We start from the raw sequence: 72,089 nt of genomic DNA on the forward strand, positions 1-72,089 counted from the left end.
CAGGTAAGTGTTGTGTTTTAATTGACTGTTTGGTGCGTGCGTGTATGTATGAATATATGTGTAGTTGTGAGTGAGTGCTGTGAATGGATGTGTGTGTGCATCTGCATGTGAATGCTTGGATGTATGTGAGTGTGCTTGTCTGTGTGATGCCCCTGACCTGCCCCTCTCTAATCTGTTGTTATCAGCTGCCCCTGAGTTAGCTATACCTGCAACATTACCAAACGCTTCTTAACCATGCAAATCATTGGACTGGTGTTGGATTTTAATTTGTACTATTCCAAAGTCCAGAGTCCTCCAAAGGCCAGTCATTGTAATGACTTGCATGGTAAAAGAACGTTTGGTAACGTCACAGTCGGAGTAGCACCTCGGAGTAAAGGCATGCGTGAGAAATGCATACGGGGCTCAGTGATACATCCATGGGACACCACTTACACACAGAAACATACATTCAGCAAAGTTGATAAAAGTAGCATTTCATGGCTCTGTACTATTGACAGATAGGGTGAACACAGGGAGTATTTTCCAGTGGGTACTGTAGAGACTGGCTATAACATGAGGAATTTCAATATACAAATTTATTTCTGTGTTTAAATGTTCCAAATAACCCCCTTCAAAAGTTTAGGTTCTTAACATTTTTAATAAAATACCCCTAAAATCATTTTGAAATCTAAGAGTCAATTTCATTACAGCCAGTTGTCAATTATCATGAAAAAATAAGCATATGACAGTACTTTAACATGACACAAAAATTATGATAATGAAGCCCTTGTAATTTCAATCAAATACAACTTAATATGTAAATATATTCATTACTTTGACCAATTTAATTTCATGAATAATTAAAGAACGTATAGAGCACAATTATAATGCTAATAAAAATGCGATCATACCAAGATTGATTGACTGCAATGTATTTCATGCCATGGAACATTCTTTTTGCTTATTATTTGATTAATCATTCTTTTATTATATGGAAATTTTAGCGACATGTGTAATGAAAATATAAAAATAGGATAATGTCAAAAAGGAGTTCACTGTGTCAAAAATAAAACAACCCCTTAAAAGAGTGGATAAATATCTATGGATTTATTTTTATGTTTGGGAGTTTGTGATCTGTGATCTTGTTGATTGCATAGTTTATTGAAGCAAAGCACATGTCTCACTTCTCTTCTTCAACAATTGTGTATATGTATCAGAAAGTGGTGATAGGAGCTTTTTAAAAGTTGGGTAAGATATAGGGGTTCTGGTTGGGCAAATTATTTGCTATGCACTCAAAGTTGGGAATTGCCTGAAAAATTTACCTATGGCGAATTGGGTGAAGTTACCCAACTTTCGCAAACTTCACCCAATCTGATGTTTCCTGCGCCCAGTCTGGGAGCACTTTTGTCCTGTGGACAATGAGGATGCAACCTCCTAGAATTCTGACAGGTCAGAGGTGATTGCGAGGAAAGAAAGTGTGGTGAAAAGGCAGAGGGTGATACACAGAATCTGTTTAGAGGGAAGCTCATGTGGGAATGGGCAGAACAGAGTCAAAAGGTACTGTAGTTGATGCTTTGTCTTGGCGAGTAAAGTTTGAGAAAATGAGTAAGCGGTGCCTTTCCGCCAGCTGCCCTTTTGTTGTTGCTAGAATGCTTTCCCACTCCCATGAATGTTGTAGTGGCCTTCTAAAAAAAAACTTTGCAAACTTTGCAGTGAAAAACAGCATTTACAACACATTCTTAACCACATAATACCTTCACAATGAAGTCTAAACCATGCTTTAGTCTTCACCATGCAGGTAATTACAATGCATATGTCTTTACCACAAGTGAAATTACCAAACATGTCTTTACAAAGTATTTTAGATGTAGGGCCTTATATCGAGTTTGGAGGTCCATGAGCTTCTGTACTCAATGTCACTGTCCTACAACTGCAAGCTTAGTGGTCCGACTACCGTATTACAAGTTGGGCAGATTGTTATTGGAAAGACCACAACTGATCTGCCAACGCCGCCAGCACATCGCAGACTGCAGGGGTAAGGGTCTGGGAAGAGCAGCAGCCATAGGGCGGTTCAAAGGCGTTTAACTGCCATCTGTATTACGAGTTGGCTTTCCCATGAGCTGACCGTGGTGATGGGACTGCCAGATTCAAAGGATTTGAGGTGCATACTCACCCCTTTCCCGTACTTCCCATCAGAGTTCGACATGGATCCCTTTCTTCAGGTCTCCCTTTCACAGGAACATCTTCACCCCAAGGATTACGACCCTGTTTGCTGCAATATACAGGTGAGTCCTTTTTTAGCCACATACCCTTTTCCTGGACTACCCACATATGGGACAGACTTCGGCAATAGGTAGGTGGTATTTTTCTACATGTATCATGCATATGTGTGCATTCGACACATTTGCAGTTGAAATGTTCACACAGGCATCAATACATATGGAAAACTAATCACAACCGCCACAAGATCTCCGCAGCCACACCACAAGCACAGTGGTAAACTAGTAATAAGGCAGTCTGAAGACCACCATCGCTGGTGTCTACTGGCGGCTGCGGATGGGGTGTCAGACGCTGGGACTGCCAAACTTGTAATGAGGCCTACAAACATTTACTATGCATGACTTTTCTATGAGTGTCATTACCACTTGAATATTAATATCTAAGTATTGCAACTGTTGTAAATGAATATTAATATTAAATTATTCACATTCGAAACACTACTATTTAGGGATGGGATGGAAGGGATATAGGGGTATTGGGTGGGGAAGTGGCTCTATGCAAAGGTATTAATTGTAATATTTGAGAATTCATATTTAAATATAGTAATTTACATACATTCAGATTAATAGTAATAGTTAAAATAAAATTTAGCAATTGGTATAGACCTTTTAGAGATGGGAGTCAAGGGATATAGGGGTAGTGGGCTGGGAAGTGGATTAATACTCAGGCATTGTTTTAGTACTTGAATATTTAGAAGTAAAGGAAATGTATTCACATTAAAAATGTGGTAGTTAAATTAAATTTTTGTGGAACTAAGTAGGAATATATTTGAAATCAGTAAATGAAACATATTTACATATGAAATTACAAATATAATTTTCAAATATTTTTATGGTAAAAAAATCACAAAGGGGTAATATTGACAATTTTTTTTAAAAAACTTACAAAAATACATTAACAGTTTAATTAAATATTGATCAAGATAATGTATTTTACAAAAATATAAAAAAATTGAAATATATAACATGTTTTTTTGAACATGTTATAACTATTTCCCCACGTTTTTCTACTAACATCAATATTAAATATTGTCCATTTTTCCTTTTGGGTTTGATGCTCACAGTTGTATGTCTGTTTCTACAGTTGGTGGAGCATTGCAGTCAGGAGCAAGGACAATTTGCAGTCAGGTAAGAAAATGTCATTTACATTATTAAGTATATAGATGGCTACATTTATTGTAAGGTAGAGGGGGAGGTAGTTAGATGATAGATAGTAATACAATGTATGTATTATTTGTTTTGACTACTTTTCCATTCCCATGCAGGTTGTGTTCATATGCCCATGTTGGGACGGTTATTTTTTTTCAAAGTAGGTTTGAAAAAGGTGAAGTAAATTAGTTGACTTTTTAAACCTATTTGAAACAAAAGCAAAATTGATAAATTTAGCTTACATGATTTTGAAACTGTTTGGAGAATTTTTGGGACAAAGACAACGTGGCTGCTGAATAAAAATGGATAGTATTCTTCGACTACTACAGGGTTATTTTTGGGAAAATTCTATTTTGAAATAGTTTTAATTTTTATGGTTATGTTTTAATCAACAGATTTTTCCAGATGCTTGGGTTGTTTTACTTCACATATATGGCTTACTAGTGGCTGTTTTTCGTACAATTTGTTGTTGGAGAATGGATTTTTTTCTAAAGATTTAAAATAATATATATATTTGGGGATTTTTGCCATTACATTTTTTGTACTTAAATTGCATACATTTATAAAATATAGTTTCTTGCAGATGGTTTTAAATTTAAAAACCAAATGTTTTTCAGGAATTGATCTTTTATATGGATGCTGATCTGCCTATATGGATTATTGGAATACTGTTGAATTTTGGTGACCTATGGTTTGAAAAACTTACTATGATTGAAGAAAGAATACAAAAACGGGAACCCCCAACATTCCTTTACTTTAGTTAAAACAAAAATAATAAATTAAAATTGAATTGTCTACAGTTGTTAACATAGATAAGTAATTTAGAGACATTTTTGTAATATATATTCAATACTGTCTGTGTAGTCCGAATCCACCTTCAATGAAAATTGATTAATTTGAGCCAATAGTCTGTCAGACATATCTTTACTCTATTTGGAAACACGTAGGTTCAGGCTACCTGACAGTGATTGCACAAGTCTCATTTCTCGGAAATGTTGTTCCTTCTACAAAACAGTATGCATGGTAATGGGACTTTTAATGAAACCCTAAGTATTTGCGTGGTTGTGCCTTTCAGTGTAAAAATGCGTGTTGTAAGGGTAAGTTCACTGTAGAAACTGCATTGTAAAAGTGTGCGTGATACAGGCACTTGTCCATCATACATGCCTTTCAAGTTGTGATTAGCACTGTGCTAAATTGCTAACTTTTTCCTAAGCAAACTTAGTGATGTTCTATCAGAGAATACATGCATGTTTTGCAAATCGGATGCAATGTCCTACAATGGCTTTCTTAATATCACTCGGACTGCAGTTATTCTCTCTCCATGGCACTTTTCAATCCTCTTACAGAGTTGTGACCTGCGGGATATCTTATGTCTTCTTCCTCAGCCTGACCCCATTTAATCTGTATGTGACTCATCTAGTGATACAGGTTCAAATCCTCAACCCATCTTTTAAATGTTAAGATTAGGACACTATGTCTATATTAAGGTTGGACAAGAATACAGATCTTGTATGCAGCAATTTTCACTGCAGTCTGGCTGCAGTTTCACAACGGTTGTGAAACTGAACAACATTAATGCTGAGCAGGTGATTCTATAGGGTACCTCACATTCTGGTACATGGCATGGTAGCCAAATACTCAGGGATACTGTTCTTTTCTCCCTAGAGCACCAAGAAACCTTTTGATATATTTAGATGCTAAGCTCTCAATAAATCTGCAAGTAGCAAGGATATTGCTATTTGCTTTTGTCATCCTAAAATTCTCATGAAAATTTTTATTTACCTCCCTGAACAATTCTATAGGCAGTGGTGGGTTCACAACTTCATTACTCAAATCCTCTGTATTAAAGGCTTCATTCCAGGGTTACCCATCCTTTTTAAATTATTAAAAAGTATTATCTCACCTTTTGACCAAACTGCTGTGAGGAACTTACATTTCCGGTCACCTCTATAAACTCCACAATCTTCCTGTCCATAAATTATTATTGTTTAGGAGTTTATGTATTTAGGCTTTGAAAATATGTTTTTTTATTCATAATCCTTTCTCCCCATAGTCAACAGCATGGACTTTTAAATCCTTTGCTGCCTGTTTACATAGAGTTCACAAGATCAATAAACAACAACAAAGCGGACAGGTTTTTCCTGCCAAATTATGAGAATCCGCAGAACTTTGCCTCTTGAAATACACACTCTCTTTCTCCATATTGTTCCTTTTAGAAAGTAGTTAAATTCTCACTTTTTAACCTTTGAATCTGGAGGTCAGCAAGGCATATACTCAAAAACCTAGCACCAGGATGCCTTAATGGATATTTTCACACTTTACATATTCTTTAAAAAGTGAGAAACATTTTTAAAATGGCAAGAAAACTCCAGCAAAAGTAGGTTATATGTGAAAAAAATGTTAGAAAAAAACACTTAAGGAACGATTATGAGTTTGGCAGTGTGGGAGCGGGACCGCCATGCTGCCGTACTAATCGCACACAGCTAAACCTGTGTGCACACTGCTTGCCAGGTTACGACTTTTATAGTCACTGGCAGGCAGTTCTTTGGCGGTCCCACTGTGGTGCCAATGAAATAGGCACAGCAATGGGAACATCAAAGGCTGGGTGCATGCACAAAGAGGAGCACAACATGTGCCCCCATGCATGCACCCAAGGTAGTAGGGCCCCCTTTGTTCCTTCACTGCCATGGTTTTCATAGAGTAGGAACTGCCATGAAAACTGTGGACTTGAGGAAGCTCGTAATATGCTTGGAACGACAGCAGCGGTCAAGACCCCTGCACCAAGGTCAGGGATTTCTGATCCCTGGCGGTTGCAGGGGTGCAATGGCGGTCTGACTGTCAAAGTTGTAATAGGGAAGTCGGACCACTTGTGCTGCGGTTCCTGCACCTCCACCGTGGCTACTGCGGTCCATCGGCCCTGGCCCGTATCCAGCCCAAAGTGTAAAAGGTAATGTAAATATTTTTATGGGAAGATTTCCTCTCAAAACAGAAGTTTCAATCATAAGCAACTTTTTTGAAAAATTTTGAAAAACAATTGCAACCTTTTCAAAGTGCAAAGGCTCCAGATTTCACTAAACCTTATGGGTGTACTTTAAATTCTGCCTGCCCATATTGAGAAATTCACCTTTGGCAACAGACTGATGTGGGTGAATAGAGATAGTCAAGAGAAGTTTGGTTGACAAAGTGTTTAATTTAGGAGGGAGTTTGATTTGTAGAAAGTCCAGCCTCTCTTGTGCTTTCTAACCTTACTTCCAGAAAGTCTGTATGATACACAAACATTGTTCTCAAGTAAGAAATGGCTTCACTGTTTTTCCCAATGTAGAATCAAAGGTGCATCCCAGTGGGCCATGCAGATCTAGGTCGCGTTTGTGCTTCTGTCCAAGAGGGGCGTGTATTCCATCAAGGCTGACTGGTTCTTTAGTGTCAGACTCTGTTTCTTTGTTCTTTTACAGAATTATGTTATTTCATTTAGAATGTTTCTATTTAAATGATGCACCGTGTGCTAGGTCAATTTTTTTGTGGTGAGCTTTTGTCCAAAGATTTTTTATCAACAAAAAAGATCTGTTTTGTTATTGAGTCTATGCTGCAATATTTTGCGAACAAATGTGGATCACGGTTCTGTATCTAGATCCTTGTGTTTTCCTTCAAGATTCTTCAACTGTGCTCTTTTGAAAAAACAGCCATCCCCCCTGCCAGTGGAACACTGTCAGCAAGTCTGAGAATTTACTGTTGACCCAAGATCACTATTTTGTTCATGCTACTGTTGGAATCAAACAAATGTGATTGGCAGTTCAGGAGCGTATCCATGTAGAGTGCAGTTGAATGCATTTGCTGATGTCCAACTTCCTCTTCTACATTATGATGATGTCACCATGCAATCTACACCATTGTAGCAATACTACACCATCTCAGTGTATTGCATAGATAATTAAAATAGGTAACAGACCATGATGCCGAACATGCAGACAGCACAGAGTGATTAAATAAACACTTAAAATACAGCCATTTTGGAATGTCCACTATGGCATTGTGCATATCACTGGACTGTGTTAATTGAGAAACTTCAGAAACAGTGATTTTGCTTTCAGACATGACATGTAGACTTAGGGGCCAATTTCGATCTCGCTCGGAAGGTCACCGAACGCGATCCGGTTGGAAAAAGTACGAGCAGTATGCATGTTTTCCGCCCAACTGGTACAGCTGTACGAGTGAGCAAGTACGATGCGAGCAACACAAAATTCACCAACCGAGTAATTTCCGGGTCCAAATCGCTCGGTACGTCTCGTCCAGAAGTAAACCGTGGCGTGCAATGGATGCAATTTACGACCGAGCCAGTACGATGCAGACGTTGGACATCCAGTGCGAGCCAAAGTGTCCGGCTCGCAAAACCTCCGGGAAGATGCCTTTAGTTCCGCGTCGGACCCCCTGTCACCCGCAGCCCTACGACTCGGACACAGTGGGAGACCCAAGGGTCTCCACAACACAGGCATGTACGGTGCCGAAGACACCAACGTGTACCCACAGTAGGAGGCGCCCTTGTGCGAGATGTACCCATTCAGTCAATGGGAGCCCATATACGCGTCGTATGACCGGCTCCCATCGACTTCTATGGGAGGCCGACCAAACCGAATCCAGCAGCATACGGCCACATCGTACTCGCTCGGTCGGACAGCAGGACTCCGGCTCGGTTGGAAAACACTCCGGATCCAGCTTGGTCAGAGAACTTTCCGACCCAGATCGGAATCGGTCCCCAAATTGTATGAAATTGTTTATCTGAGACACACAATAAATGGTAATGGAATTAAAGATGACTTGGTTGACACCTTAAAAAAGATGCCACTTCCAGAAAGTTAGGAAGATTTGGTCAAGTTCCTTGGCATCACGGAATATGACAATTAATTTGATCCTCACATTGTTGGTTGCACTGGGATTATGAGAACCTTGTTACAAAAGGGTGAAGTATTTCAGTAGTCTTCTCAATGTAGGAAGGACGTTGAAGAGGTGAAAACGGCTCTATGCAGAGGCACTTTCTCACAAAGTTTTAATGCAAATAAGAAATCAGTTCAGATAACAGATGCAAGTTTCAAAGATTTGGGGCTGTACTGAAATGGAGTGATAGACAAAAGGAGCAAACTTGTATGTCTCTGTTGCATTGCCTTCAAGGTCCAGAACTGAGGTATTCTGTTATTGAGAGGGGGGTCACTGAGCATTTATTGGGCCATGCAAATTAAAGAAATGTCTATAGCGAAGCACTTTAACTGTCAAAACTGACAATAAGCTTCTTGAAGGCATACATTCCTCCAAAAATAGGACCAGATTCAGTGTCTGGCAGAATTTCAAAATGGGTGGTTTCTTTACAGGAATTTAATTTTGAGGTTTCTTATTTAGCACAAGTTAGCAATGGCTTTGCACATTGCTTATCCAGGTTGGTTAGCTGTGAAAAGTATGATGCTTGGCAGGATATTGAGGATGCGTGGAATTCAGAAGAGTACAATGTAGGTGAGGTGAATTGTAAGTGAAGAGGAGCGGAAATGTTTTATTGTGGAAGATGTGTGTTGTGAATGTATCTAGGACCCTAATTAAGACATTCACGATTTATGCCCTTATGTGGTTATAACAAATCATATCCTTATAAAGGCATAAGAATCATATCCATATTAAGTCATAGCCAATGCAGTCCAAATACAGCAAGGCTACTCCCATTGACTCCTAGAAAGCACAACACGTTCTTAAACAAACCAAGCCTCCAGCAACCCGGGAATTCCCCCTGCTTCTATTTTGATTTGTCCTAGAACTCCTGGAGTCCTGAAAGAACTGCCAGTTCTTAGTGACGTCTTATGTCCAACCTTACGTCAAACTCGGCACCTTCCAGGTATAAATATACCAACATCTGCCTTAAGCAACACACAGTGGTTTGGAGCAGATCGGCTATCTACTTGTCCGACGCCCTACTGATGCGAGTGCCAAAGGAAGCCGACCCTCCCTGCTGACGCACTGAGAGAGACGCTGTCTTTTCTATTGCCGAGAAATCCAGCTCCAGTGTTTCCCTGACACCCTCGCTAGTTGCTGAGAGATCGAGTCCTGAGAGAGAGATACAAGACCTCCTTCATTCTTTACCCAAGGCACGGAGCTGATTAGACCCAGAGAGAATTCTTGATTCAGATTCTTAGCAAAAAACTGTAACTCATCTACTCCTTCCCTGTACTAGGCTTAGGTTAGGTACACTGGGGTAGGCGTATCTAAGAAACACCAGTTGATTACGTTTCGTCATTATTTTATTGCTGTATGTATTTTATCCAGTTTAAGTATCTTATGGCTTAGAAACCATATAAATGCTTTTACAGTATTATTTCATAATAATCCTTTTGCTGTACGCACTTTACTTTATGACAAGTATTGCAATTGTGGCAATTCATTTCTCTTGCATGAGAAAGAAGACTGTTCAATAAATAACCCTTTTATTGAAAACGCCCGTCTCTCTATTTCTCCACATCTGAAACGAAGCATGCACGATTGACTGAGTAAAATAGCTATCTACTGTTTCTGCGACTCTGGAGATATTCCTTATTTCAGGGGGAGCAAAGTTGTCATGTTATATGGTTGTCAGAAGCTAATCCCTTCTTTTCTATTCAGGAAAGTTAACACCTTCTTGTTTACTCGAGAAAGTTTCTAGTGACCTCTGAGCTAGCTGGCACACACAATTAAGTCTAACATATTCAATAGAGACCTAGTCGACCTAAGTCCTACGTCTAAACTATTGTTTATGTTATTCCAATGCACAGAGCCTATTGGGAATATAGGAACTACACTACATGGCGCCCAACGTTTGGTAAGGCGATAATTTAACACTAGATACTAGAGTAGCTCAGTCGTGCTTTTCACACAGACCCCTTTTTCCCATAAAAACTCTGATAGACGTCTGGAGTGGGTAAAAAGGTTAATATCCGCCAAAACTTAGTAGGAAGAGATTCCTATGTATTACTTTTTGGTTTAGTCAACAGTGAACGATACAGTGTTCCAAAATATTGTGCACCTAATCTTTGTTTCCTTGAAACTTGCTCTGCAAACTTTCTGTCAGCAAAATTGACAGAGAGTGACGATGAAAGGGAGAGAGCTAGAATAGCAACTCAACTATTAGAGAAAGACACAAGTCTTCAGCAAAACGACCTGGATGCAATAATCCTCCCGGTAAATGTAAGAAAGAGTGTAACTAACAAACTAATAAATAGTGGTGTATCATCAAGAGGTGGAACAGTAGTATTTGTTGTCGAGGCACATGAATATCGGCGGACAGAGGTATTCTATTCATGGATAACTTTTCCAGCAGCAAATGCTGTAACACACGAGTTCCACTACTACAAAGCAGGGGAACCTCCAGCGGAATACACTCCTTTCGAGTAAGTTGAAATTCTACTAACTTACCAAGAGCATGAGCTCTGGTTTAAAGGCGCCCTAAAACATCAAAATCACATTACCAGGCTCGGTCCACTAGGTAGACCAGGAGCCACATGGCCGGTTCTAGCCAGCTATACACCACATCCTGACATTGAAGAAATGTCAGACAGAGAACTTTTGGTTCAACTAAAACAATTAATTAAAATACATAGACAATTGGTACAATATGTAATGCGGACTTTAACAGTCCAACAGCAATAAAAATTCCACAGCACACCCCTCCCCAGGGGAACACTAATAAAATTACACCACAGACCATACAATCAGTCATTGGTAAATTACCCGCAAAACGGGAACAAATTCCGTTCTGGTTAGCTCAAAATATTACTCAAATAGAGGCAGTATTTCCTGATACTACCCCTCACGAAAAACATAGAATTCTGACCATCTGCCTACCAATGGGAATTGCACCACATGTGGAGGACTGTGACACTTGGGGAACAGTCTTTGCTTCAATCTACACAAAAACACATGGTGTTCCATCTATGGCAGTTATACCAGATGTGCTAAGACAGATTCAAAATGAATACGGTCCGGAGCCTGCTTTAAATCTGGGTATGAAATTACTGAAAGACTTTAAGCAAGTCTCTGCTATACTACTAGCCAACATAAAAGGGGAAACAGCATCTGTGGCAATCCCCCAGAAATGAAAAGAAACAGATATAGCAGAGCAACCTTTTGAACTTGCCAGAATAATTGAAAAATCCTGTGAGGAATTAGGTAGAGAAGGTTTGGGTGGGAAACCACTAAAACCACAACTAACTGAAAATCCTGAAAAAACTTTCATTAAAAATAATCTCAATTCTCAAAAAAAGAAGTGGGAGGGTAATAAGCAAACCACTCCCAGAGAAAAACATTTTCAGACAGGAGGAAGGTCTCCCCAATGAAGAGATAGATCTCCAGAAGGGGGGGCAAGTCTCCACAATGGGAGCCCTCTGAAAAAAGGTATAACCTTAGAAATAGGGATAATTTGAGAAAACCTGACAGATATCAAGATATTGATACACGTCCCTCACGATCTTTTCAGACTTCCTCACAGAAATCGGAAAGAAGAGGACGGTCAGAACATAAAGAAGAGCACGTCAAGTCCAAAGACAAAGAACCTGCTCATCAAAGTAAAAAATTACAATTTCCCAAAAAGAAGGTAGCCAGTATTAAACTAAAACATGCCGAGGATCCTGAGGACACAACTCAAGAACGGAGAGTGGGCCCAGACAATGTTAGACAGCGCAGCAGAAGTGACCATAGCTCACAAGATCCTGATGAATCTTCTGGAGACAGTGGACACGAATGAATACATTCAAGTGGAAACTGCAGACACCAGAGTTAGCGTACTCCATAAACTATATGAAATAACATTACGTATAGAGGGGGACAAAACTAGGAAAATAAAAGGTCTCTTCTGGGAGAAGCTATCTAAAGGCTATGATATCCTTCTAGCAGAGAAAGACTGGCCACCAGAGTTTGTTAGGGAGTGCTCACATGGCGAAGAAATGATTATGCCTGCCTTCTCAAATCACATTCCAATTCATAAAAAATACACATATGCAAGAAAATGGGCAGTGGCCCAAGCCCCTGCATTATCTAAAAATCATGTAGGATGAGATGAGGATTCTCCTCACCATAAAATCCATTTAAAAAATCAACCTACTGCACAGAGGCAGTATCCTGTTCAGCAAGAAGCTAAAAAACAAGTCAGGGAGATCTTAGATCAACTTGAATACCAGGGGGTGATTGAAACATGCACTTCACAACTGAACAATCCTTTGTTTCCTGTCTCCAAGCCAGACCATTCATATCGTCTAGTTTTGTACTACAGACATCTAAACTCTTGTTGCAAAACATTTGCAGTACAAAACTCACACAGTGCAGCACTAATGAATAATATTGTGCGCAAAAACTATAAAACAACATTAGATATTTCAAATGGTTTTTTCTGTCAAAACATTGCATCAGAAAGCAGGTATTTGACCGCTTTCTCCAGCGTGGGAGCCCAAAAGCAATTTTGTTGTCTCCCCCGGGGATTCAAGAATAGCCCAGGATTATTTTCAGCCAGGGTAACAGAGTTACTACAAATATATGATGATGAGGCATTATCTTATGTCGATGACATCTATCACAATGACCTGGAGACACACTTGAAAAGAGTGAACACCATCATACTTGGGTTCGCATCTGAAGGGTACAAATTTAACTTTAAAAAGTCACGAATTGCCCACCAGACTGTCCTATTTTTAGGATATGGATTATCAAGTAAAGGCAAAAGCCTAGCGGACAACTTCTTAGAGAAGTGTGCAGTACTTCAAGCTCCAAAAACGCTGAAAAACTTACAATCAATTCTAGGTTTCCTGAATTTTGGAAGAACTTACATTCTACATTATGCAGAGAGGGTTAAACCACTCTACGAATTAATAAAACCTGGTTTCAAACCAATTAATTGGACTCTGAAACTCACAGAAATGTTACGATCATTACAAACAGACATGTTAACTAAAACAAAACTGCAAACACGCGCAAACGAACGCAACCTTGTAATCCGAGTCATCTCAAAAAGATGCGGATTTACATACCTGACCTCTAATGAGGGAGAAACAGTACCAATAGCTTACAAATCACACTTGTATACACAATCTGAAAAAAAATTCAGTTCTACAGAAAAAATTCTAACTGCGGTTCAAACGGCTGTAGCAAAAGAAAAAGCCCTAGCTCATGGGAAGAGGATATCTGTTTTAACAGAAGTATCAGCCCTTGAAGCAGTGACAAGACCAAGCATTCAAAATGCTATGGCATTAAATCCAAAATGGATACAATGGGTTAAATCTCTTGATACAACTGACGTGATACACGCATTTGATCCCAGAATGAAAAAACTAGAACATCTAGAATACGAACAAGAATGTCCTCTGTCGATCGAATTGTCAGCCCGCGCCTACTAAAGATTAGAGTGGATCGAGTGCCCTGAGTGGGGGCCAGACCAACAAAGAATAACAATGGTGGTGTGGTGTCTTAGCTAAATTCCACTCCTACCTGGTTTTTCCCCCCTCCCCGCCTCACCAAATCTGACAATCTCTAAGTACTCCTGATCTACATCCTGACAGCGGAGTCCGAACACTATGTCCGATGCCCGGTGGAGCAGCTCTGTTCAGCTATTGAGGAGATCGGCCTTGGGTCATCCCCTGACCGTCACCTACCCAGCCGGACTTTGGGCACAGTTTTTCTCTCCATCTGCCTGTCTCGCCCCCCCACATCGTATTTATGTAACTGTGCTTTTTTTTCTTGTATCCTATCTATCTATATGTTCCCAGTTTCCACTCTCTCTTTGTCTTACTTCCTTTACTCCTATCCCCTCTCACCTGAATCTGTCCCCTTGCCCGCTACACAGGCTAGCCCCCTGTCCTTTTTTGCCCTTTGACTAAGCACTCCTTCTCCCCTTGTTGGGGAAAGATCCAAGATGTATACTCTGGAGTTTCAGTGAACCCGCTGAGAGAGTCCACAGCGCCTAGGGAGCCACCCACAGTTGAGGTATGGTATGGCATCCCTTTTTGGGGAAGGATCCAGTATGTAGGCTTCGGAGTCTCAGAGACCCCTCTGAGAGAGTCAACCACGTATAGGGAGCCTCTCACAACAGAGATGGGAAATTGGTACCACTTCCCCGGGGAACACAGCTTACTGGACTTTGGACGCAGCTCTGACTTGTCTACCGGTTTGTGTCCCTGTCACCCCTCCCTCCTCTTTCCATGCTATGTCTCACACCCTCCCCTCCTCTTCCCTTCTCCACTCTCTGTCTACCTCCCCTGCTCTTACCCCATCCTCCCCTGAATCTCTCCCCATGCCTGCTTCTACACTTACGTATATGTCATTTTTTGTTTGTCTCAACCATACTTGTCACTATTTTGTCAGCCTCTAATAACTGTGTAACCTTTGTAACAATTGTAACCTGCAATTTATGTTCTGATACTCATTTAAAGTGCTCTGATATCTTCGGGTCTAGCCAGCGCTATGTAAAACCTTTTTAAATTAATAAAAAATAAATATGGATGCCAGGACAGAGGATCACAAGAGCCTATGGTGGCGGATGACGGAGCTGGAAGATCAAAACATTAGTCTACAGCTCAAGCAGGAGGACCTGGAGAATCAAAGTCTGTATAATAATCTACGCATTGGAGAAGTCCCTCACAGAGCGGAAGGCAATGACATCATGGCCTTCATAGCAGATCTGCTCCTGGCAATATGTGAGAACAAAGACACATCCACCCCGCCCTCTACAGAGTGGATCATGTCCCTGGCACCAGAGGCCACCCAGACTTCATCCCAGACATACTTATCTGGGTCAACTTCTGTGATGAAAAAGAAGCCATCCTGAAAAAGATCCAGGGAGCCAAGACCCTGTCCTGTAATGGCTATTCGATTCAAATCTTCCAAGACATAGCAACTGTCACTCTACAGAGGCGAAAAGACTTTAAGGCAGTTACAGACAAGCTTTGCGAACTCAATATCAAAAATCAGTGGGGCCATCCATTCGCATTGATATTCACCTGGGAGAACAAACGACGAGCCCTCTTATCACTAAACCCCCCTGTTTGAAATGGTTCACTGTCCTGCCACCCAAACACAGGAGACGCCTCTAGGAATAGGACTCCTCCCGGGCTAAACAGGCTATCATCAACCACATCCAGACTTTGAGTGACAGGTAATTCCCAGATCCTTAAGCCTTGAAGGTTCAACATAGTGCCCAAGAGTCTGGGCATGCCGGCGGAACTAAACTATTTAAAAAATGCCTAACCACCCAAGCACATGGGGAAGATGTGAGCTTCCTAAACATCCTAAATACCCAACACAATACTGGGCCTGTTCTTCCACTAAAACTGCCGGAGTGGCCACACTACATAAGGCTGGCGTGGTTGGGAAAGCCCCTAAGGCGATAAGGGACGCTGAAGGGCATTATCTTACAATTCAAATACACTCTGCCACACAAACTCTGACCCTCTTAAATATGTATGTCCCTAATCAGCATCAAGACATATTCTGGCGCTCACACCTAAGTGATCTGCTAAAACCGTCAAAAGCAGCCTTTATTCTTGGGGGCGAATTTAACCTGGTGTGGAATCCTGACTGGGACCATAGTGCACAAACATATCAGGGTACTGTTGCCATCTCCTCAGCTCTTAAAAACACCATTACTGACTTAGGGCTATTTGATACCTGGAGATATTTGCCCCCTGACTCCAAAGACTTCTCATTCTTCTTCCACACTCACCATTCATATTCATGAATTGACTATAATTTTCTCCATATCCCCCTGCTCCAATTATTAGTCACTGCAGAGATGTCCGACATTTCAATATCTGACCCTGTCCAAATCTCGATATCACGTCAGCCTCCCAATCCCCAGCATACCGCCCAACCTCGATGGAGACTACCTCCCCAACTTTATTTAGGGCAAGTCTTGCCCATGCTTTTCCAACAAGGTCCTGATGCTGCCTCAAGATCGGGGGGCTAGCGTGCTCTAACCTTCTTGAGAATTATTGGGCCTGCCATCTTCGATACATCTCAGAATGGGTGGTTCCGGAGAGTGAAAAGCACTGGTTCCACATTGATCGGGCGGTAGCAGGTAGACCACTGTGAGACCTAGCCTGGCTTACTCGTGGGGCTTGCCCCCATCGTGCATACATAGCCACTCCCACGAGAACGGTCTTAGACATATGGTTCAAACTGGTGATATCTAGGGGGCTGAATTCCTTCCCTTTGTCTAACACCACCATATCACATAACCCCATCTTTCCTCCTGCTTTGCAACCTCGAGCCTTTAACACAGGAACGGATGGTGAGTGCACCCATGAAGTTCTGCGGAGCCTTTGTGCACCCATACCTCTCATGAACTTGTGTGCACCCATGCCTCTGAGGAGCCTGAAATTTCCTTCTCAGATGGATTATTTAACTAAAGAAGATAAAACAAAAACATAAGGCAAAATGCATCCTAATGAGATGTAGCTTAATTCTTTAATGCAATTAGTTTCATTACGACTTTTACTTCCAAAAATGATTTGCATAAAAGTATTAGAATTTCAAAAATTGTGAATTAACTTTCGAAAATCTAGGCTTGACACAGAAATTCCCTATTAAATCGTTGCTGAATCTGTGCGTTAGTGTATAGGAAATGCTTCACCTTCTGACCTGGAAAGCAAATGTGACAAGGCCCTAGCAAACATTCGGCCTACAGGATAATCTACTCCTGCAGCCCCTCCCCCAGGCCAGTTTGGAGCCAGCACATCTTTGGCACAGTTTATGTAGTGCAGTACACTCGAGTGCATCGCTGCACCTTCAAATCCGTGACTGCACTCTCAACACATTACCATATGGGACCAAACATCTCTTGGTTCCAATGCATTACCATGTAACTGTCAATCAAGGCAAGTTAAGCCTCATTCTGGGGGTGGGAATTGTGCACCTGGTAAATACCGATACTGCAAAGTGCAGATCTGATCGCATGCGTAATCACCACACCAAGGGTCAGAGTGCAAAAAAACTAACAGAAACTTGCATGGAAGGAAGAACTGGAAATCCTGCAAGTCAACTGTGAAAGCACAATAACCACACTTCACCCTGATCCTGCTGGGGTGCTCCAAAGTGCATAACCGTACATTAAAGCTCATACAATATTGCCATCTAGCAGAGACAGCACCTGGATTCTGACACACCTCTGTATGACACACCAGTGTATTCGCAAACTGAAGTCATAAGATTATCAATCACCCTCTTGTCTACCCCCTGAATGGTCCGCGTGGGATGCTGGCAGAGACAGCACCTCTGTGCTCAGATGAAACCATACTCTGCCCAGTTCACCTGGGCACCTCAGAATACACAAGCGCCATGCACATTTAAAGCATGCATCAATGACAGACTTACTGGGACGGACACCTTCATGATTGCTTCAAAGGGCTGGTTATTGTCCAGGACCCGGCTCAAGTGGATCGCCCCAGTCTTGTTGTTCAAAAGCACCAAGTCCAGTTCATTCCTTGCTCGAAGTGGTAGACCAGGGAGTCGGACATGTCGGGGTCATGAGCTGGGATCCTGCTGATGACCCCATCGGGGAAGCTGCCGGATCGGTTGCTGATGTAGTTGTTGAAGATGATCTGGAAGTTGCTGAGCACGGGCGGGTTGTTGTTTAGGTCCCTCAGCTGTACGTGCACCGTGGCCCTGCTCACCAGCGGGGCCAATGTGGCCTGGACCACAAGGATGTATTCGGACCTCGGCCCACGCTGCAGTGAAGAGGAAGAACGTGGCTCGTGGCAACAACATAAGAGGAGGGAGCAGACGAGTCACCACGTTCATGTACTGGCCTGGCTGGTACTCTCGACTTCCAAAAACAAGAGGGGATGAGAAACCATCCTCTGCAAGGTTCCACGGAAGCCTAATGATTACTGATCACATGCACTCGGAGGGTTTCAAAACCAGACAACATCCAATACAAAAGGCAAGGCATTGGAGCATTTCCCGATCCTAGTACGCAGATCCTTACCCCGGCCCCTCCGTTCCCTGAACGCTGGCTTCTAGCTGCTATGCCTCATGGCAGGCTGATAGAAGATATTCATTTCCAATTCACTGAGAAACACCAGGTCAAGGCTCACTGAGAACAGGGTGGTTTGGAAGGACAGCATCACCTTACCCAGAGCTTGCTTCATTGGAGCAGAGCCTTACTCTGCACAGTGCCCCAAGGCCGTCAAGAAGGCGCTTTAAGCACGGATTGGAGCCAAGTCTGCACCATGTGCTCAGCCAGACAAAGCAACAAGCATCGCTGGACCGATACTTTACTTTTAAGTAAAGCGCTGGTGCCGCGATTATACCAAAAGTAAAGAAATAGATGTTTGTTTCTATTTCTTTACTTTTGGTATAATCGCGGCACCCGCGCTTTACTTTTAATGTTACAAGTGAAGCGCGGGTGCCGCGATTATACCAAAAGTAAAGAAATAGAAACAAACATCTATTTCTTTACTTTTGGTATAATCGCAGCACCCACACTTTACTTTTCACATTAAAAGTAAAGCGCGGGTGCCACAATTATACGCAAAGTAAAGAAAAACAAGCACCCGCCACAACATAGTGTTTCCTCTTTTTGCCATCCCATTTGGACGGGCTCGGCCGGACTTCCTGCTGGCGTAAAAGGTTTATTATCTTCTTTATGGGGCCATCTGTTTGGACCCATAAAGAAGATAACAAACCTTTTATGCCAGCAGTAAGTCGGGGCAACCCGTGCAAGTGGGACGGCTCTAAAAGAGAAAACAGTACATCACTGCAAGCTCTTTCCCAATGGCCGGCCACTGTTTAGCCTAAACGGTGACGCTGGACAATGGGAAAGAGGGGCGAGGCTTAAAGCCCAATACTGAAGCTCACCTAAAATCATAAAATCTCACCAGCGAGACTGCACATGCGCAGCCTACGCAGGCCGAGACCTAAAAATATGTAGTCCATATGATGACGCTAAAATGCAATGTGCGGTACAAGTCTCTAGGTCAAAGGACAAAATCGAGGCCCATGTGGCTTCTTGGGCCGAGATCAATGTAGGGGGTTTAGTCACACATGGGCCGTTAGGGCATAGTACATGGGGGTTATACTGATAACAATGGAACACCAGTACTGCCAGCGGGCTCGAATGACGGTAACAGTGTACAGTAGCTGCAAGCAAACTCCAGGTGCTAAACAAGAGCCCACGTCCTCAGATGAAAGGGGGTGGCCATGCCCTGCTCCTTGTTATGTTATGTTATGTTATGTTAGGTGAATTTCTAAAGCGCACGACTCACCAGGAGGCATCTCGGCGCTACCCTAGCGAGATGGGGGGGAAAACCAGTTACTTTGAGAATAAGAGTAAAACAGAAAGGTTTTCAGTTGTTTCCTAAAAGCGGCATAAGTAGAGCATTTTCGTAGGGCAACAGGGAGTTGATTCCAGTACCGCGGAGAAAGGTACGAGAAATATCTCTCACCGGTGCGGTTAGGGCGGATACGAGGAACTTTTAACAGGGCCAATGAGTTGGATCTTAAGTTACAGCGTGGGGCTTGCTTCAAGCATTTCTTCTGAAGGTACAGAGGGCCTCTGTCATTTACGGCATTAAAGGTAAGACAGCAGATCTTAAAAAAGGATTGCTTCTTGATAGGCAGCCAGTGTAGCTGTCTCAACAAAGGAGCGGAGGGAGAGCCTGGGGGGCAGGTTAGAATCATCCTAGCCGCGGTATTTTCAATTACCTGCAATTTAGCAAGCAATACCTCTTCTACTTCCACCAACAGAGCGTTACCATAATCTAGGCAGCTCATCACCATGGCCTGCACCATGGTTCTCCGGTGGTTGGTCGACAAATAGGGGAGAATTCTACATAGGAGGCGTAGACTCTAGTAGCAGGAGCTCCTACTCTGGCAAGGACGGGCAAGTATGGGCCCACCAACTGCGGGAGGCTGGGGGTGTAGGAATACCACCTCCTGGCGCTCTGCACAGCGTCAGAGGCAGGCGACAGGCAAAGGATGCTTGGTGTTGAAGTCCCTGTCCCTCACGACGGGTCTGCAGAGGTGTCTGGAGAGAGTGTCCCCTTCTCCTGTGGTGGCACCAGGTAAATGAACAGCAGCAAGCGTACATATATATAATATAAAACTATTTTAAAACATAATAATCTATATTAAAATGTTATACTGTTTTTTAAATCAACCAGTATAACATCTATGGCCCTAATTTGGATGTTGGTCGGAGGTTTTCCGACCGACATACAAGGTTTCAAAGCTGACCGTCATATTATAATGATGGCTGTTGGATTTGAAACCGGCTGGTCAATCTGACTGGCTGAGCCCGTTTCCAGTCGGAACCACCAATTAATCCCTTATGGACGGCATTTCCGCCGTCCAGATTATGCTGTCGCTTTTTGATAGGCCTTCCATGACGGGCTTTCGGATATGGAAAGCCTGTGGGAAAGCAACTTCAGGGGCCCCCCTTCTTCCATGGCCTCTTCTTAGGGGCCAAGGGGGCAACTATGGTGTGCCCCTGTTAATCCCTGCACCATGTGGCAGGCACCGTGAGGTGCAGAGAGCCTGCAACACGGCGCAGGGATTTACAGTAACTCCCATTTCTCTATGGGAGCTTGTGCTGCAGCCAGTTTCTAACCACTGCACAAGCTCCCATAGTGAAATGGGAGACAACAATATGTGTGGTCATATCGTGATTGCGGAATCGGGCCGCCGACAGGAGGTCGGTCGGTCCCAAAACGCAGGGATGTCGGTTGGAAGCAACTCTGACCGACATCCTAATCAGGTCCTAAATATATATATTTATTAACTTACACATATTAAAATAATTAATAAGTGTAGCAATTGAACTGCAATTATAATATAAATAAAATAGTTCTAACTTAATTATACATACACCAGTTAACAATATATGAAAACATGTTTTACTAAAAATATGTTAATAATTACATACATTTATATATATATATATATAAATATAAAATTAAATACATAAACATATAATAATAAATGCAAAACGTTAAACTCCACAAAAAATAAATGTACTATTCCCACTCCAGTATGTGCAACAGTAGGGAAAACTATGGACTCAGGAAGAGTAAGATTTTCTATTCCCACTACAGCGTGTGCAAAAGTAGGGAAAGCTTAGGACTCAGGAAGGGTAACATTTACTGCACTGTGTGCAACTGTAGAGAAAGTGGTGAACTCAGGAGGGTTAACATTTACCATTCCCACTCCAGTGTGTGCAACAGTAGGGAAAGCATTGTACTCAGGAGGGGTCAAATTGACTATTCCCACCCACTCCAGTGTGTGGAACAGAAGAGACAGTGTTGGAGTCAGGATGAGTTACATTTTCCTTTTCTACTGCAGTAGGTGTAACAGTTGGGAAAGCTTTGGACTCAGGTGAAGTATAATTTGCTATTCCCACTCCAGTGTGTGCAACAGTAGGAAAAGCAAAGGCCTCATCTCACAAGGCACATGTGCCTCACCCTGCACCCAGCTGTTCCATGGTATCACTGGTGGGCTTCTCTGCAGAGTTAGTGCCTCTCTGTATGCCTAGTCATTCCCTGGCATCGCTTTTAGGCCACTGGGTGAGCTTGCGTAGGGAGCTGGGGGCACGACTGGCAACCCCAGGCCAAACGTTCCCAAAACACGCCTTCAAAGCCTGACATGATGCAGGACCTGCGTACCTCCACCACCGCTGCACATTCCACACACCCATCAAAGGCCTCCGCTCCACCCAACTGGCCCTGGCCACTGTCCTACCGCAAGACCATGGTTGGAGAAAGATCCTTCTCCTACATCGCAGCAAAGACCTGGAACACCCTGCCACTCCACCTCAGGCAATCACACTCACTGCCTCAATTCAGGAAGGACTTCAAGACCTGGCTCTTTGACTGAACCACAATGCCTTTGATGGATCAGCAGTCTCCCCAGCCCTAGTGCCTTGAGAACCTTACTGGTGAGTAGTTGTGCTTTACAAGTCACCTAATTGATTGATTGAAAAATTGTGCTTTTAGCACAGACCAAACAGACAGTGCGGGCGGTGGGCATTTTGAATGTGAAGACCACTGTTCATGTCTCCTCACTGATGTCGGGTGGGGCCGGCAGGTGGTGCCAAGCTAGAAATGCAACAGGGCCTCACTCCATATTTGGGGGAAAAATGACAAGCTGCAGAGCTGGGCACAGTGGGTCATCAGAACGAGGGTGGTGTGCTACCATCCTCATTGCCAGTTGTTGTGTTCTGGAGTCTGGTAACTCGCCCTGCCCCAAAACACTGCACACCGGTCACACGTATGAATAATAATACTACTGCGGTGACACTCAGTACGGGTCTGGCTGTTCTGCCCATTTATTTAGCCTCTCGGATAGGTGACCCCAGTGCCAAACCTCAAAAAATGGCAGGAGGCTGTGGGTGCAATATCAAACACATCTTGGCCCACAACATTACATAGCTGTATAAAAAACAATAGTTGTCCCTTACACCTTAAATTTTACAATGTCATAGGCCGATTATTGGCAGCTATTTATAACTAAAGATTGTACATCTGACAGGGCGGCGTAAGAGGGTTTAAGAATGTCAAATACTAAAAACACCAGCCTTTCATACATACAGCAACAAGTTTTAAAGCAAGTAATGCAAGGATGCTCAATTACCAGAAGCAACCTTGGGAGAGATCACGTAAACTTCACATGTGTCAAGTGACTTTGCACTGGTGCCTTGCAATTATAAGTAGGCAATTTTACACTGGTGTCGGAAACTTTTGCACCACTTATGAAATGACACCCAGGGGTATGTTTACTAAAAACGCATGCACCGCAGTGCAGCAACCAAGGTTGCTGTGCTGAGTTGCATGAGAGGGACTGAGCAAGAAAGCATCATACCTACCAAGACATGGCACTGCCTTTCTCTCTCCCTGGTGCAGGTGCACAATCAGGCTGCCTAGCATCATGCACATGCCTTTGCTCTATAGTGCACGAAATGTCTGCTTGAGTTTAGCATAGGATTTGTACTATAAGGATACCCTTCCAATACAAAATACTATTCCTAGACAAACTTTAAATTATTTCACACATTGAATGTGTGCTTCACAGAGCAGCACACATACAAAGTTAAAAAAATTCTGAGAAATAAAAGTATTTCTGCAAGTAAATGTGAATCTAAAAAAGGTGTTGTTTTTTTGGCAACAAACCCTGTCTACTATTGTTAATATATATGACTTTGCATCAAAATCCATGGGTAGTTGCATGGGACTGCCCTACTGAAGCACAGTATTGAAAACCAGTGCAAAGTTCTGCTTTATATTACTTTCTGGCAGCTTTCCAGTGCAAAACAAGGTATACGCTGTAAAGTAAATTAAACAAAAAAATTGTGCTGGTTTGTGTCACTTTTGTGAGGTACACCTAGCTCAAAATGTGAATAAATCTGTCCAGCAGTGGTCCTCCGCTGCAAAATGTTGCTTTGACACCAGTTGGGCCATGCAAAAAATGTCACTAGTTGACAGTGCTAATGTCACTGTAAAGTTGGAAAAAGCCAGCGCAAAATGTACCACCAACTGTGCAATTGATATGATCTAAACGTTTGCATTTCAAAACCTAATTTGTTCAGTGAAGCATTGCATATACACTACCGCCTTCATCCCCGGAGGCTATGTTCTGTCTCAAAAAGAAGGTACCTCAGAGGATTAATTCCTTGTCAGTTCCACCATTAAATGAACAGCGACATTCATAACTCACTAATTAGCCTTTTTTACGTTAAGTGCTGATTGCTATATACTTTTATCAGTAAAACTGCATTTCTGAGACAAAGTTAGTGGCAATTTCAATAGAACGTGATGCTTTAGTTACATTAAAAAGTCAGCACTCCTCATGTCCTTTAAAGGTAGGTGGGTCGCATCCTTTTTCACTTTAAAAAGTGGGTTGTGGTTCTAAAAGGTTTAGGAACCCCTATGTTAGAGCCTATGAGTAACAGTATTATACAGCAGCACGATCAACTATTCAAAATATAGAATACATGTAAATGCCACGTTTCCTCCAGTGGCATAATGCAAAATGATGGGGCCCCCTCGCAGAACATGATGAGGGACCCTGAGTGTCCCATATCTTACATATATTCATCAGCATTTATCTGAATGGGGCCTCCAAAGGTGTTGGGTGATTGTTGTAACTTAGTTTACCTGTATGTTATCCCATGGGGGTTAGCCCTTCCTTAGTGTCCTTTCCCACTTAGGGTTCCAGAGTGTTAAAGTGTTCTCTGCTCTTTCCTTCCCCCATGTTCTAACTTGTGTCAGTTACGAGTTGGGTCAGCTGGGAAGAGGATTGTACTCATCGGTTCTGAAAGTTGTGTCCCTGTTCCTGTTCGTCCTTACATTAAGGTTTTGGATGAGTTGTCTTTGTCGAACGGTGTTGTTTTAATGCGAGGCGATAAGTTTGTTCCTCCAGCCTCCTTAAGATCTAAAATCATTGCCTTGGCTCATGAAGGCCATTTGGGACAAACTTTTACTCAGCGTAGAGTTAAAACTGATTTTTGGTGGCCAGCTATGGATGCTGAGATTGTTTCTTGGGTTCAGAATTGTTCCTGGTGTAAGAATAGTGAGAAGAGACTTAAGTTAGCTGGTGGTCACATTTGTGGTGAGATTGTTGTTCCTCAACTTCCTTGGCATAGCATTTCTCTTGATTTTATTGGTCCCATCTCTGAGTTGCCCCTTGAGCAGCGTTTTGCCATTGTGGTTATTGACCTTTTTTCTAAGTGGCTTACTGTAAAATTTGTTCGTGATATAACTACTAATTCTACCATTAAATTTTTGTCTATTTTGTTTTCTGAGGAGGGGTGTCCTCATACTTTGATTACTGACAACGGTACTCAACTCACTTCTCTTGATATGCGCAATTTCTTGGTTAGTTGTGGTATTACACATCACAGAACTTCGCTTTATAATCCTCGTGCCAATGGTGTTTGTGAGAGGGCTAATAGACTCATCAAGGGGATTATTCAGATGTCTTTGGCTTCAGGTGGGTTTTCTCATGATGCTGTTCGTGATATGGTTTGGGCGTACCGCTCTACTCCTCATGAGTCTAATGGCAAGTCTCCTTTTGAGTTGATGAGGGGTAGGCGTCCGGGTTCTAAATTGAATCCTTCCTGGTTGAAGAACAAGTCTTTGGGACTTTATGGTCTGTCTCAATCTGTTCCCTCTGTGCGGAAAATTTCTTGTGGTGACCTTGTCAAGGTTAAACCTGGCAGAGTGAGTAAAGGTTTGAATAAGTTTAGAGGTCCCTATAAAGTTAAGCTTTCTTTTCCTGGTTATGTTGTTCTTGAGAATGGTGAGAAATGGAACCTTCGGAATGTGGCTTTATTTCAGAAGTGTGGTCTATCTTCTACTCCTGTTTCCTTGAGTGGTGGTTCTCTTGTTTCCAATTCTTGTGATTCGGAATTACCTTCAACTTCCGGTTACATGTTATCTTCTTTTGAAGAGGTGCATTCTAGTCCTTCTGTTGTTCCTAGGGAAGAAGGTGGTGGTGATGCTTCTAACGTGTGCCAACAGGTCGGTCCTTTACCTGCTGATGTTTTCTCTCCTTCTGTCGTAAGGGCCCCTAGAGTCCGTCGCCCTCCTCCTTATTTGAATGATTATCTGTGTTGAACTTACTTTCTTTACTGTTATTTTTATTCTTTATTGTTTTTATTTGTTGCATTGTTTAAAGGGATAAGATGTGTTGTAACTTAGTTTACCTGTATGTTATCCCATGGGGGTTAGCCCTTCCTTTGTGTCCTTTCCCACTTAGGGTTCCAGAGTGTTAAAGTGTTCTCTGCTCTTTCCTTCCCCCATGTTCTAACTTGTGTCAGTTACGAGTTGGGTCAGCTGGGAAGAGGATTGTACTCATCGGTTCTGTTAATAAACTACGACGCTGAGCTTCACTGACTGCTGGTATCCTGCCTTCATTATTTACTACAGTGATGTTTATGTAGCTATGGTGGATAAAAAGCATTTATTAATAATTCCAGTATCTCACAATAAGAAGCCCACAACCAGCGTTTTTCTGCACCGGCCGCACAGAGATATCTGAGACAAGCAACGCCAAAATTGGCACGGGCCCAGAGCTCACAAGTTTAAAACAAGACACTGTACATAAGAATATTGAGCACGAGCAGAGCACGAGTGCTAACATGTGAAGTAACAATAAAAGAAGTACACATCTAAACGAGGCCTCCATAAGAACATAAATACATAAGTGCATACATTTCCTGAGTGTATCAGGTACTGCAGGGACGGTTTTATGTCACTGTGGGGCATATTACAAAGCAATAGCGATAATTATCGCTATTGCTTGGTTAGAGACAAAAATGTATCGACGACCTGCGGCGATTTTTATTGCAGATAAACCTTGGTATTACCAAGGTTTATCGCAAATGCGATAAAAATCGGCCGCAATGCATGAATATCGCTGAAAAGTCAGCGATATTCATTCATTACCGAGCTAATGCTCTTAGCCATGTTATCCACCTCCCATTGGCTAACATGGCTAAGAACTGCTCAGGGCAGGTGTTAGCTTTTGGAGATATTCGCGCTTAGCGCGAATATCTCCAAAAGTTGGTAATAGGAGATAGCGATGTTAGCGACTGTTTCCAGTCACTAACATCTTGGCACGCCCACTTTGCATGTCATTAGTGATAAATTTCTCTGTCATGCAAAGTGGGGCCGAAGATGGTCGCTATCTCCTACTAGCTGTCGCTAAATGGTGTTAGCAACAGCTAGGTAATAGGGAGATATTTTTATCTCCGCTTTCTTGGCTTTTAAAGCCAAAAAGGTGGAGATAAACCCCCTTGATAATATGCCCCTGCGTTCTTTGTAGTGTTTAGGCAACTAAGCACTGCGCGATTTATGATATTTGTTGGCAATTCATAAACCACTTTCTGGCAACTTGCTGGCTGCTTTGCAGGCTATGTTGCACCTCTCCCAAGATAATACTTCCTTCGAGAATGAAAGTAAAGCTTTTTTATTTCCGCCTCTCCCGTTGATGGTGCCTTCAAAAGGCCATTACCTCAGAGAAAGATCACTGATGAAACTGACAAGCCCTGGAGCAGGTGTGAAAAGAAACATGCAAGGGGTAGCACGATGAAAAGCAAGGTTAACAGCTGTTACTCCAGGGAACACATGCAGATGTTCATGCAAAGGGGCCGCCATGAAAGTGTTCAATGGGGTAGGGGAGAGGGCCAAAATTAAGGCAAGGATGATCTAATATAAAATTATTATGAACTGCAGGGCATGAAGGAACAACTCAGGAGGTGCATCCTGCAACGCTAAGATGAGGAAGAGCGATGTGATATAGGGCCAAATGTATAAATATTCGAAATAGTGATCACCTAATTGCGATTTCTTGTGAATCGCAAATAGGAAATCGCTATTCCTAATGTAGGGAACTCATTTAGCTTTTCCTGGTGGGCAGTAAATCGACCTACCTCATGAATATTAATAAGGTAGGTCACAATTTGCGGCCATTAGAAATTGAGGAACTGAGGTCAGCAGACCACCATGTCTGTGACTGCTTTTAAATAAAGCAGTCTTTTTTTAAAAAAATGAAACCCATTTTCCTTAAAGGATACCAGGATGCATTAACCCCTTCGAGGCTAATGACGAGCTGGCTTTGTCATGGCGCTTACCTGCCGTGCGCGGATGACAAGGCCAGCTCGTCATAAAACAATGAAAATAATAAAACCCAGCGCAGGACGGGAAAACGCCTAGCAGCCATGGGGTTAAAAACAAAAGTTTATGTTTTTTTCTATTGTATGCTTAAAAAGATGCATTGGTCCCTTGGACCACTGCCTTCTTTTACACAAACTATTTATTTACATTCACAAATAGAAAGGAGTCCAAATGGAATCCCTTCCCATTTGCAACTGTATTACTACTACACTACTGTAGTCTGTAAATTATCAATGTTTTGCGTCCGGAATTCATTCGCAAAAATGAATGCCTAACTCGGTATTTGGAAGGGAAGCTCCTTCCAAATACTGAATCAGTTTTATGTTGCATACCAAAATTGCGATTCGGTAATGTGCTATCAAATCGCAGTTTTGAATTGGTACATGCCAAAATATTTTTTTGTGAATCAGCCCATTTGTGACAGCAAAAAAGCTCGATACGTTTAGCCCATAGTGCCTAAAGTGCTAGCAGATGTGGTTGGATCTGGGAAGAACATATATGTGTTATGTAGATAGAGAAGCATAGGCATGCATATAAGGGGCAGCTGGGATTAGAAACACGAAAGGATGGTCAGGATCAGGCATGCAGATGTGACAGAATAGATGTACTGCCTATTGCAAATGGATGAGCCTAACCTGTCTGAAGCCTATTGCTTGGAAGATCAAGGTCCTTATCCTTAGTTAACAACCTATAATCAGGTCAACGGCCTGGTGGCCTGACTCTCTGGGCAAATTTCCTTTACTTAAGTCAAAGGTGAAAAACTTAGGAATTTGGTTTGACTCAGGGTAATCATTTGATAATCAAACTGCGAGTCTTGCAGGACAATGTGGTGAGATCTTAAATGCCTTGAAAACATTAGTTTCTTTCTGCCTGAAGCAGCCAGGAAGACAGAGGTCCACTCTTTAATCATGTTGAGGCTGGATTACTGCAATGCCCTGTATCGTGGGGTGTTGCAGGCACAATAAGGAAGACTTCAGCGAGGGCAGAACATGGGAGCTCGGCTGCTATAAAATATGCCTAGATGCTCACCATCGGCCCCAGCTCCAGCAATGTTGCACTGGCTTCCATTAAGGCATTGGGTGTCCTTCAAAGCCATGTGCAACTGCCACAAAATTCTCAACTATAAAATTCCTGATTATATTCAACCTCTGATTACACCTTACTTTCCAAAAAGAAATCTGAGATCAGCTGAGGCTTCCCTTGAATGCATCCCCAGAATTAGAAGAGTGCATTTTGGAGGCCACTACTTCAACTACTTGGCAGCCAAGATGTGGAACTCCCTTCCCCTTTGGCTTAGGCAAGAAACATCTCAAACAGCTTTTTGCAAACTTTAAAAACATGTTTTTTCAGATCAATTCACATTAGGGTGCTTACATTTCTGCTTTGCATTATAGGACTGATACCCTATCGCTGGGACACGTCAGTTGATGTAGCTATGAGCTTTATAGACTCATTATTATTATTATTATTATTATTATTAATCAGTGGCAAATGTCATGCACATAATACAACAAATATACAGATTATCCATTTTTTTAAAGAATGTGAGGTTACTATATTTAAGAAAACTGCACACAAATCCAAGAGGTCAGACAGCCTTAGGCCAAACCTGTTATGCCTCTTATTTTCATGATAAAATGGACAAACGTTGCATATTATTGGGCTAGTTCTCATCCACAAGCTGAGTTTGCACTAGGTGCTTGAATCATAGACTTTATAATTACTGAACCACCATCTAAACATTTTACAAGTTTGGAGTGATGAAAGTTTGAGTTTTGGTTTTGATACCATGGCCGGCAGGTTTCTATGTGGACACTTGTCAAACTAACCTCTCTCATGAGCATGATTATGGTCTCTCTGACTTCAGAATGTTGTTTAAGATTGCTAAATCTATAAGGGATCTAAGTAGATGCTTGGGGAAGGGACCTTCATGGAGACTTACATGTGAGATGTAGACAAGGTATGAAAAAGGGTAGGAGAGGAACAGGGGTAGAAATAGACAGAGAGGCCTGTCTTCAAATATCCCTGAACTTATACCCCCACCACCCAAAAGGTAACCACGGCTGACATGACAGGATTCCTCTCCACTATTCCCCATCCCACCTTATGTCAGAACCCAGCAATACCAAGTGCAAGTCGATGCAGACCCATCCCCATATTAGTGTGCCTTAGCAACCTCAAGACAATAAACACCACAGTACCACCCAAAATAGGTCTTCACTCATACCCCCATAGTGAAATACGGTGAAAAGCACATCTGCTTTCACCAACTCTGCAGCTCTGTGGAGGGGTGGGCTAGAATAATGTCCAGGAAGCTTCTCAATTAGTCTGTTAGCAATGGTGTTTTATTATTTTAAAAGAAAGCAAAAAGAAACATTTGAACAGTCAAGGGGCTATTGTGGAATGGTTTCTTAATTAAGGTTCAGATTTATGGAGATTTCGGGGGTCAATACGATGCCAGTCGGACCGACCGACTTCCTTTGTCTCATCGGAATCTTTCAATCCGACCACCAGATTATGATGCATGCATTGTGTACTCCAATCTAATGCTCACAGACCGCCAACAGTCTTTCTCTGACCTCCAAGATGGCGGTCTGAGAAAAACAGCAGCCATAGGGCAGTGCAGGAAACTCCGACCACAGTCTGTTTTACAATGTTGGTTTCCAACGATCTGGCCATGGCTGTCAAACCGACTGCCTCGAGTTGTTGGAAACAACAGTTTTGGGTTACATACTCACCCAATTCTGCTTCTCTTCAGCATTCTCCACAGTGGTTCCCTTTCTCTAGGTCCCCCTACACCAGAGCAGCTGAACTCCGATGTCTACGACCCTGTGGGAGCGGGAATCCAGGTAAGTCCTTCTGTGTATGTATCCCCATTGACTGGACTGTGCACATTCAACCACACTCCAGCAATGGGGTACATGGAGTGTAAGGCACACCCTCACATATGTCATGCATGTGTGTACACTTCACATGCTTTCTATGATTTTGAAAACACTTGCAGCAACATATTCAGGGATATGTGCACCGCCTTAGATGAGACCACCGAGGTAGCAGGGGTTGCACCATAGTACAGTGGGGGGAACCTTGGCAGTCACAATCGGACCGACCATTTGCAATTACCCCTTTTGTTGCGTTCTCCACTCTTAAGATGTAAACTTCACTCTCCTTTCTCTTCCTTTAGGATGGAGACTGGATGGAAGTGCCAATACTTCCTTCCGAGGGAGAAACAATATAGCCAGGTAAGAGTCATAAGGAAAAAAATAATATAGATGTGTATATTAACTGAAGCTAAACGTTAGGGATCAGCATCTTGCTGTTCGACTCTTTCTTTTCGGGAAAAATCATTCTACTCCCTTCTTTTTGCCTGGGGCTGAGAGTGTGAGTTCAAGACTTGTCTTGAACCTCCCTTTTTCCAAATTAATCTTGGACCCTAGGTTAAGGTGATTCCATCATGTTCCTTGACCCATCCGTGTAATTTAGATTCTGAAGGGGAGCTACTGTCCCACAGTTTGCTAGGTTACCATCCAACTGGAAATAGTTGCACTTAAAGACTACAAATACCCAAAGCTCTCTGAAATACATACGGTTGCAAACCTGAACTAAAGCTTTACTCCACAGGGGCCGTCAGGTTCAAAACAAAACTGTAAGAGTTAAAATAAAAGAGCTTGCATAACCTTTTTACCTTCCCAGCCACCATACCTGAGTGCAGGATTGTGGCAGGCGCATGCACATCCACCATCGTTGCCCACTAGTCTTTCTGTCCAGACATTTGGGCCCTCCGCCTCTGAAAAGCTGTCCTTGTTCCTCACTGTGGCGCTTTGATATTACTCCTGCAGATTCTCCTAGCTGGTCGATTGGGAAGGTTCCTCCCTTTCAAAGGAGTTTTGGCCGGTGAAATCTCCTGGTTCATCCTTGGTTTCCTTCACGCTACAGTCTCACATGCGTCTTTTTCTGTGCTAAACGATAGTCTGATTTTACTTTTGCCATTGCGTGTCCCTCCCTCTGTTTCCACCCCTGTCTTGACATTCAAGGCTCCAATATTGATAATTTATTGCCAACGCTGGTTTAGAGCAACCTCTAGACCCACTTCAACCTGATTGGTCAGAGCACCTGCAGCTCTCTTTCCCTCTATCCAGTATTTCATTAAACTGCCCACTTAATTGAAGGGGAAATCAAATTTGATCACATCAAACCGATTCTGACAACTCTTACTGTCTGTGTTACCTATAAGGCTCAACACTGTGCCAACCGTGGAACTATAGCTAACAAGCTACCTCAAGCAGAAATTTAAGAGGGAAAGCCGCTACATCTCAGTCATACAAACTTCGAACATGAAGCAAGACTTTTCCAGCAATGCACCCAACATCCAGAACTCTCTGCCCACCAAGATAGGCACAGTCTCTTCTTTAAAAATTATTTAACTCCAGCTTGAAGAAGCATCTCTTTGAAATGCTGTAAAAGGCGATGGACACACGGCACTTATGGTCCACTTGCTCCTTTATGTCTCATCTCTTGATAAACTTGAATGCTACATGTTTCTCCCATAGCACTCCTGTGATTTTGTTAATTGTATACTTACCTCGTTGTGTTTTATCTCTTGTAATGTAAAGCACTCTGATACGCTGCCATGGGCTGAGTTGCACTATAAAAAAACTAATAATGAATTAATAAAAAGTGAGAAAGAAAAACAGATTACCAGTCTACTGATGTTGAATTACTTGGGAAACATTGTGTGTGCGACACCAGTTGCACCACCGGGACTGGTCCCTACACCACAAGAACACTTTTATATATACTTTAAAGGATAAATTACAGGATTGCTTTGATAAAAATAATGTATGTTCTTCTAATGTATGAAGGGGACGAGATAACTAGACTAGTAAATATAAACTTCTTGAAAAATCATAAGATGGTCCTATCATTGGGCAAGCATGCTCGCGGTTGCCTTTGTGTACAGACATCTTTGTGTCTGTGCGCACAATTGCATTTGTGTGCACGTACCTTTATGTGACTGTATGTTTGTGTACACATGTTTGTGTGTGTGTTTGCTCATTTGTGTGTGCATGTGCCCCCGTGTTTTGTGTGCACATATCTATGTGTAAATGTGTAAGGCTGCTGAATGTATGTATGTCCTCGTGTCTCTAAATGTGTACGCCTGTGGGTGGTTGTGTACATAGGTGTGGTGATAGTGTGTCTGTGTTTTCTTGTGGGTTTGTCAGGGAGAGGATGGATGTATAACGAAGTATGCGAGTGAGGGGCAGAGAGAACAGGGACAGATATTGCTTTTCACAAGTATGGAAACGCTTTGCTGGTGACAGTACTGTACACCCTGCCAAAAAGCATTACTGAATTTAATTGAGGAAGAGACTGCGACACAGACCGAGAATCTATCTGTGTGTAGGTGTGTGTGCAGAAAGGAAGGAAGTGCAGAGCTTCGCCGTCTGTCGAACAATTTAACTGCGGAGTCTGCTTCCTGTTGGGCCAAAGCCAGTCCCCATAAATCCTACAATTATTCACGACAGTGTGTCTCGCCTGCGGAATCAACTCCATTCATGGTCTTGTGCAATGTGCAGACTCGCTTCATTCTACCTGCTGAAAGCAAACGAGTGAATATGCATCAAAATATGCACGTGGCCGTGGCAACATTTTGGCCTTGCCTTTAAATTGCTGTGATGATTTATCAAATGTGTGCATATCATCGCGGTGTCAATGTTGGCGTGTGGTCTACTCTAATCATCTGTCTCGGGGGCCATGTAAGCACTCTGGAGTATAATGAAGAAAACCGTGCATACGCACTTTGATCTATTCTGGTTATTAAAGGCCCTCCCCTCTCCCTTGTTATAGGACCTCGCCTGTGGCTTGGCCAATGACGTGGTTCAAGGCTTTTAACATCTGTTATAGGCCTTCGCGGCAGGCTCTAAGGTTATAAAAAGAATAATAACAGTAATGATGGTGGTAATACTCACTATTTTTTATTTTTTACGGAGTTTTATAAAGCGCAAACTTGCTAATACTAAAAATCTAGTATTAGAGCACTTTACATGAGCACCAGCTGCGTTACATGAGGACACATTCATTTTTGTTGGGCACGGCGACTCGTCATGTAAGAATAATACTGGTTAATAACTTTTTTTTATACCTCCACTATGACACCAATTTTGAACTCGATATGCCCTGCACATTGCAATGTTTACTCTTACCCAATTAATGTATACTGGCGTGGCACCAGTGAGTGTTTAACTCACTTTGCCCTCATACACTTGTATAAATACCACAATGAGCTATACAAATTATATTCACTGAACTTGGGAATTAGTCTGATTTTTTGTTTTATATAAAATGTATAGCTTTAACATTGTACGTCTTTCCAAACAAGACTAAAAACAATAAAAATGTTTTCATTCATTTGGATCCTTTCATGGTTTGGGTCCTCCACAAGTATGTGGTTCTGCAGGGAGCTGAGCCTTAAGCAATGAAGGGCTCAGTATGTCAAAATGATTACCATGAATAGTATTGGGAGCTCATGGAGTAAGTTTTCGTGATCATGATAGGTGTCAACACCTATAGGCTTAAACAAATTAGCAGTTGACTCTGAAAGGAGCAAACACACCAAACCTTTTACATATCCACTTTTTCAGCAGTGCAGGACATTTTTCCAAACCAATGGGTAAATGGGTACCCAAACTCAATTTCTGTCTTCTTGGTTTGGCAAAATAATGGCATGACTCGGTGGCTGCAGGGCAGAGTGAGACACAAATCAAAGTCATTTGGAGCTCCTGATCTTGAACAGATTTTGTACCTGCCACAACATGCTCATGAAACTTTCAGACAACACCAGGTATGTGTGCTTCTGAGACTAGGTTCCTCATTATTCATTATCTCAGTCTTTCCTGGGTCCAGTGTCTTTCATTTCTGCATTGTCCGTGTTGAATTCATGATTAAGACCTCAAATAATGTTGAGAGTTGCTCGGCATTACTCATAGACAGACAGGAGTATGAGGGCTTTTGGAATAATGGTGACATAGCAATACCTGCCTCCACAGGTCTTTTTCACTCAAAAGTCTCACCTGACTCCAAAGATATGGGGTGTCGACCACAAGGAGGGTCATGGACCAGAATGCAGCTGTAGTCACTCTCTTGGAACAGGCCTCAAACATGCTACCACTGGTCAATTTTAAGGGCGTTCACAACTCACCCCACCCTATTGAGAAACATCATTGTGCACGCTGCCTGAATTTAATTTGCTTGACTTTTTTTAAGACAGATGGCTTCCAATTCTTTTTTCGGTTGGTTTAGCATGTCATGGGAGTTTGTAGTGAGGGGAAATATGTAATATTAACTTTATAGTTATAGCAGTTATCTGTGGTGTGAAAGTTTAGACTCAATTGCTAGAGAGTTTGAGTGTTGTTACACTGAGTTTTTCTAATTTGGGAAGGTGACTTGAGGAAGGACTATAATCCTTATCTCATTATGGACGCATTAACTGAGGGCCACAAAGCATTTCAAACAATCACTGCAAAGTGAGGAGGAAAGAGGGCTTTAGGAAAACCTGTCATCCCGAAATAGAGGGAGATCAGTCGGCACTTGTGGTGATCATGGGGTCAAAAAGGAGAAGGGTGGTTGGTGTGCCCCTGATAGTGTTGTCTTTATTGAGGTGAGGTGCTCTCGTGCTCTCAGGAAATGTCCGATGAGAAAAAATAAGTTCTGGGCCCAAATAATCACTCGCTCAAATTAAGCACTTGTGACCTTTCTCTTCCATGTATATGAATAGGAGAATTGTATTACTTCTTTTCTTGCAAATGGCAAAACACATCAACCCTGGCAAGTAAATCACTTGTGGAGGTGGATCACCAGGCAGTGTTTGTGAAAATAGGGTAATGGAAAATAGTGTACTACAATGATGGATATTTGACTCTTTCTTGATGAGGCTAGTGTACTAAACTAGGGGTGCTGATCAAGCTGAAGCTGTTTCTCCCAATCCACCCACAGCAGCAGGAGATCTCACAAATAACCCACCGAGGGCACTGATTTAAAGTGGCGGTAAAATGCTTTTGCAACAGGAGAGTGTTGACTTGAATTGTTACTGTGCATCCTTTCCCCTAGTTACCTGTTCCCTGCTGCTCAGCCAGTATGACTGTGATGTGTGGAATGCTGGAGTGCTTGGTGATGTATTGAAATGTTAATGTTGGAGTGTCTGGTGTGGTTGAGAGTGTGTCTGTTGGAGTGTTTAGGCTAAGCAGCAAGGAGGCAGCTCCTGGTGGGGCTATCCGCTATCTGTTACATACTTTCCATTTACTTAGTAATTTCTCCGTGGTTTACGATTGAATACACCAGCTAGTGCACTGCTTTTATTGCCCTCCTAAATACTGGTTTCCATTTTTGCTCTGGTGTCAATGTAGCACAACATCCAGTGAAATGTGGATATTGTAAAGTTGCTTGAGAGTAGGTACAATTGTTGCGGACATGGTGGGTCACAGTCAGTCCTGTGCGATCAGAAAAGCATCCAGGGCAAAAAAAACATCTTTGCATCACTAGTGGAATATGTGATGGATTTGGGGCACATGCACCAATGGGGCGAGAAGACAAATTTGAGATTTACTCATGAAGTGTGATTTATTAACAGTTACAAGAGATGTAGTAGATGCTTTTGGCAAAGTAGTTCTGACACGGTGTAGATACTACAGATGAAAAGAGACCCCATCAGGCAGGGACTTGAGCTAACAGATGTAGACATTCTTGGCAGCCTCCAAGCTAGTGCCTTGTTAGAAAGGAATTACAAAGCTTATGGGCCCTTTTTAACAGTATTTGTCTCCTACATCTGGTCTCCCAGATGGAGGAGACAAATACTTTTAAGCAGAGTAAAGAGCAAATGTTTCTACCAAGAATTAGAGTTCCTGATAAAGGTATACTAGTTTCTCCTTTAATGTGGACATTGCTGTAAAAATAACAACGCCTGATCTCTGTCCAGAAAATAACTAAGTCATCTTGGTTCTTCTTCCTCATGACCACCAGGCACCGAAACTCTGGAGCCCTCCATAAGAGAAAACACGGTGGAATGCCACAACAAACATGTTGGATATTGGGCTTATTCTTAAGGACAAGGGGGCATATTATCAAGGGGGTTTATCTATTTAAAGGCCAAGAAAGCGGAGATAAAATTATATCCCTATTACCTAGCTGTCGCTAACACCAGTTAGCGACAGCTAGTAGGAGATAGCGACCATCTTGGGCCCCACTTTGCATGTCAGTGATATTTATCACTAATGACATGCAAAGTGGGCGTGCCAAGATGTTAGCGACTGGAAACAGTCGCTAACATCGCTATCTCCTATTACCAACCTATGGAGATATTCGCGCTAAGCGCAAATATCTCCAAAAGCTAACACCTGCCCTGAGCAGTTCTTAGCCATGTTATCCAATGGGAGGTGGATAACATGGCTAAGAGCATTAGCTTGGGAATGCATGAATATCGCTGACTTTTCAGCGATATTCATGCATTGCGGCCGATTTTTATCGCATTTGCGATAAACCTTGGTAATACCAAGGTTTATCTGCGATAAAAATCACCCCAGCTCAGCGGTACTTTATTGTCTCTAACCAAGCAATAGCGATAAATATCGCTATTGCTTGGTAATATGCCCCAATATTCCAATTATTTACACCTGTTTCTAGGAGGTAGATTTAATTATTATAGGAGTTAAGTGTAATATTTAGTAGGAAAAGAGAGTATGTGAATTAATGCAAATTAATTATTGGCATCAATAGATGAGCTACTGGAGATTCGATATTGTTAGGTTGCAGGGGAATGACCTGTAAAGGAAAGGCTGTGATATTTACAATGAAGCGGTGGAATTTTCAGAAATACCTCAGTTGGGATTCAGGCAGACATGTGTGTGACTTAAAAATGCATGACTGACGGCTGCAGGAGTAACCCTGCTGCGTTCACTTACATTCCAGGGTTGCTAGAGCACAGGGCAAGAACTTTTGTCAGGGCTATTGGTGAATAAATGGCAAGGACACAGCACACTTGAGGTTCATGTCTCATCAATAACACCGTGCCCTCTGACACTCATGCGACTCGAGATTCCATGTATTCTCCTTGGAATGACAGAGACAGAAGACTAGAACATGTTTTTGAAGAATGATCCAGTGAAGGCAACCGAGGCTCTCACTTTGCTGGAATAATCGAAGAACGTCGATCATACCTGGGCTTACGCTGTCTCTCCTCCAAGTAAATGCAATGGCTATGATACTTCACCAAAATGATCCTTAATTATCAGTCAACATAAACAATCAGGATAAACTCAGTGTAATTTGTTGCTGGGAATATTTGCTGCCGTGGACATTGTTTGCCATTCCTCCATTTGAAGTTTAAATGTTATTTTAAGGCTTTTACCAGGTGCAGATCCTCACCCAGCAAAACTGGGCCCTGTGTTCTTGCACTCAGTAATCCTGGGTGTGAAACAAGTACTCTTGGAATGGGTCGTATTGTTTTTCCCTGGGGATAATACCGCTGTGGCCAAGGTGAGGGCGCCTTCATCATTTTCAAATACATTCTGACGATCTTGACAGGGTCGTTCAAAACCATTATCTTCAGTTCCATTACTCCTACCATTGTATGGCACTTAATGCAGCATACGCAAAAATAAGGGGTTGGCCTACTAACGAAAAAGCAAGGGTGGGCCTGGTTACATAATTATGCAACATAGGGTACCCTCACATACCGTTTGAAAAAAAAAAGATCACTCAAACTAGAAGAAAACTAAATGGTGATGTGAAGTTTATCCCAGGCAGAGGGACCTCGGAGCACGTACGGCGGGTTATCTCTTTGTTTGGTCCTCGCAAAGCCCATGAGGGTTGCCCTGCTCGACGCTGAAAATGCCTTTGACAAGGTGTCATGGGATAACCTATGGTAGATTATGGCAGTAAATAACTTGGGGGGGCTTTCATTAGTGGAATACGGGCAATGTATTTTAATCCTACAGCTCATTTACAAATAATGGTATATGACTCGGAGCCCTTCTTGCTAGAAAGGGGAACAATACAGGGCTGCGCCTTCTCCCCCCCCCCGCTATTTGCGTTATACATTGACCCCTTTTTCAGGAGGCTAGAAATCTCTCTGGATATCCTGCCCATCAGTGTACAGGACAGGTTTACTACAATTCTGGCCTATGCTGATGATGTGGCAATAGGATCACTGAAATAATATCGACCTCACAAATATCGAGTTGACAAAATATCGTTGACAAAATATCGACTGGCTATCTTTAAACAGGTAAGTACAAAAATATCGACTCTAAAATATCGAGTTACTAAAATATAGACTGTAAAAAATATCGTTTTTTTAAAATGTCTTTAAATTAAGTTAATACTAATGTAGTAATAAATATATTTAGTCTAAACTTACTTTAAATTATTAAAATATTGTTATATCAATAAATATATATTTTAAATTAAAAATAAATCTAAAAAAATAATACATATATATTTATATAGTTTTTTTAATATTAAATAAACATATATAATAATTTTACCGTAGCATAGCAAAATAGTTAACAATTATTGTAACAACTGTAGTGAATTCTACAATAGCTAAAGCGTTGGATAGCGTAGGGGTAAAATTTACTATTCCCACTCCAGTGGGTGCAACAGTAGGGAAAGCGTTAGATAGCGTAGGGGTAAAATTTACTATTCCCACTCCAGTGGGTGCAACAGTAGGGAAAGCGCTGGATAGCGTAGGGGTAAAAATTACTATTCCCACTCCAGTGGGTGCAACAGTAGGGAAAGCGTTGGATAGCGTAGGGGTTAAAATTACTATTCCCACTCCAGTGGGTGCTACAGTAGGGAAAGCGTTGGATAGCTTAGGGGTTAAAATTACTATTCCCACTCCAGTGGGTGCAACAGTAGGGAAAGCGTTGGACAGCGTAGGGGTTAAAATTACTATTCCCACTACAGTGGGTGCAACAGTAGGGAAAGCGTTGGATAGCGTAGGGGTTAAAATTACTATTCCCACTCCAAAGAGTGCAAAAGTAGGGAAAGCGTTGAATAGCGTAGGGGTTAAAATTACTATTCCCACTCCAGTGGGTGCAAAAGTAGGGAAAGCGTTGGATAGCGTAGGGGTTAAAATTACTATTCCCACTCCAGTGGGTGCAACAGTAGGGAAAGCGTTGGATAGCGTAGGGGTTAAAATTACTATTCCCACTCCAGTGGGTGCAACATTAGGGAAAGCGTTGGATAGCGTAGGGGTTACAATTACTATTCCCACTCCAAAGAGTGCAACAGTAGGGAAAGTGTTGGATAGCGTAGGGGTTAAAATTACTATTCCCACTCCAGTGGGTGCAACAGTAGGGAAAGCGTTGGATAGCGTAGGGGTTAAAATTACTATTCCAACTCCAGTGGGTGCTACAGTAAGGAAAACGTTGGAAAGCATAGGTGTAAAAATTACAATTCACACTCCAGAGAATAAAACATTAGGGAAAGTAAATCTTTCATATATAAATCAAAAATCTAACAAGAAATATCTAATAATAATTAATAAAAAATAAATAAAAATGTTATGTAATAGAATAAATATTAATTGACATTTAATAATTAACAATAATTCTTTTAATTATTCACCTATTAATACAAAATAATTAAACATAAACAATTAATTTTGTAATATTTAAAAATTATTTCACTATTATTTCCAAATAAATAACGTGTATTTTTTATTATTTAATTAATTATTAACATATTACTTTCCACCCTATGCCCCTATAAACTCACAACCCGCTACAGAAATTAAATTAGTAAAAATCACATAATAACCAATTAATCAATTAATATAAAATAATTAACAATTATTATTAAATTTATTAACACATATAAATTAATTAACAATTAATTACTAATTACTATCAATAAATATATTTACATATTTAATTATTTTTAATTAAACTACTTCCCACCCTATTCCCCTATAATCCCACAACCCGCTACTGCATTAAATTAGTAAAATTTACATAATTACCAATTAATAAAGTATTAATAATTATTTTGCAATTACTATTAAATTAATTGACACATATAAATTAATTAACAATTAATTACAAATTAATATCAATTAATAAATTTACATATTTATTTAATTATAATTAAATTACTTCCCACCCTATTCCCCTATAAACCCACAACCCGCTACAGAATCACATTACACAATAATTATAAAAACAAAAGTCATTTAATAAAATTATTTATAACATAAATACACACTTTTCACAAATATTATTACATAAAAATACACTATAAAATATTATATATTATTAAAAAATCGATATTTTAGCTATCTATATTTTATACAGTCGATATTACTTCACTTACCTTACAAACAATATTTTTGTAGTCTATATTCTGTCCAGTCGATATTTTGTCCAGTCTATATTATTTACTCGATATTATGTCCAAACGATATTTTGGACTCAATATTATGTCTGTGCACCGTGGCAATAATCCCCAGTGATCCAGACGGGTCACTCCGCTCTGTGAAAAGGATTGCAGAAGAAGTTGGGACTCAATCAGGGTTTCTGCTAAACAGAGCCAAAACCCAGTTATTGATCAATAGACATATGCCAGCCTCTGATAGCAAGATTGTAGAGGAATCTACATATCTGGGAGTATGTATTACCTCAAAATTTGAACATATAATCGATCTAAATGCAACACCCCCTGCTCAGGATTGATCAACTTCAAGGTATATTTCATGATAATTGCTTAGCTAGATGGGAATGAGGGGATTGTGGTAGGATTGGAGATTTTCTCTCGGGGAACCTTATTGCATCATTTGAGGTGGTCAGTGGTAGATTTAACGTCAGGCCTCTTGATTTCTTTAAATATCTACAGCTGAGGAATTTCCTTATGAGAAAGGCTGGTGGCGCAGCTGATTTTGATCAGATTCCCCTCATGGAAATAGTAATAAAAAGCACTGGGCCCTCTATTTCACAGCTATATGGTTGTCTGCTGGAGGAGGTCCTGTGACGATCTGGATAAGCACAATCAAAAATGGCAAGAGAGACTTGAACTGGTGGACTCTGGTTTGTTGAAATCACTTGAGATGAGTGGGTCAATCTGGTGTGCCTCAAACCTACAATCACAACAATACAAAACAATGTTCAATCTATATATGACGCCAGCAAAAATCGCTAAATGGGGTGGGGACGCAGGGACTCGTTGTCCTAGATGTCATCCTTCTGGTGTGGACTTGGTTTATATGTTCTTCTCATGCCCCAGCTTAAAATCACTTGGTTTGGAAATTGTAGGTTTCTTAGGGGAAATCTTGAAAGTGAACATCCCTCTTTCTCTTCAGCTTATGTTTTTGGGGGTGTATGAGTCCTATGTTGGGGTTGGGTCGGAATGATTTTTTATAGCAATGACAGTTTTTAGGCTTTGTGTTGCCTTGACCCTTTACGGCCGACCTTTCAGCAATGGAAAAGACGCTTCTTACATGTGTACACTTTTGAAAATGCACTTTATGCATACAAAGGCAGGAGGGATAAGAGTAAAGAGAGGATGATTTGAGGGGCTTTTTCGACCTTGTTATCTTTGTTTAAATAACACTATAACGTCTGGGATTTAGATTTAGGTAATGTTGGTTTATGGGTTGGAATGCATTATTAAATTGTGCTGTTCCTCTGCTGTATCCTAATTTACTGGTCATATTAACAAATTCGTATGTAATGTATTCATGTGTACTTGCTGCTGCTGAAAGAAAGAATATATAAAGGAAAAAAAAATTACATTAAAAAAAAAAAAATCATGGCATCTATCCAGAGTTGACGAGCCTGCGGGTGACTATTCACCCATATATCTGATTGCACAGCGTGGGTTGAAATTCACATTTATCAAAAATCAAACAACCAATGTACGCACCGGGTCTCCCCAAATATACCATGATACATTTGCTCATTTAACAAATATTATAGTCTTTATTTGGCTGCACAAATTCTTTTGAAATTTAACTATACAAAATTGATATTAACACAATATAACAATTACGTATGAAAAGAGCATCATCCTATTCGTATAGCACAATGAGTTGTTAACCGTCAAAAAAGTAACGTAGCCCAATGCATTTCGGGATCACCATATCCCTTCTTCAGGGGCCTCTGAAAGAAATCATAATGGACAATTTTAACATAACATGATGATGCAAACATTGTAATGCAGGGGTGACTGCTAGTAGCCAAAGATGTACATAAACATGGCAACCATGAAAAAGAACAAGAAATCCAATTGCAAAAATAAGTGAAATAATACTGCCGACCACCATGGAGTTGTCAGACAAAACAGTTGTGCCAATAGGTGATAGAAAACTCCAAACAAAGAAAAGGAAAAACGTGCAACAGAATAACAATGCCTTCATTGACTTGTTGAAGCACATGCCAAGAAGAAAGAACACCTGGTATAGCCAAAGGATACATACATGTCACCACAGATATCAGGTAAAGGAAAAAAACTTACTGGATGGTATAGCTAATGAATCAACAATAGCGACAGAGATTGACATTTCTTGATCCGTGATCTGCGGAATGATGAAAAATATGTCAACTAAGTGAAGACTAAGATAAAATTTCGAATGAACGCGGTCAATTATGAAAACTACACACTATGTTCCATACCTCACTGGACGTGAGGATAAGCAACTCTCGGGTATATTCACAAGAATGTGTGATAACTACTGCAAGAGTAGCGTAACGCAACTTTCAACATTGCAGCCCATCGTGGGAAAACAACTCTGTGACAACGTGGAATTCACAACACGGTGGTAGCTTGCAATAGTTTGCAGACACCGCAGACAATGTCCTTGACACAACCAACTCGACGGAGATAAAAAGACAAACTCCAACGAGAAACAACCTGCGATGAGTAAAAGCGCGATAATAAAACAGTAATAAGCAGTGCGAGGGCAGCAAAACTCACGCACAATGCTGGAAAATAGCACAAGAACAGCATATGGAAAATGCCACAGAACAAAATTCATCAACAGCGGAGTATCACAGATGCACCCTGGCCAACTGCAGAGGACAACCTGTACACCACAACATCCAAGCACCATGGAAGAACAGAACCGACGGGCACACTGCACGAAAGAGACCAGTGGCAGACAAATCAGAGCCGCAGGAGCGACACACCCACTGTGCAGCATACGCACATAAGCAGGAGTGCACCCCTACATTGACAACATCCTTTTACAAATAGCACCCCCACCATATTTGAACACAGGACACAACTGGTTCAGCAAATGTGCAAAACCTGCCAAATCACAGGGAAAGTAACATTAAAATGTACAAGTACAAGCTGAAACCTGTAAATATGTTTTATTCACACATGCAGTGCATTTAGACATTTTCTACTTTCGCTTGATTGACATGGACGTTCACAATGTGATATGCTCATAAGAAGTAAATGTCAATGATGGTATACCTTCGGGCCATTCTTGCTGCTGCTGCAGTGAGATGTCCATCACCTGCCCCATCACCACACTCATCGGCCGGTACCTCTGGAACTGGGATCCATGGGGCCCTGGTGCGAACACAGATGTTGAGCAACACACACCATGCAACGATGAGCTTGCACAGGATGTCCGGGCTGTAAACAAGCTGCCCTCCTGTGCCCTCCAGGCACCTGAAACATGACCAACACGCCAAATGTGCGTTCAATGATGCCCCTGGTGCGTATGTGGGCCACATTGTACTGCCTTTGGGGCGGGTGTGACCAGGTCTTGGAGGGGTGTCATCATCTTAAGGCAGAGTGCATTTCCTTTATCACCTGTGACAATTCAAGGAGAAAAGAGTCAATTACTCGGTTCGGCAGAAGGTGATGGCAGGTCCAATGATTAGAGCAGCAGACCCTGATGCAGAGGTCTAGCCCGGGACCAGGGTTCAATTCCCCGCCTCGACGGGCCTTGGGCTCAAAATTCCACGGACCTGATAATTCTCGCCTCGGTGCCTATTCCAATCATGGAGTCTCACTCTGCAACTCTGGGCAATAGCTTGCTTAATCTCCACAAAGGCCCCCACAACGCTAAGGATGCCTGGCCTCCACCTTGGGGGTGCCCAGGAGTGGACGCCTCACAGGGAAAGCCAGGATGGGTTCCACAGCGGTATTCGTACAAGCGCCTTGAGACCCTTGCGGGTGAGTAGTGCGCTATACAAGTATCAATTTACCATTTTTTTTTACCAATCTAGTGACGCCTGTGCTCGCTGTGTGTAGGGTGTGTTAGCCAGCCCTCAGGTAGTAGCTGATGCTAGCAACTACACCACGAGTCATCAGATGAGCAATGGCAGAACTACAAGGGGAATGACACAAGTCGCACAGGGCTAGTGGCCCCAGATGCACAGGGGGCCACATGGGCCCACCGCCACGGGACGCTGACCTGCAGGGGACTGAGGTACGGTCATGTGGGCAGAGCAGCGCTTCAAATGTGTCATTGCTGCATTCCGCATCTCCACACGTTCAACTGTTGTGTGGCTGTAGTGCCATGAAATGTCTGTATTGTGTGCAGGGGTAGGTCAGGATGACCATGGAGTGGTGTGGTCGTGTCTGGTAGGTGGTCGTGTAGTTTGACATGTTGATAGCGGTTTGGTGATGTGTGCATCCCCACAGTTGTGCATTGTGCTTTGGAGGAATTGTGATGTGTGGTACGTTGACTTGGTACTTACGAACGAGCAGTTCCATCCCATATGTGCCATCCTGGAAGCGCTGGTTGATAATGGACTGTCGGAAGATAAAAGAATCATGCACACTGCCTGGGTAGTTGGCGACAACATTGGTGAAGAGTCCCCGGTGGTCCACTATTGCCTTTACATTGATGGAATGCGTGTGATTTCTGTTGTGATAGTGATGGGCAGTATCCACAGGGGGCACAATTAGGACATGTGTGCAGTCGATTACCCCCAATACAGCAAGGAATTCGGCTATGGCATAGAAGCCTTGCTTTGTCACCACCTGTTCCTGCACAGTGTTGGGGAAGTGAAGATACTGGGGTATGAAGGCTGAGGATGGCATCCAGGACAGGTGTGATGAACTTCGATAGGGCTGGCTATGAGACCTCTCTGACTCTGGCAGTTGTTGGTTGGAAAGTACCAGAGGCCAACAGGTGCAGCGTAGCCAGCAGCTTTGTCTGCAGAGGGATGTTGGTTCTCTGCTGTGCTGGGATCGTAAGTCTGTGGACGATGTTGGTCATGATGCGGTAAATGGTTGTCCTTTTGAGCCTGTAGTGGGCAATGACTTTCTCGGGCATTAGGTCTGTGAGAGTGGTGCATTTTTGGCAGGTCTGCTGTCTTACTCTGCCCTGCCTCAGTGGTGGTCCGGGGGGGGGCGGGGGCGGGTCCCGGTCTGGGGCTTGGTGGCGGTCCTGTGGGTGATGGTGGTGGGTGTTGTGGCCCTGTTGGGGCTCTGAGCTGCATGATGAGTAGCTCCATGGTGTTGCTTGTTCTTCGGGTGTGGCTGTGTGCGGGGCTCCGTTCCCTACTGTATGTAGTCATCCGTCTTTACACCTGCTTGAGGCAGGTGTTAAATACCTGTGGCGACCGCGCTTTATCGCATGTTATCGGTTCGCCTCGCCGATCTGTCAGTACGTTGTGAAAGTGGTGTTGTTGTTTTTTCATCTGCATGAGAACGCCTACTCTTTTCCACACCCGAAACACAGTAGTGAATAAAAAACAAATGCAGATTCTTACATAGTATATACTGCAACATCATTTAGGACCCTACATAAATAAACAACCCTTATCAATGGGTATTTAAGGCTGAGATGCAATGCGCTATGTCTTCTACTGACAGTATCCTGCAAGGGTGCAGTGAAACATTTTGAAGATCCTGATTAGAATTTAAAAAAAAGTTCATTAATGCTCGAGATTAGATTGAGTTCCTCATCGATGTTGTTGATGTTGAGTGTTTCAACCCCGGTGAACCGGTAGAGGTTCTTACCAGGACTGATGAATGAAAAGTAGCTAAATTAACAGTTTACATTAATTAATTAGTGTGAGTTGGTACTCGGAGGATAAATGCCAGACCTATTGAATGTGTAGTTGTGATCCACATTCATGGACCTCATCAGTTAAGCTGCAGCAGAAGACTGAAAACAGTGCCTCTCGAGGCCGGGTCACCCCCTTGCTCCCTCGCCTGCTGTCCCTGCTGCCAGACAGCCTCCTTGCCAGCCCTCTGCCTGCCGCCACCGCCACCGTCACCCCCCCAGCACCCCCGAGCGGCCCTGCCACAGCTGAGCCGCCCGCTCGCCACTTTTTCCCGCCGCTGGCCCCCTGCGGCCCCGCCCACCACCGGCCAATTGGCCCAGCCGCTCGCCCCGCCCAGCAGACCCGCCCTCCCGTCCCCCTTCTTAAGGGGTGAGCCTGGTTGCCGCGGGAGTGACCACTGTGCCTCTCGAGGCCGGGTCACCCCCTTGCTCCCTCGCCTGCTGTCCCTGCTGCCAGACAGCCTCCTTGCCAGCCTCCTGCCTGCCGCCCCGACACCGTCACCCCCCCAGCACCCCCGAGCGGCCCAGCCACAGCTGAGCCGCCCGCTCGCCACTTTTTCCTGCCGCTGGCCCCCTGCGGCCCCGCCCACCACCGGCCCATTGGCCCAGCCGCTCGCCCAGCCCAGCAGACCCGCCCTCCCGTCCCCCTTCTTATGACGCCCCCTGAGCGACCGCGCAGCGGACGCGCGCAGCGGGAGCACCGATTGAGCGCTGAGTCCACGCCTGGACCGTGCCCAGCGCCAGGACCCCTGGCCCCCGAAGACCCCAGCCCACCCGCCGGATGTACGACGCCGCCACCCTCAACGCACTCAACACCGGCCGAATCCCGGGATGCTACCGAGCCACCCCGAGACGAACCCACGGACCCTTCAGCTGTCGCGCCTGCAAGTTCTCCTGCATCCGGACCTGCCCCGCACCAGCACCCGCCAAGCCGAACACCAGCAGCAACCACCTGAAGTGCATCCTACTCAACACCCGCTCCGTCCACAGACACACCATCGAACTCTGGAACCTCCTCGACACCACAGCTCCTGATGTCGTCTTCCTCACGGAAACCTGGATGAACGACTCCTCAGCGCCCGACATCGCCATCCCAGACGGCTACAAGATCACCCGAAGAGACCGAGGCAACCAGACTGGAGGAGGCATTGCCATCATCTACAGGGACACCATCCGCATCACGACCAACACCGACGACTCCCTGACAACCGCCGAACACCTGCACTTCCAGATCCACACGGACCCCAAAACCACCCTCAGAGGCACCCTCATCTACCGACCCCCGGGACCACGCACACAATTCAGCGAAGACATCGCCAACTTCATCAGCCCGCACGCCCTCCCATCCGCTGACTACATCCTCCTGGGGGACATCAACTTCCACCTGGAGAACAACAACGACCGCAACACCACCACCCTGCTTGACAACCTCGCCAACCTCGGACTCAAGCAGCTGGTGACCACCCCCACCCACCTCGCCGGACACACACTCGACGCTGTCTTCTCATCCAGCAAGGACATCGTCTTCAGCCACGCCACCGGACTCCACTGGACGGACCACAGCTGCGTCCACTTCACTTTCAGAAGATCCACGATCCACCACCACCAGCAACAGGTTGCTCGAAGAAGCTGGAACAAGATCACAGCTGACCAGCTCGCCGCTTCCCTGAGCCAGCACCCTCCTGCCAGCTCAGCGAACCCCAGCCAGGCCTCCGACAACCTCACGAAGTGGATCAGCAACTGCGCAGACGACCTCGCCCCACTGAGGACCCCGCCTAGCAGACCCGGCAGCAAGTGGCCCCATGGTTCACCGACGAACTCAAGAGCTCCAAGAAGAACTGCCGAGCCCTCGAGAAAGCCTGGAGAAGGGAGCCAACACCGGACAACATGACCACCCTCAAGCTCGCCACCCGGAAGCACCATCAACTGATCCACGCCACCAAGAAAACAGCATTCAAGGACCGGTTGGACAACAACGCACACAACTGCAAGGAACTTTTCAACATTGTGAAAGAGCTCTCCAACCCCAACGCCGGAAACAAAGACATCACCCCGTCGCAAGACCTCTGCAACTCCCTCGCCTCCTACTTCCACAACAAGATCGCTGACATACACAACAGCTTCAGCCCACAAACAACGCTCCCAACGACCGCACCAACGCCCCCCACCACCACCCTCAGCGCCTGGACCCAGATCAACACAGAAGACACCATCCGCACGATGAACTCTATCCACTCCGGATCTCCGACCGACCCCTGCCCCCACCAGGTCTTCAACAAGGCCGACGCTGTTATCGCACCCCACCTGTGGGACATCATCAACACCTCCTTCGACACCGCCACCTTCCCTGAGAGCTGGAAGCATGCCGAGCTCAGCGCCCTACTGAAGAAACCAACAGCGGACCCCACCGAACTCAAGAATTTCCGCCCCATCTCGCTCCTCCCGTTCCCAGCCAAAGTCATCGAAAAGACCGTCAACAAGCAGCTGGCCGCCTTCCTCGAGACGAATGGATCCCTCGACCCCTCACAGTCTGGCTTCCGAGCCAACCACAGCACCGAGACCGCCCTCATCGCTGCCACCGATGACATCCGAGCCCTGCTGGACAACGGTGAAACAGCGGCCCTCATCCTCCTAGACCTCTCCGCGGCGTTCGACACTGTCTGCCACCGCACCCTAGTGCAGCGCCTCAGCAACATCGGAATCCAGGAGAAGGCGCTGGAGTGGATCATCTCCTTCCTCGCTGGAAGGACACAGAGAGTCCGCCTACCACCGTTCAGATCTGCAGCCACGGAAGTCATCTGCGGCGTTCCTCAGGGCTCCTCGCTCAGCCCCACCCTCTTCAACGTCTACATGAGCCCCCTTGCGGCCATCGCACGCCAACACAACCTCAACATCATCTCCTACGCCGACGACACCCAGCTGCTCCTCTCCCTGACCAACGACCCCGCCGCCGCCAGAAACAACCTCCACGAAGGGATGAAAGCCGTAGCCGAGTGGATGACGACCAGCCGCCTGAAACTGAACTCAGACAAGACAGAAGTCCTCATCCTGGGCTCCTCGCCCTCCGCCTGGGACGACTCCTGGTGGCCCCCCGCCCTGGGCACCGCACCCAAACCGACAGACCACGCACGCAACCTGGGCTTCATCCTGCACTCCTCCCTCTCCATGACCAGATAAGTCAACGCCGTCTCCGCGTCCTGTTTTAACATCCTGCGCATGCTACAGAAGATCTTCCGGTGGATCCCCACCGAGACCAGGAAGATGGTCACCCAGGCCCTCGTCACCAGCCGACTGGACTACGGCAACGCCCTCTACGCCGGAACCACCGCCAAGCTCCAGAAGAGACTCCAGCGGATCCAGAACGCCTCAGCCAGACTCATCCTCGACATCCCCCGACGCAGCCACATCTCCGGACATCTGAGAGACCTGCACTGGCTCCCCGTCAACAAGAGAATCACCTTCCGTCTCCTCACCCACGCACACAAAGCCCTACGCGACCAAGGCCCGAGCTACCTCAACAACCGCCTCAACTTCTACGCTCCCAAACGCCACCTCCGATCGACCAACCACGCCCTTGCCGCCGTCCCCCGCATCCGGAGAGCGACAACAGGAGGAAGGTCCTTCTCCTACCTGGCCGCCAAGACCTGGAACACCCTCCCGACCGACCTTCGCCTGACCCAGGACCACCACTCCTTCAGGAAGAAACTCAAGACCTGGCTGTTCGAGCAGTAGCGGCACCCCACCCCCCCCCCCCAAGCGCCTTGAGACCCTCCGGGTAAGTAGTGCGCTCTATAAATGCCTTGATTGATTGATTGATTGATTGATTGAAAACACAGACTTTCACGGGGGTCCAGTACAGAAAGGGAAGCACATTTCCCATGACAGCAATGAACAAGAGACATATGCTGGTGTCCTACGCTTGAAATCTTGTGTGTGCCTTTTCTATTTCTCTTCATCCCCTAGGACTTGACAGTCAAAATAAATTTAAGCTACTGTACCATTCCACTGAAAGCAGCTTGCTCAATACAGCAGGCTGGTAAATTATTCGTTTGATTGTTGCTAAGCTCAAGTTTGGAGAGACAACAAAGTGTGGTGTCACTGCTGAAAGAAGAGGTATAAGGTGTAGTAAATGGGAGCAAATACTAGCATTAAAGTTGCACTCTAGCGAAATAGAGTATCAAGTCTGGTTTTTTTTTTGCATTAAGGTTTGTAATATCATCTTTGAAATGTTTACCCTTGCGTGGTGACTTATTTATCCAGGTCATATTGCTTTTCGGGTTTTCCTTATTCTGGGTTTGTTTCTGCAGTTATTTCAGTTTGTTTTTTGAGGGGATGTGAAGTCTGTGGGCTGTTTATTTCCTTAATTTTCAAGACCTTAATCCTGGTTTAAGGGATGCAGCACCTCAGAACATGATGTCAACAATACCGATTAGCTGGGAGGTCATTTACCACGTTGCTGGAGATTTTAATGAAATGCACAGCAAGTGTGACTAGTGCTGTGCTGAGGTGAGCTGAGGATGTTGAGAGAGTAAGAGAAAGGCAGCAGAGATGGCAGCAGATCACTTTCAGAGGGTTTTTGCTGGCAACCAACCACATGACATCACTGTAAGGCAGATAAACAGACTACTTCCTATGGAGATGATGTCTTACCCTCGTCATTCAAGCTGTCTCAGTGGACGCTCTCTCTCATCCCTGCTCACTTTTGCCAAAGCCTCCCTCACTCAAGCCCCCTTCCCAGAAGCTCTCAAGATAGACCAGATCCTCCCATGCCTAAAGAAACCAACACCAGATCATGATGACCTCGCCCACTACCGGTATATCACTCAGCTACCCTTCATCAGAAAGATCATTAAAAAAGCAGTCAAAACTCAACACCATAGGGGGCGTGACCAGTAGCATGGCTGAGTAAGTCGTGCTTTCGCCGAGCTCCGGCTGAAAGCTAGATCTGTTGTACATTCCGGCGAACTGCATACCCAGAGACACTATATATCTACACCTGCGTGACCCAGCTTACCTCCGGAACTGGCTGATGTGGCAAGACTGCCAGGAGTGCTCTCTGTGGGCTAAAATGTCAGCTCGATCTGCCGCTGAGAACGAGGACCCAAGATGGTGCCGGGGAGAAGACAGGTCGACGATGCAGCGATTTGAGTGGCCGGGGGTTACAGGAGATGGGTACTGGAGGGGTGAGCTGCCCTCCCGTCCCTGCCTGTGACGGCCCAAGCAGAGTGGGGTCCCTAAGGCCGGACATACAGCCACGAACTGCCGCAGATGAGCGAGTCCCCCTCCCCCCACCAGAGGTGTCCCAGAGTGCAGCGGGGATCTGGGGCCCTGCGGCCGTGACTGAGGAGATGAGCGGGCGACCGGGCCTATATGTGAGCGAATGACCTGCCGTCTGGAAGAGGCGTTGTGACTGAGGAGAGGGATGCCTAGAGGCGGGGGTGCCCGGAGCACCAGACGCGGCGATTCGAGTGACCAGGAGCTCCAGGAGACGATTACCAGAGGTGGGAGCTGTCCTCTCATCCCTGCCTGAGACGGCACTAGCAGAGTGGGGTTCCTGAAGGCGGCCTTGGAGACCACGAACTGCCGCGGATGAGCGAGTCCCCCTCCCCCCCCACCAGAGGTGTCCTGTCATCCAACCCCCGCTCAGATACAGACACCCTACTTCAAGCGATCAATACATCCAGAGAGGTACTATGGGGGGAGATCGGTGCAATGGGCGGGGAGGTGTCGCTTTTGTGGCAGGATCTTAGAATCTTGGTAGATAGAGTCAAGGAGGTGGAGACCCAGCTGGGCGAAGCAGAGGACTCACTGCAGGACCTACGCAAAGGAGTGGTGGACCTACAATCTTCCCACAAGGATCTACTATGGCCAGTGGACGATGCGGAAAATAGAGCAAGCTGCAATAACCTGCGTTTTGTGGGCTTTAGGGAAGGAATTGAAGGAACGCACATGTCAGAGTTCCTACATACGTGGCTTTTACGCACCTTCCCGAAAGACAAATTCTCTACTTGCTTTGACATAGAGAGGGCTCATAGGGCGTTAATGGCCAGATCCCTGCTGGAGCACAGCCACCTCCTGTGATAGCACGTTTTCTGAACTTTCTAGACAGAGATATGATCCTGAGGGAAGCCAGAAAGATCGGGGAGATCCGACACGAGAATGCACGCATACTGACTTTCCCAGACTATAGCAGGGAGGTGAAGAAGCAGAGACGCACATTCAATTCCGTTAAAGTCAAATTGCGGGAACATAAGATTTAATACATGCTACTCTTTCCTGCGAAGCTGAAAGTACTGTTTTTGGGCAAATCCCACTTTTTCCAGACACCGGAGTAGGCCTGGCAGTGGCTGGAGGAACGCCCCACACTGGGGCACGCAGAAGCAGCGACGCATGATGGGGGGCCCTCTGGAAGGGGCGCCAGATGATCTCCAGGCCCACAGTGATCATTACGGCCGTGACAATCTCGTAGGGGAAGACTCCTGGAGACAACTCCATATGTCCCTAAAAACAAAGGTAGATTCCGACGGCGCAGTGAATGCTCCCTGGACTTTCGGCTCTCGGTGGGCGTACACACGCTCCGCCTTCCTTATTGTCCCCACCCGGACACCGAGAACGAAACCAGAGACTCTTCCTCAGTTGAGGAGGAGGCTGCAGACCCCTCCATGCACCCCTTGGCAGCTGAAATCCTGGCGATGGAATGAGACGCAACGAAGGAGGCTACGGCATCACATGGAGACCTGCCGGATTCCCACTTGTGAATGGTGGTCTGAAGAGTTGGCCGTGGACTAATTTGATATTTCTGAGCCTGCAAGCTGGATATTCGCCCCCCTTTTTTCTCTTTCTTTCTACGTTATTTCTGTCGCAGCCTACAGAGACATATAGGACAACCGCGGAGCCAAATGCGACAGCCCTGGAGTGGCTGCAGACTTGGACCCTTAGTGGCTCGCTTGTTTTGGCAGGAGTGTTCTTGCTTGGTTCTATCTCTGTCCCTGTTTCCTCTTCTCTTTCATGTTCTTTTTGCAGGATTTTGGGTTTGTTGCGGGAGTTGGAATTTCTGACATAAGTGGGGACTGGGAGGGCGATAGACCTCCACCAACCTAGTGTTCACACCCCGGCGACTGGCAGGGATGCAACCTCGAGAGGGGGATAGTGATGAGGGGGAGGGGGGATGGGGGTAAAGGAGTTCTATAGTTAGGTTTTTTATTTTTGTAGTGTAAAGGCAGTCACATGGTCACTCAGAGACCTGCACTTATCTGCTCTTCCCGCCAGAGTTATACTTTGACCACCCAATACTATGGCCCCTGTGACTGAATCCAGCCCCCGCTGCTGAGATGGAGAATGCCATCTACAAGATACTCACATGGAATGTGAACGGCCTAGGGGGTAAAATAAAGAGGGGGGCTGGTATCCACATATATAAAACGGGCCCACCCGGATGTGGTCCTATTGCAGGAGACTCACCTTAAGGGCACAAAGTGTGGGTTTCTGGCGAGGGGAGCCTACATAATTTAGCAAACACAGGATACACTGCTGGGTCCCGGGGGGTGGCAATCATACTTAGAAAATCTCCCCCTTTCAAGATATCTCGGACATGGGCAGATCCCCAGGGCAGGTATGTGGGAGTGACGGGGACATGGGGTAGACGGAAGGTTACAATAGTCTCGGTTTATGCCCCTGAAGTTACAGGACAGGACCCTACGTGGATTGACTGACATTCTGCTTGATACCCTGGAAACACTACATATAATAGGGGGAGACTTCAACTACGTCAAGTCCATCCATATGGACCGTTCAGGGAACTGTACCGACCAGCCCCCGACTACGCACCTGGCAGGGGTGATGGACACGCTGGGTCTGATAGACATATGGCGGTATCTCCACCCGGACACCCTAATTTATTCATACTACTCTGGGGCACACAGGACGCACTCCCAGCTGGACTATGTCTTCCTCCCACGGCGGGCCACGGGCAATGACTGTGAGGCGGCATACCTGGCACGCGAAATCTCTGACCACTCCCCAATGTTGGTTAGGGCAGGAGGGAAGCCCAGGGCGAGAAGTGGAAACTGGAGGTTGACGGCTTGGGACCTACAGAACACTGAGATATTAAGTGGCCTGCGGGCCAACGCGAAAGTGTATTTCACTAAAAATGTGGGTTCGGTGCAACCAAGGGTGATAGTGTGGGAGGCGTATAAGACGGAACTCTGTGATAGGGCCCAAAGTCAAATAGCCTGGGAGAAGCAGAAATCACGAGAGGAACTTACATCCATGGAAGCCCAAATTTTGATGCTGGAACAACATAATCTGGTGGGGCGCGACTTACAGGTACAACGGCTTCTGACTGACACTCAACAACGCTACAGGCACAGGCGACCCTCCATAGGCTGTATGATGTTGGGGATAAATCTGTCAAACTCGTTGCTTGGCTTAGTCGCAAGGAACTTGACGCCCGCTGGATTGAAAATATAGTGGACACTCAGGGACAGATGCATAGGACAGACGCACAAATAGTACAAGCATTTGCCTCCTACTTTAGGGATTTCTATGCGGCCAGGGAGCTGGCTACCCCGGAGGAGATACTAGCATATCTAGCCACTGTTCAGACTCAGAGCCCAGCGGCTGAGGAAATGGAAGATCTTGAGGCGGACATATCGGTGACCGAACTTAAAGAGACAATATCTAAATTGCGCCATAGGAAGTCCCCAGGACCGAATGGACTCCCTGCGGAGTTCTATAAGAAAGGGCAGACCTCCTGGTGGTGCACTTGTAAGCACTATTCAGGGATGCAGCCCAAGAGGGCGCCTTTCCACTGGATCTTAAACTGCCACAATTATCCTCATCCATAAACCAGGAAAGCCACCCGAGGAGTGTGCATCTTATGGCCCAATCTCCCTCCTCAATATAGAGGTTAAACTCCTTGTGACGATACTGGCCCTTTGTTTACGCCAAGTAATTTCAGGCCTGGTACACCAAGATCAAACAGGTTTCCTATAGGATCAGGCGACCCGACAGAATCTGCGGCGGACCCACAACTGGCTTATGGCGGTACAGGACCGCGATGACCCACACATGTTTCTTTCTTTAGACTCGGAAAAAGCATTTGACGCTGTCCATTGGCCCTTTTTAGAGGCGGTCCTTGTCAAATTCGGCATCGGCTCCAAATTCAGACATGGGGTGGGACTCCTATATGCGGATCCACGAGCTTGAGTGAAAGTGAATGGGCTCCTGTCTGAGGACTTCCCCATTAGAAGAGGAACCCAACAGGGGTATCCTCTGTCCCCCCTACTATTGACCCTCACCATTGAAATCGTGTCCTGTGAGGTCAGGCAGATGAAGGAGATACGAGGGTTCCAAATCATGCAGACTGATCTGGAGGAAGAAAAGGTTTCGTTATATACGGATGATATTCTGTTGTATGTTACTCAACCAGAAGCACGATCCCCACGCTATTTACGCTCAGCGACGGCTCGTGGAGGGAGTTACGGTGGGGCAGGAGGGTGGGGAGGGGGAGGGGCAGGGTGGAGGTTGCTAAAAACCGGCATATGGATAATTGCAGGTAAGTAAACAATTTAATTAATAAAACGAATTTCGTAGCTCGCACTGCATTGCATTTTGCGATGCAAGGCGCACTACGAAATTCGTTTTATTAATTAAATTGTTTACTTACCTGCAATTATCCATATGCCGGTTTTTAGCAACCTCCACCATGCCCCTCCCCCTCCCCACCCTCCTGCCCCACCGTAACTCCCTCCACGAGCCGTCGCTGTTTACGCTCCTGAGCAGGTATGGAACCTTCTCGGGTTCTATGATTAATTGCTATAAATCGGTACTGTATAGCCCACGATCTGAGGTAATGTGGCCCCCTCTCCCAGGACCTCTCCTGGTTACGCAGACGGGTTTCACGTACCTGGGGATCTATATAACGACCAATAGAAATCTCTCCTACCCAAAAAAACATTCAGCGAGTCATAGCAAATTTTACAGTGAACGCTCTATGCTGGAAAACGCTTCCCCTTACGATACTTGCCGCCATGTTTAAAATGATAACGCTGCCTCGCTTTCTGTACGCCCTTCAAAATGAATGCTTCCCTCTTCCTCGACAGACGTTTCAGACGATAGCATATGAACTATGTTCACTGCTATGGCTAGGGAAACAACCAAGGTTTGCGCTGAGTACACTGCAGCGAAACCAATATAATGGAGCAATATCCCTGCCGGATATCGAGGCCTACTACTGGGCAGAGCATCTACTGCCGGTGAATGACTGGCTCCATGCCCTGGCGGATCACCCCACCTATAAATTGGAAAGGGACACCATGGCAGGTCGATCATGCCTATTTCATTTTTATGGGGTTTTAGGTAGGAGACGCCTACTGCCCGCCATGCAAATAACCATTGGGATATAGGACAGGGTGACTAAGACCTTAGGATGGGATTGTAAACAGATAAAACAGACACCGATATGGAACTGTGCCTGGTTGGGGGAACTCCACACACTTATGGGCTTTGGGGGTTGGGATGACATTGGAATCTCCATGCTGGTGGCTGTGGTGGCAAAGGGGGACCTTAAACCCTTCAGGTCTTTGGCAGTGGAGTTCAGACTACACTCCACCCAACTACGCGCAACTACAACATGCGTGGAGGTCTGAGAGCGCGCTCTCTGCCCCCCTACCGGAATATGCTCCACTGGAGGGTCGCTTACTACAAGAGCAGATAGCCAACAAGACAGTATCTCTGACATATAGAACCGTGAAAAATAACATGCCAGACAAACTGGGGAAATTGAGAGAAACATGGGAGCACAACCTGAGCGCGATGGACACAGTGGGCTGGGAGGCTGCCCTGGTGCATCATAGGGAGGTGGCGATTAAATCCCGCCTCCATCTCATCTGATACAAAATATTACACAGGGTATACTTCGATATGGCTCAACTTCACCGAATAGGGCGTGCAAGTGACCCCAGTTGTCTGCGATGTAGACTTTCGCAGGGGGATTTCTACCACACAATTTGGGACTGTTCTGCCATTCACACCTATGGGACACAAAGATTGGGAGAGTTGAGTAAGGTGCTTGAGACCACACTTCCCCTAGACCCTAAATTCGTATTGCTGGGAATATTCCACGATATTGACTTGAGTCACCCACAACTTATTTTTGCATTATTGGCATTAGTGGTGGCGAAAAGAGATGTGGCACGCGCATGGAGGCAGCACTTCCCCCTCAGCTAGATGAATGGAGAAGGGGAATGGAACTGTACATGGTGGCAGAAAGGGTCACATATAAAGCGAGAGTATATCCCCAGAAGTTCCATAAGGTATGGGGAAAATGGAGGAAGTATCATGGATTGGATGGGGGTTTGGAACCTGACTAGCGTAATGTGGGTATCTTCGAATCTTACAGTGTTCAGAGATGGAGTACTCTGGGATATGTGTATCAGACCTCAGGGGAGAGCGGATGGAGAGAGGAGTAGATTCCCAAATGTGTCACTGGCAGCACAGCCGGATCTTATGTGGGTATCTGTCATGGAAAAGGTGCTATGGGAAGCGGGTGTGTGAGTGGGAGGGTATTTGGGTGCAAGAATGACTATCTGTGACGCGTTGGTTCTGTTTTGGTTGAAAATGCAAATAAAAATATTTAAAACAAAGAAACTCAACACCATGACCACATCAGTGCTAGCCATGTCCTGCATGACTATTAATCTGCAATCTGGCATCAGGTCACACTACAGCATGGAGACTGCTATCTGCACATCATAGACAACACACTCCTGACCATAGATGAAGATGACCCCTGCCACCTGATCTTGCTGAACCTCTCACCTACTTTTGACACAGTTGACTATCCAACCATTATCCATATCCTAGAGTCTTGAATGGGATTGGCTGGCTACGCCCTTCACTGGTTCTTGTTCTACCTTTCCAATTGGTACTTGTTCATTTACATCAACACTTCCAGATGCTAAAAGAGTCTCACAGTGTTTAATACTGTCCCATTTAAGCTTCCACCATTATATAAAGACCATTGCTCACAGATAAGAATTGCAAAGTTAACATGCAAATCAATCTCTGAAAAAATGCAGGTACTCTTTCTTAATAGTATATTGTGATTAGAGCGTTAAGGCAATACATTGGAAAAAAGTAACTTTTTGTTGGCCGTTTTCTTACGAATGCTCTTGTGCAGATCAGGGTCTCACACAATGGAAGAATTACAAACAGGTGAGCCACCTATGGCTGGAGTCATTCAGTGGCATATTAGCTTCCCTGGAATAGTGGCCTCATTGTTATAAGATCAGATCTGTACCTTCTTCATGAACACTGCTCTTTCAAGTGCCATCATGGTCAACCTGAAGAAAGTTATGACTGTAACTGGTCATATCCAGATCAGTCTTGGTCGTGCTGCAATGGTTACTGAGTTCAAAACACTTTCATCTTTGAGAAAGAAAAATGAGATAATCTGTTAGCAAAATATGACAGCCGCATCCATTTATCCACTTGGAAGAAACTTTTTAAATTATTGTGAAAGCAATCAAAACTGAATGAAATGAAACCATGGTAACAATCTTTACATGGGAAACAGAGAGAGAACCCCTGAGAATATGTACCAAGCGAGGAAAGGGCCACCTCGGTTCAAGGAAGCTCTATTTATGATCTAGCTACAAAATATGTGAACTTGGCCTTCCTGGATTGAGACGAGGCATTGAAAAAAGGCCCTCAAAAGGATTCATTCTAAAATTGTGCCAATTATTCTTTTATTGGCATCCTTTTTAGGTCTCCCCTAGGCATTGCTTGCGCTATCTCTTCAAGACATGCTGTTTTCAGAATACGGGCTTTAGGCTACACCTATTTCCCACAGATGTTTTCAATTGGCTCCTTTGACTGTCTTTTGTAAATGCAATTTTTCCTTTGGTTCGTTTATTTAGTAGCCCCTCCTTAGTCCCTCCTTTTCTATTATTGTAACTTCCATAAGGATTGCCCCTGTTACAAGTGACTTTACATGGTACCTTTTATTTTAAATTTCTGACCACTCTTTTCTTAATGACCTCTTCGTCGTAGCTGGAGTTGCAGGGACAACAGCTATGCACTTCCCTGACCACATTTACCCGACACATTGTTCCCGTTATTTAAGTCTCTTTTTACATTTTATTATAGTTGTTTAGCGTGCGCTGCTCAGTAAGAGTGTCTGTATTAAAACATATGTTTTTTTAGAACGCGTCACACCACACTTCATCTTTAACATGGCGGCTGCGCTCCTTTCTTTTGTTTTTTTTAAGTTCAGAATATAGTTTATTGATAATCATGTAAATCACTTATACAAATTAAAGACATCAATGCAAAGATAAAGTATACACTAAAGTAAATAAAAGAGACACTCCAAAGGAAATAGACCATAAAAGTAACCAGCTATAGTAAAATATGCAAACATTATTAACTTGTGAATATACTAAAGAATGGTAGACTGTTTGTTAACCCCTTCACTGCTGGCCCGTTTCCGCCCCTGTGCTGTAAACAAATGAACAGGGGCGGGCCATGACGAACCCCAGCCGTCATCAGCACACGAGCACTGTAGTGCATGACGGCTGGGGTTCGTCATCAGCATGCAGGGGGTTAATAGAAAGTAAGTAAAACAATGAAGGGAACTCAAGGAGGTTTAGCGACTTCCTGTTGAAAGGGGGATTTAGGCAGAGAGCGGAGAGCACATGTATCAAAAAATGAGGTGACTGGGTCCCATAACTGTTTTCGTTTTGGAGCCAAAGCGAGTGGATAAACAAACGTTGTGTCTAGCCTTTGATTATAACATACAGCGTACCACCAGGCCTGATACGAGAGTTTAGTAAAGTCCTTCCAAGCCTTAGTAATCTGCTGAAAGGCTACTGCAATAAGCAAGTCAATTATTTTTATGCTGAAAGTGCAGTGATCCCAGATGGGGGAGATACTACCTAAAAAAATATGAGATATATGGAATGGATTTGTAGTGGCAAATATGTTATTGATTTGAGACCATACCTTAACCCAAAACGTATGAACCGGGGTACAATTGAAAAGCAGGTGTAGTAAATCTGCATAAGGTGTAGAGCAAGTCCAACATGTATGTGACAAGTCAGGGTATCTTTTACTAAGAATAAGTGGAGAAAGTAAGAGTCGGTTATAGATAAAAAACAAAGATTGAATAGTATTTGCAGCCCTGGAGGATTTCCGTAACCTTACCCATAATTTATCCCATAACTCAACAGACCATGAGATACCTATGTCCCCTTCCCATGCTTCTTCCACTTTAGTCTTTGTGCGTGGTGATGCTTGAGCATGTAGCAAAGAATAAATCTTAGACGCCCTAGTCCCTCTGATAAGTAGAGTGCGCAATTGAGAAATTATAGGAGATTCACGAGGAGACGTGTAAGGCAACGTGATATACGACTCATATGCTAATTGAAGTGCTTGTGTTAATTTGAGATACGTAGCATGAAAAGAAGGAGGAAGATGAAAAGATGCAGCAGCTTCTGAGAAAGAAATAATACTAGAATTTTTTGGAATATTTGATGTACCTAAACGAGACCACGACATCTCCAAGACTTCCAAAAAAATGGTTTATTATTTATTAAAATCAAAGAATTATGCCAAATGGGTTGTTCAAAAAAAGAAGAAATTAACGGAGATGGCAGAATTTTAGAAGTGTCTTTGAGGATCAGAGTGGAAATAGACTGCAGTTGACGATAAAAAGAGAGGTATTCCAGAAAAGAGAAGGGAGATATGTATGCCAATTCTAGCGTTGTCCACAAGGGAGAGAATGTGGAAGAATCTTCAATCCATTTAGAAGCCTGGTTTAGTAGAAAGGATTTGTGATACAAAGAAAAATTCGGGAAATTTACCCCACCCTCTGCTTTCGGGAGCGTTAATTTTGATATAGACATGCAAGCCTTTTTGCGTCCCCACAAGAATGAAGAAAGAATGGAATTAATTTTCTTGAAATGAAGTGAAGGGATAGAGAATGGAATATTGGAAATTGTGAATAAAACCAAGGGGGATAGCATCATTTTGATAGTATCCAATCTGCCCCACCAAGATAAATATAGAGGATGTCATTTTGTGGTAAGGTCTGTCAATTTATTTAAGCAATCTTCCATACAACGTGAAACCGTACCTGAGAGAGTAGGAGTAAAGTGAAGACCCAAATATTTGATACAGTTAGGGTTCCATGTGAAACCCGAAGTAATGAAATCCGATTTATAAGTGAATATAGTCAAGGGGAAAATCCCGCATTTAGCTTTATTTAATTTGTAGCCAGAGACCGAGGCAAATAAGTTGACTTCAGTTAAAAAAGCAGGTAACGAAATCGTGGGGTCAGACAAGAACAATAGAACATCGTCCGCATACGCCGCCATTTTAATTGTGGATTGCTGAAACGTGAAACCCTTTATGGCAGTATTATGGCGAATTCGCAATAGAAATGGCTCTAAGGCAAGATTGAATAGGAAAGGCGAAAGAATACATCCCTGGCGAACCCCTCTACCATGAGAGAAATATGAAGAAATACCGCCATTTGCCGCAATAGCAGCTCTAGGGTATGAATATAGGAGAGAGATGAGGGAAGAAATTTTTGGGCCGAAGCCAAACCATTTCAGCGTCTGAAAAAGATACGACCATTCGACTCTGTCAAAAGCCTTTTCCGTCCTTTCTTTTGTTTTGCACAGCTATTGCAACTCGATTTTGAAAACCTTATATATTTTTTTTTAAGCACACCTTGCCACTCTAACTTTTACAATGGTGGCTACCTGTCTTTCTTTTGTTCTGCGCTGCTCGCCCAACTGAACTTTCAAAACATTCTATGTGGCTTTCCGATGGCCATCCGCTCTCTGTCCTTTTAACTTGCGTGGTGTCCTCCTGGCCCGCTCCTCCAATTGGCTGGTGCCTTTAGATTATGACTTCATCGCTCCAGGGTTGTGACATGACATCCTATTTCACCACGACGTCTTGCTGTTCTTTTTTAACCACTTTGTTAGAGTGCATGTTTTGTGCTTTCTCTCTTGATTATGTTTATCTTCCCTGAGGAGAGCTCAGTTCACTGTCTTCATGTCCCAGCCACATTTACATTTCGCCATAGTATGTGTGCTTTATTGCCTTTTACTGTGTTGATAGTCAGCATGCTCTCCACACCTGGGGGCACCAAACACCCATCCTATATGTTAATTTGATATTGTGTCGTTATCACAGCAAAGATCCTACCTGCTTCTCCAGCCTCCTTCACCAACCATCCCCGTGTACTTTGGCTCCGGATCCCGGTTTTGCCTGATTCCTAGCTAGCAGATAGCAGCAATGCTGTGTGTAATATTGTGCAGAGTAATGTAACACAATGACATTTGGAACACATAAGGGGCGCCCACTGCCAATACCGTACATCGAATTGGCCAGAAGGTACATCGTGTGCATGTGTGTGTGTGTGTTGCTCATAGCCTGGACCTGGTGCTCACTGACAGAGTTGCAGCTTATCTCTTCTCAGGAAGCTGGCTCGCTTTACAACTGCATGCAATGACGTGGTCACAATCTTTCTTACAGTAATCACCATGGAGCGCAATATCAAATTTTAACACAGAAACGTTTTTTGATTGTTATAATGTAATGACTTTGTTCTTCCCGACCAGATAATTGATGTCTCATCAATCCCGCCACCCTGATTAGTGTCTCAGTTTCAGATACAATTAAAGCTGAAACATGTTCTTTTAGCAGAGAATCTGGAGCTTAAAATCTTTTTGTGTCCTTTATTAAGCCCTTTCGTAAAATGTTTTGCTCTTCCACATTAGTTTGTTGTAACTTGGGAACCAGTTTATCTTCTAGTGCAAGTACTGTACCTTTCCACCAGTTTGATTGTTACCACCCTGTAGCAGTATAAATGCATCAAACACTAACTCCTAGCACATTCACCCTACCACACTGCACCATCAAGCACAGACATATCACACTGACAATCCGCTCGTGTAGGCTAGCACACAAAGGCACCACACAGCACCATCAAGCAAAGAACACCTCATACCCAGCCAGCCCATGCATGCAAAACACAAAGGGACCCCACAGCACCACCGAGCACAGATATATCATGCCAAAACTCAGCTTCATGCAGTCTAGCTCAAAAAGATACCAAACAGCACCACCAAGCACACACAGACCACAAGTCACCCTACTTGTACAGGCAACACACCAAGGCACCACACTTCACTATCAAGCACAGACACAACACACTGCCACCCGGCTTGTGCAGCCTAGCACACAAGGAAGGATTCCACACTGCACCATCAAGCACAAACGCACCTCACCTCTACACAGTGTATGCAGGCAACACACAATGGGACCATACTGCACCAAAAAGCACAGACACACCACATCACTACCCAGCCAGTGCAGGCTAGAACACAAACATCCCACTTCGCAACATCTCTCACAGGCTCATAACAACTTTGGTTGTATGAGAGAATAATGCAGGGAAATACTCTGCATGCCTTTACCAGGCTTTTGTTACCCCAGATGTTTTTAGAACGCATATGCTTTTACAACGTATGCCTTTACCACACATTTTTTACATATCTCAACAATGTATTTGTGGGGGAGACCCCCCACATCCCTGAACTTACCTTAAATGCATGGTAAAAGCATATGTTGTAAAAGCATATATATTCTAAAAACGTGTGGAAAAAAATGTGCGGTAAAGGTACAATGTGGTAAAAACCTTGTTGTAAAGGCTGTTTCCCAACAATATCCAGGTCATGCAACCTGTGCACAAAGAGAAATCAGAGAAAGGCACCCCACACAGACTGCAAACAATGACATCACAGAGAGACAACACTCAGACAACCCTCACAGACCTCAGGCAAACACATCAGACACCCTGAAAAATCGAACACAGACATTTGCTCTAGACATAGACATCTCACACTGACATCGGAGTCATACTCACATCAGAACATAGACTGAGGCACAGATACAACACACAAACAGCAGAATCTGACACAGACATCACAATCAGACGCACACATCAGAGTCAGACAGACATTAGAATAAGATGATAGAAACAAGCACAGACATGAGATCCAGAAAGCACACAAACATCAGAGTAAAACATCCGACCCAGACATCAGACTTTTACTCAGAAATTATACACATACACCAGAGACAGACACAGACATCAGACACATAGCACAGTCACTCAGACACAAACATCAGACAGCGACATCGCACTGAGAGATGGTTTGTCTACACATCCTCCATTTAAGACACTCTACCCAATGAATTTGAAAGGATGTCCCTCGCGCCGCTCCTGGCTGCTGCCCTTCTAGTCAGGCACAGAAAGTCTGTCACTAGTTTGTACCCCTGCCTGGGCTCTGATCTCCAGCAGAAGCATGAGACTGTTTGTTTTTTCTTTTTTGAAACTTCATTCACAGTCTTCACGCCCCCCACTGTTGCCCATAGATGGCAGTGGACACCCAGTGGCCAAAATGTGTGCATTGCCAGCACAAGACACAAATGCAAAAACAGCTCCCCCGCCCCCATCTAGTACTAGTACACAACCAGTCTAAACACACACATTCATACAACACTAAACAGAGGAACTTCCAAATATGCAAGTTTTGGCTACTAGTTATACAAAAATAACACTTGAAATAAGTACTTCTCAATGCAGTTCTATATTATGCCTATGTTCTTGTGTAATGTAACTGGTGCTGATATTCAGCATTCCAATACCTTTGAGTCTTGTTCGCTCTATATAAAACTACAAAAAAAAACCTACACGTTAAACAACAGACATTCTCGCACTCAGGATAATGTGCTGCATAGCTAAAAAATGTATAAGGTCCCAAAGGCGAGACCAATTGCATTGCAAATGCATGTTTAAATAACGTCTTACATCTCCCTCATGTATCCCCCATGCTACATCACTCCAAGCTGAAACTACACAATTTTCGGTAAAATAAAGATATTGAGACACATGTACTAACCATTTAGGCGGTTGGTAATGGCTGATTGGGACATTTATGACTATACAAATATTTTTACATATGTGCAAAACACAAATTGCCATTCTGTAACACGTTACTGAAAGCTAATTTATGTATTTGATTTGGTATTTGGAAGGGTTGTGTTTAGGGCGTCCCTCCCAAATACTGAATCTGAATGAAATGTATTCATGTTTTAGTGATGGAATTAGGGTTGCAAAACAATCATATTTTACCGACTCCTTGAAGAAGGTGGTAACCCATTCACAAATGAGAATGAGTGGCGTGAGGAACATCCTCATGTCTTTGAGAAAGGAAAACAAATATTTCTTAAAGAATGTAGTGGTCCCAACAGGATGCATTTAAAAAAGAAAATATTTCTTATTAAAAAGCAATCAAAGAACCTCAGCAGGCCACCATCCCAGTGAAGACTGCAATTCCTAATGGGTTGCAAATTGCGACCTACCTCATTAATATACATTAGCTAGGTTAATTTGCGACTCACTAGGAATCGCTAATGAAACTCAAAAGAGTTTTATATATTGGGAATACCGATTTCCTGATTGGGATTTGGAGAGAATCACAATTAGGAAATAAGGTATTCCTTATGATGGTACACAGACAAAATAGCGATTTTTAAATATCGATATGCAAAAATATCGAAGTTTAAATATCGATATACAAAAATATCGAAGGTAAGTAATATCGACAGTCTAAATATCGATATTGGTATGATATCAGTAATATCGAAGTTGTAAATATCGATGTTAATAATATCGAAATTAATAACTTTGATGTTACTAATATCAATTTTTAAATACATTTAGTGTATATTATATTGTATTTATTATGTTTTATTATTTATTTTTAATGTTATTTTATTAAATATTGTCTTTTACTACTGTAGCGGGTTGTGGGTTTATAGGGGAATAGGGTGGGAAGTAATTTAATTATGTTAAATTAATTATTAATTATTAGGAATTATTAATTAATTAATTGAGAATTAATTTTAAATTATTTTTAATTAATTTATTAATTGATAAATATGTTCTGTAGCGGGTTATGGGTTTATAGGGGAATAGGGTGGGAAGTAATTTAATAATAATTAATTAATTGATATATGTTTGTACATATTTTAATTAATAATTAATTGGTAATTAATTTCTATGAATTACTTAATTAATTATTATAATTTTTTTCATATTTATAATGATTAATTAGTTGGTAATTAATTATTATTAAATATTTAATTAAATTAATTATAGTAATTTTTATATATAATTTATTGTTATTCTTAATTAATTAATTGTGCAAAATAATATTAATTTTTGAATTAAATTAATTACAGCAAATGTGCTAATATATTTACTTTATTGTTATTGTTAATTAATAATTAATTGGTAATTAAATAATATTAATTAACTTTGGGTACAGGGGTATTTTTAGGGTTCAGGGTCAGTTTTCAGTTCATGGGTACAGGGGTATTTTTAGGGTTCAGGGTCAGTTTTCAGTTCATGGGTAAAGGGGTATTTTTAGGGTTCAGGGTCAGTTTTCAGTTCATGGGTAAAGGGGTATTTTTAGGGTTCAGGGTCAGTTTTCAGTTTTTGGGTAAAGGGGTATTTTTAGGGTTCAGGGTCAGTTTTCAGTTCATGGGTACAGGGGTATTTTTAGGGTTCAGGGTCAGTTTTCAGTTCATGGGTAAAGGGGTATTTTTAGGGTTCAGGGTCAGTTTTCAGTTCATGGGTAAAGGGGTATTTTTAGGGTTCAGGGTCAGTTTTCAGTTTTTGGGTAAAGGGGTATTTTTAGGGTTCAGGGTCAGTTTTCAGTTTTTGGGTAAAGGGGTATTTTTAGGGTTCAGGGTCAGTTTTCAGTTTTTGGGTAAAGGGGTATTTTTAGGGTTCAGGGTCAGTTTTCAGTTTTTGGGTAAAGGGGTATTTTTAGGGTTCAGGGTCAGTTTTCAGTTCATGGGTAAAGGGGTATTTTTAGGGTTCTGGGTCAGTTTTGGGTTTTTGGGGTACAGTCGTACAGGGTAAAAATTAAATAAATTTAAATTAAATCAATTAAATGAAATTACAAAATATAAAATTACATTAAATTATTAAGTTTTTAATTTATTTTAAATGTATATGTATTCGTTTTAATTTTTTAATTATGTTTTAATATTTGTATTTAATATTTGTAATATTATATGTATTTTATAGTTATTTTAACATTATTATTAATACATTTAAAAAAACGATATTTTTAATTTCGATATTTTTGTACTACGATATTATTTTTTCGATATTTTTGTACTTACCTTGTTAGGGATAGGATTCCGATATTTTTGACTTCGATATTTTTGTCCCGATATTTTTGTATGTCGATATTTTTGATTTCGATATTTAGTCAGACATTCCCTTATGATAGTACATCTTGCCCCTAATGAGGTGTCTGCATAACTTTGCCAGAGAAACTGCACTAGACAGATGAAGCAAGGATTTGTCTCTCGGAAAAACTTTTAAGGCCTTAATAGCAAAACGTTGTCTCTAGGGTGTCCCAACATGGACACAGATGTGGAAATTTTATTTCTCAACATAATTTAGAATTTGATTAAGTACTGCAAGTAATGAAGTTTGCCGGTAAGTGCAGTCCACTAGGATTGTACGACAGTACAACACAGGAAAATGCAATGTATGCCTTTACCACGCATTTGTTAGCACTCATGTTTTTATCTCAAATACATATTTACAACGCATTCCAATACCACACATTAGTTTTAGATTTAAAAACAATGGGGCATATTATCAACAACTAGCGATATTTATCGCTAAATGAGCGTACCGATATTTTTTTTATCGCCGCGTATCGCCGGATTTTATCGCAGAGATAACGTGCTATTAGCAACGTTTATCTCAAATGCGATAAAATATCCGGCGATAGCGGCTCAATGCGTGAATATCGCTGGAAATCCAGCGATATTCGAGGGGACGGAGGGGCAAGATGGCGGCCGCTTGAACGGCCGGTGCAGCACAGCGATGAGGATACGGACTGAAACTCACCCGGGACCAAGCAACATGCCTGGGGAATCTACATTCTGAAGCAGTATACTATTTGGTATGAAAAACCGCGGCTGATTAATACTCGCGGAAAAAACATTTACCGGCTTTCGGAGGTCCGGGTGGGATGCTGACTCTCACCGGTGGCGAAACTGATTCTGCGGGCGGTTCGGCTGACTCTGAGGTCTCTTGCTGCTACCTTCGCCTTCCGTGCTGCTGAGAGGCGGAGTCAGCTGCAAAGTCAGCTGCGGAGCCAAGCGCGGAGTCGGCTGTGGAGAAAAGCCCTGACACAGAGCAACAGAGGCGGCTGGGGAAGCGCCGACCTATACCAGCAGCCGGAGCAGAGTCGAACGCGACCAAGGGGCTGCGGCGGCAGGAGCGGGAGCAAAGTGAGCGGAGTAGCGCTCAGTGATTGCAGCCGGGCCTGTCAAGCAGCGAAGCACCTTAGGCAGAGTACTTTGTTTGAAATGGCGCCTAAAGTTAATCAGGGGTCCAAATCAACGCAGAGAAAGAAAATGCTAAAGGAGGAAGCTGGTAATGCTGGTAATGCAGCCCCTGACAACTCTTGCGGCGATGAAACCACCACCTTACCCGATGCGCAACAAAAAAAAACGACAACAAGGGGCCCCCAAGACCCGGTTGGCGACTGCATCAGTTTTGGACCTTCTGGTAAAAGCGGGTAAGGAGAAGGGGGGTAAAGATATTGGCGAATGTAAAACACCTGAGATTATAAATGAATTGAGCCAGCCATGTTCCCCCATGACCCAAATACCAACACTAACACCAACAACAGGAACATTAACGGAGATTGAGACTATTGAGATAAACGAAGTTGGGAATGTGACTAAGGCAGTGGGCTTAAATCCAGCCCTTATATTAAACAAAAACGGTGATGCTATAATTGTGGCACAGGAGCTGGATGCTGACACCCAACACACTAGGGAAGTCACCATTAACGCAGCTGGAGAATTAACTGACCCCTTAATCCCCCTAACCACTAAAGATGAAACTATACCAAATGGCGCTATAGGGGGAGGTGGTGGCGATAAAGAAAATGACCCCAGTGAGGCATTCTTTTCAGTCTCTGACGGAGGTGAATGGTCTGAAGATGAGGAGGAACGTAGCTCCTGTGTGGAGATGGACACTGATTTGGAGGATAATATCCTGACCACAGCTTTGAGGAAAATAAAAGCTGACTGGGGTCAAGAAATGGAACACCAGGAGCATCAGGAGCTCACCTGGGATCACTCCTCCGCACAACCGCTACTAGGAAGCCCCCATCTGGAACAAGCTCAAATGTCACTACTTGAGACAATTCATCAGGAGATATTAGCACATCGCGAGGAGACACGTCAAGACAGCAGAAAATCACAGGCTGCCATGAGGAAAATGCAGGGGGTAGTGAGAAAGCTCTCCAAGGCTTGTGCCACCACTGGGGACAGAGTGTCAAATCTAGAGGAGAGGGTGGTCGCAACAGAGACTGAGATGGCAGCTGCTACGGTTAAAGTCGAGGCCCAATGCTCCCAAGTTACGGACATACAGTGGAAGCTGGAGGAGATGGAGAATCGTCTCCGAAGGAATAACCTTAGAGTTCTAGGAATTCCTGAGGGAAGAGAAGGGTCAGACATCCGAGCATATATTGTGAAACTTTTCCAACAGGCTTTCCCTGAATTGCCCGGATGGGATTGGACTAAAGAGATACAGAGAGTCCACCGTACTCCCTTCAAAATAAGAAGAAATACTAAAGAAGGAGAGAAACCTAGGGCAGTGCTGATTTTTCTGGGGAACTTTGTGCTCCGACAGGCAATTTCGGAAAAGGCAAGACCGGATGCAAAGAAAAACTGCGATGGTGTTTCTTTCTTTGTCCGCCCGGATTTCTGCCATGTGACGGTGGAAAGACGCTGGCGGTTAAGAGGGCTAATTAAGCCCTTTCAAGATAAGAAACTTCAAGCCTTCCTAATAAATCCAGCCCAGCTTAAGGTTATTAATGAAGGGAAAACATTATATTTCTCATCTGAGATTAAGGCCAAAGAATATTTGGATAGCCTAGACAAATAGTAGTAAATGTTCAGAATGGGGGGATAAAAAAAAAAAAAATAAGGAATGTAATGTGTAGAGTCCTCATGTGTGGTTAGTTTGGTTAGGAGGTGTTTAAGTTGGTCTTTTCATAATTATGGTAGTTGTTCTTTTTTCCGGGTGTAACTTTACTGTAACTAATCAATGGTATTTTGGTATCCTCAATCGCAACTGCATGACCATCACATGCACAAACAAGTGTTGTGCGCCTCACAGTGTGGGAGGGTGTGTTGGGTGGACAGGGAGGGTGGTGGTGGGGGGAAGAGGAGGTTGGGTGTGGTGGGTGGGCTCGGGGGTGGAAAAATGAAAAAAGACATAAAATGGAGTTCAGGATGCATTGTTATGGTCAAGATCATATTAGGACACAGGAACCACTTAAATCAATCGAAGGATAATACAAATCTAAGAGGCAGAAGATGACGAAAGGTCAAATTAGAAATAAAGATGTCAGACATTAAAATATGTACATTGAATGTCGGAGGGCTAAACGACTGTTTTTTATCTCTACACCAGAGATTAATAAGGTAACTATTACTAAACTACCAAGAATGCTATCTGACCACAATCCCTTAGTAATAACCTATCAAAGGAGCTACCGTAGAACAAATAGACCCCCATGATCTTTTGAGAGGAGATTACTGGAGGATGCCAGATTTACTGCCCATATTAAGAGCTGGGCAGATGACTTTTTTTCGGCCAATAGATATAGTGCCACCAGGAACATAGTGTGGGATTGCTTTAAAGCGGCTCTGAGGGGGGAAACTATCAGCTTTTCGACCAAATTAAGAAACGATGACAGAAAAGCCGAAAAAAAATTACTAGATAGACTCATGAATATCGAGGAAGAGCATGTGAAAGTCATTGCATCAGGGGGAGATGGCAGTAGCAGTCATAAAGCACTTATGGCAATTAAGGCA

The sequence above is a fragment of the Lissotriton vulgaris genome, chromosome 1_1, assembly GCF_964263255.1.
Source record: "Lissotriton vulgaris chromosome 1_1, aLisVul1.2, whole genome shotgun sequence".
Taxonomy (NCBI): domain Eukaryota; kingdom Metazoa; phylum Chordata; class Amphibia; order Caudata; family Salamandridae; genus Lissotriton; species Lissotriton vulgaris.